Genomic DNA, 72089 nt, shown 5'->3' on the forward strand with positions numbered 1-72089 from the left:
TTTGTGTGTGTATATGCAATTTAGTTTATAAGGTACCCTGCCTTTTGCCTGACTTCTGACTAACTACCTCTCTCAAATCAATCTGTTCATGCTGTGTTCAGCTAATTGCCTTCCATAGGGTATATGTGATACATGTAGGGTGCTAGGTTTTATGTCTTCATTATGCCATGCCTCTGAAAAAGTTCATTAAAAAAAAAAGTAAATCACGATAAAAAGTAGCATGGCCCAATTATATTAAGCCAACATCATTTTGATATGTTAGAACACTATATTTAAAAAATATAATAGTAGTCATGCTACATGGAGGGTTCTTACATGTTCCTACCAGAAGACTAGTGTACCAGTCTGTTCTCTTCTAAGGACAGGAATATGATATCCCAGTTTTCCTCATGAATTTTATTATATTGTATCCATATTTGTAATAAATATAATAAATGTAGATTTATGCACATTATGTGTTCCTTATATTGCTTAAAAAGCAGACTCTGGTGTTCAAATATGGCATATTTAATATGATGCCATCCTATCTTTCCTAGTCTGTATACTTCATGAACTCTCTGCAAGATGAAGCTGTATCTCTCTTTAGCATGCTGGGGATCATATTACATAAACATTACTTGGCGGCTTTCTTCCATAGGAGCATCTGCTCAGCTGACAGTCCCCAGTGTACCAGCTTTGTTTTGTCCAAGGCACCAATCGTGAGTAATGGATCTGGCTAAGCCTGATAATGCATGATGTAATTGTCAGAGGACTTTAATTATCAGAACATTACATGTGGGATTATTTTGTAGTACAGTTTTCAGTTCACTTACAGGCAATTTTGAATTTGCATGAGCTTATGGCAAGTTGTGTCCAAGTAGCCATCGTATTAATACATATCTTCCACTGCATCTCAAAGCATGGAAAGACAGCACTGAAACAAAACTGGCAAATTCCAGAAAGAAGTGATCTATGGTGACCTAGAATATTTTCATCAAAGCACATCTGAGCATAACAAAAATCAAGAGATCCAAAAGGTTTGTTTTTTTTTTTGTAAATATTTATAATGTTTAAATCCACTAGGTATTCCATCATGAATTCCGGTAAAGGTTTTGAAGTAAGCGAAAGTGGTGATGCCTCAGCAACATCTTGATTCAGAGAAGTTTGAAAACAAACAGTATGTATTGCCTGAGAAAGGAAATCATCAATGTGGGAAAGCCACAGACTAACAAAGCTCCACCAAGTGTTCTGCCCTTGTCCCGTAACAACTACTCAGACATAAAAGGTTCTATCATATAATATCTTCACAAGCCAGAATCACAATGTGTATTGGCGGAGCAATGGCTTTTATGGGAGACAGTAGCTAAGTATTTCAACAAAAGTAAACTGGATATAAATATTGGCAACCTAAATACACCTAGGGTATTCATAGAAATCATAGAAAAATAGGGTTGGAAGGGACTGCCACACATGATCTAGTCCAACTCTGTGTCTGAGGCAGGATCATCCCTTCCAAATCACCCTGCACAAATCAATTATCTAAGCTACTATCAAATTGCCCATTAAGAATGATGGGCAGAGGCAGGCAGGATGGACCTCTGCGTGCCACCACCCTGTGCTGCTGCCCCCCAGAAGTTGGGGGGGGGGGCTTGCACGTGGATGCTACCAGCCACCGGCCCATGCTGCCACCACTCCGCATCCAGCTGCGCACCACCCGTCTCCCCAGCTCCTCATCCGGCCGCATGCCACCCCCTCCTACCCTCTGCTCTGTATCTGGGCCCATGATACATCCCCCACATCCCCTCCCTGTGTCCAACCCCATGACACCTCCCCCTCCCCCACAGACAGCCATCTATCTGTGTATCTGTCTGTGTGGAACACTCTGATTGCTTGTTTCAGTAAGCTGCTGAGACACCCAATCAGAGTACCTCAAGAGTCTTATGGACAGACACACAGACAGACAGATGGACTAAGCCCTTTATATATACAGAATTAGCAAAACTATACAGTTAACCCGGACATAACTACAAGACATAATACCCTAATCTACCATAGGTAAAGCCAACTGCCAACATTCTGCTGTTGCAAAGTTTGTTAAAATACACTTGGAAGATCTAAGGAAGAAAAACTTTTCCCCCACCATACAGAAGGAGGGAGTCCGTACCAATCTGAACATGTGTTAAAATTCCCCAATATGGTGACCCTGAGCAGAGGGCTGAGACCTTCTAGCCAGGAATCTCCCTAGGGTTAAGTAAAGAGTGTTCTGGTGGAAGAAACTGGACAGAGCTTAACACAGAATTGGGGAGGGGAATCTGCCTGCTCATCAGGGCCTTTAGACAGTACCACAGTACAAGTCATAATAGTCTATGCCTTCCCAGCCCACCACTCAGCATGGAGGAGATGAAGCACAATAGCTATTTGAAATGCTTGATTAATACTCCATTAGCTATGCTCAGGAGCACAAAGACTGAGACTGTGTTCTCTTTCTCACTTCTGTGAAGCAGCTACAAGCTAGTACCAAGTAAGCTATCTTCTTCACTTGGATAGTGAAATGACTACAAATAACAGAAGAAAGATTTTGCAAAAGGAATTACTTTTTAAGGTGTAGGAAGCAGTTTTGATGGTTCTTATGCATATTCCTTATCATAAGAGTATAAACAATTAAATAATGTGTTCACTTTCTTTGTTAGAGCAATGAACAAAACTAATTTTCTGACAGTTTTGTTGCTGTAGTCAGGGCTCCATGTTGGGCTGCATCCTTCACAGGGCAGGGCAGTGGTTCTCAACTGGGGTGTTGTAAATGTCCCCCAGAGGTGCTACAATGCAGTCACTGCTGCTGCATAGAAGCCAGATAAAACTGCCCCCCACATATTCCTGCTACATTCAGGCTGTGATTAGCCTAAAGCAGATGGAGCTAGCTTGGCTGTAGGCCTTTCCAGTCCAACCCTTTCCATACTCCTCCCAGGCCCAGAGGTGTGCAGGACAGTTCCACCAGTGTGCCTCTTTCTGGGGGGAGCGCAGGAGGGACTGGTCCAGCAAGGGCTAGAGCACAAGGTAGCTGCTACATACTCTACAATGATCACAGCCCTAATGCAAGAGGAGTGTGCACACGTACCACAGCTTTTCCCAGGCTGCCTGTGTAGCAGGTATGTACAGCAATTTTACCAAGAGGTAGCAGAACCCAATTGAGAAGCAGTGAAGTTAAGCTGAGGTAGCACGAAGAGCGGTTCTCAACTGGGGATGCCACCAAGTTCAAAAGCAGTGAAGGGGTGCCTTGGCTGTCAAAGCTTAGAACCACCTGTCTGGTAGCTGCAATACCTGATAAACCTCTGTTTTGAATGATGATGTCAATGTAGTGGTCTAGTTCATTCAGTTTGAGGTAATCGTTGTAAACTCTTGGAAGCCATTAACTGCTTGACCATTGTCCTCACAGTGCTTACACAGAATTGTGATCATAACAGTCCATGACGACATTAGTTTTCCTGCCCAATCCTTAGAAACACATAAAAATCAAAGTTGGATCTTCCAGTCTGGTCTCCTGACTCAGTTTTTTGTACTATACAGCTATGACCTAAAGCTACAGAGTGCCTATTTTAGGTGTAATTTCTCCTTTTTTTAATGTTGATAATATGATTTTCAGCTGCTTTGGTGTTTTACAGTCTAATTTAATGGTAATTGTTGCAACAGTGGTGTCATAATTGCACCTCTTGGGATTGGTGCTAACATCTTATTCTCTTCCAGCACTTCGCTACCAATATTGTTTATTAGGCCTGTGTGAAGCAGCTAGTATTTGTTTTGGATTCGGATTCAGCTGATTTGGAGGACAGTGATTTGATTTGGCTGAATCTCCAAATCAGCCAAGCCAGGCCCATCCCCCACCCCTCTCCCAGCCCAGCAATGACTGCCCTGCCCACCCCAGCTCCTGGCACTTGGGGAAAAAAAAAGGTCCGACTCAGCGGGTGCTGCCACCGGGCAGAGGGCGATCCCTGCTTCCCCCCACTGCCCCACACTGCATGGGGGCTCTGCACAAGCACCCCAATCCTGCCTCAGTCCTCCAGCCCCCCCACAGGTGCCCCACATGGGCCACTGTAAAAGGGAACCCTAGCCCTGTTACTAAAAGACAGGGTGATCCCTTTAAATCCAGAACCTTCCAGTCATGGCCAGCCGGGCAAGTAGGGGTTAAGGCTCAAGCCCTGCCAGCCAGTCAGATGACAGGAAGAGGAAAGCCAGGATCCTACAAATGGCAAGTGGAGGAGGCCAGAGGGGCAGCAGGGAGGGGAACTTCTAATGACCATGGTGCTATGGTTGCAGTCTCTGTTGGAAGACTATGCTAAAGTGAGCCATCCTCACGATCATCTAAAGTAAGCAGTCATATTGCCTCTCTTGTTTCTGTATTATCATTTTTCCATTATATGGCCTTAGAAGCCTATGTTTTGTGTTGAATGTTAAGACTGGTGGTTTGGGTGAGGCTATTTGGGGAAGGAGGAGGCCTCATTGGGGGCCTAGTGCAGTGTGGGGACCCAAGTGCCAGAGAGGGCACAGTATTTGGGGGTGAGCAGACCCCAGCACTATAGAGGGCGCAAGAGCCTGAGTGAGGTTTTTTTTTGAGAGCTAGAACCTGGGAGTCAAACCCTGATTAGTGGGTTTTTTGACTGACAGGCCTAAGTAGAGGGAGAAGGGGTAGGCCCACAGTGGCCGAGACCACAACATAAAGAAGAATTTACAAATGCTATCTGTGAGGCTTGGGCTGCAGTGTAGGAGAGGAACGGAGCTGCAGATAGTGTCCCCTGGCATCGGGGCATACAATGGGCAGCCTTCCACTTAATTAACAACAAGGTGTGGCAGGAAAGAAGGCGGGCAGTTGGCCCATAACAGGTGGGTGGGGCAACCAGTAGATGGACCCTGAGCAGGCCCCCCCTGCTACAGCCACCTCTGGCCCTTTAAGAAAAGAAAAAAAAAACCCCAGACTCACCACCCCTGCCAGTGCAGGGGGCTCTGCACAAGCCCCTCAAAGCCCTGAGGCTACTGTAGGAGCAGTGAGTCCCCGGGCTTTCTTCCATTTTTATTTTTCTTAAAGAGCTGGAGCTGGCCTGGGCAGGGCACCTGTGGGGGGGTTGGGGAGCAAGGGGGTTTGGGGGGCTCATTGAGAGCCCCCCCATGCAACATGGGGCAGTGGGAGACAGCAGGGATTGCCCCCCCCCCGCACCTGGTAGCACCCGGTGAGTACTGGGGTTTTTCTTTAAAGGACCAGGAGCTGGGGTGATGAGGGTGGGCAGCCAGCGGGGACTGGGTGGGAGTGGGGGGGCTGAGGGAGTGGGGGGATCAGGGGTTCTGGCAGGGATCCCCCCATGGTCCCCTCCCCCACCCCTGGTACTTACCAGCTCAGAGCTGGTTGCAGCTCCCTGCTGCAGCCACCAGGGACTGCCTAGATCATCAAAGCTCTCTGAATCTGTTCTTAAGTTTCAGAGAGCTTCAAATCGATTCAGACCTATAAATTGGTCCCCTGATTCAGTTCAGATTCAGAGATTTGGCCACCAAATTGGGCCAAATCTCCTCCTAATCAAATCACCACCCAAAGCTTCGTACAACCCTATTGTTTATGTCTCTTTCAGGCCTGCTGTGTCTCTGTACAAGCTTGAAATCCTGAATCTTCCAGTCAGTTTTATGTACCATTGTGTTTAGACCTATGCCCCCCAGTCCAGGGAGCACCCCCAGGGCTAACCCTTCGGGAGCAGGCTCTGGCTGCACCAGATCCCCCAGCGGGGGAGTGTAAGGGGCAGAACTGCTGGCAGGCACTTCCAGGTAGATCGGGGCGCCTGATTGGCTTTTGGGGCAGGGGTGGGAAATTCAAACTGCAGGCTTTAAAAGCCGCGAGGTGATGTAGTTCCCAGCACTCGGAAAACAGCAGCGGGAAGGAGAGGATCCAGGCACATGTGTCCCGCATGCACGTGTGCCCCCTTACTAACTTGCTGACCGGAGGCGGAGGCAGCAGCAGAGGAATCAGCAGCGGGGGCAGCAACAGCTGATCCCCTGAAGGTAAGTGGGGCGGAGGGACCCAGCACAGCTGAGCTGGATCCAGAGGGGAAGTCCCCCGGGTCCCATATAGCTGAGCCGGTAGGGAGCCGCGCTCCCGAGCCTCATAGCGCGAACAGAGCTTTGCACAGGCGTTCGCGCCGGCGGGCGGGCAGGAAGGGCCAGGAGAGAGACTCCTTTAAGGGTAGAGTGTAGACACCACACAGACATACAAACACCAGCTTATAGAATGGTGTCGATGAGGAGTGCTGCTAGGGCCTCTGCCCAGGGGGCCAAGCCTACCCGGGGCTGGTCTGAGGCCTCCACCCAGACTGAACCCATGGGGGAGCTGATGTCTCCCTACCTCCTGGCCTGCGGGGGATCCCCAGCAGGGCCGGGGGGGGGCAGAGATTGGGGGCCCCCACACCTGTCTGGCAGGAGCCCGTCTTAGGGCTCTGGAGGCGCAGGTGAGGGAGCTCCGGGAGGAGGTTAGCAGACTGAGGGGGATCAGGGAGGCGGAGGATGAAATTGACGGCTATTTCTTTTCCCTGCAGGACCAGGCACCTAAGAGAGAAGCATCCCGGGGAGTGCCCTCCACAGCAGAGTGGCAGACAGTCACATCCAGGACCGGAGCTGCTCGCAGCAAACTGGTACCAGTTCCTCCAGTCCGACTGGAGAACAGGTACGTGGCCCTGGCGACCCTGCAGGAGATGGAAGGAGAGGAGGAAACCCTTAGGCAGAAAGCAACACCACATTCTCCACACTCTGAACAGGTCAAGAGATCCATGCGGTCCCAGAGGAGGAGGCGACGAGTGCTCGTCATAGGCGACTCCATCCTGAGAGGTACGGAAGGGCCCATCTGTTGCCAGGACCCCTCAACACAAGAGGTCTACTGCCTGCCCGGAGCAAAGATTCGGGACATGAAGAAGGTAATCCAGGCCAGGATTAAGCCCACCGATTACTACCCCATGGACCTAGTCCATGTGGGTACTAATGATGCGGCCAGGAGAACCCCCGATCACCTGATGGTGGACTACAGTGCTCTGGGCGGCATGCTGAGGGAGTTCGGTGCACAGGTGGTATTCTCTTCCATCCTACCAGTGAACGGACGCAGAAGATGCATGAGAACTGCATTAGAGAGACCAACTGGTGGCTTTGGCAGTGGTGTCTCGAGGCAGGCTTCGGCTTCCTGGACAATGACCTGCACATCACGACGAGGGACATGCTCAGTTGGGATGGGCTTCACCTGTCCCCCAAAGGTAAGCGTGTGTTTTCTTCTAGGTTGGCGGATCTCCTCTGGTGGGCTTTAAACTAGGTTTGTCGGGGGGAGGGGAACATGAGGGCGGGGGAAGCTGTGGACCACCAAACTATGTGGCACCCACAAGGACAGCCCAGCCTGAAGAAGGAGAACATGGGAAACCTGCAAGCCATGGGGCGGCCAGCAGTAGAGCACAGGTAAGCAACGAGAAGGTAAGAAATAAGGGGCCCCTTGGGACTTGGAGCGGGGGGGCAGCAAAGGCACCAGTCACAGGGCTCAAGTGCCTATATACTAATGCTAGGAGCATGGGGAACAAGCAGGATGAACTAGCGCTCCTGCTTGCACAAAACACCTACGACTTAGTAGGGTTAACAGAAACCTGGCGAGATTTGTCCCATGACTGGGCGGTACATATTGAGGGTTATAGGCTGTATAGAAAGGACAGGGTGGGGAAGAAAGGGGGAGGGGTGGCGCTCTATGTCAATGAGTGATATACATCGACCCTCATCAAGATAGAATCGAAGGATGAGGAAGTAGAAGGATTGTGGGTTAGATTACATGGGGGGCAAGGAGAAAGGGATTTGGTGGTAGGGGTCTGCTACAGACCCCCACACCAAGAGGAAGAACTATATTTGGGGCTCCTGAGGCAGCTCTCGGAGACCATAAAAGCTAAGGAGGCGGTAGTCATGGGGTACCTAAACTACCCAGACATCTGCTGGGAGATGCAGACAGCAAAGTCCCACCATTCACGCAGGTTTCTAACCTGTGTACAGGACCTCCACCTGACACAGGAGGTACACAGTCCCACTAGGGGGAATGCCTTACTGGATCTGGTATTGGCAACGGGGGATGACATGGTAGGGGACCTACAGATCGGTAACCATCTGGGGGACAGTGATCACCTAATAATAGATGTTGAGTTGGTAAGGTAACTAGTAGGGTGAAAGTGCTAGACTTTAGGCAAGCTGATTTCAATGAACTCAGATGACTAGTCAAGGATGCACTGCAGAATAGGAGTTTTGAAGTGATGGGAGCCCAAGAAGGGTGGCTGTGCCTTAAGGAAATGATCCTTCGGGCACAAAAGGAGACAATCCCGATGCGTGGAAAAAGAGGGAAAGGGGCCAGTAGGCTTCCTTGGCTGACCAGAGAAATCCAGGGCAGCCTACGGGCCAAAAGGGGGGCACATAAAAAGTGGAAACAGGGAGAGATCACCAAAGAGGAGTATACCTCCTCTGCTTGTGCTTGTAGGGAGGCAGTTAGACAGGCCAAAGCTACCATGGAGCTGAGGATGGTATCCCAAGTAAAGGACAACAAGAAATTGTTTTTTAGATATATAGGGAGTAAAAGGAAGGCCCAGGGAGGAATAGGACCCCTACTAACTGGGCAGAAGCAATTGGTGACGGACAGGGGGGACAAGGCTGAACTCCTCAACGATTTCTTTGCCTCAGTGTTCCTAAGTGAGGGGCAGGACAAGGCTCTCACTGGGGTTGTAGAGAGCCAGCAGCAAGGTGCCAGACTACCATGCGTAGACCCTGAGATGGTGCAGAGTCACTTGGAAGAACTGGATGCCTTTAAGTCGGCAGGCCCGGATGAGCTCCATCCGAGGGTACTGAAGGCACTGGCCGACGTCACTGCACAGCCACTGGCGGGAATATTTGAACGCTCGTGGCGCACGGGCCAAGTCCTGGAGGACTGGAAAAGGGCCAATGTGGTCCCCATTTTCAAGAAGGGGAGGAAGGAAGACCCGGGCAACTATAGGCCAATCAGTCTCACCTCCATACTTGGCAAAGTCTTTGAAAAAATTATCAAGGCTCACATTTGCGAGAGCCCGGCAGGACAAATTATGCTGAGGGGAAACCAGCACGGGTTCATGGCAGGCAGATCATGCCTGACCAATCTAGTCTCTTTTTATGACCAGGTTACAAAACGCCTGGACACAGGAGGAGGGGTGGATGTCGTATACTTAGACTTCAGGAAGGCCTTCGATACGGTATCCCACCCCATACTGGTGAACAAGTTAAGAGGCTGTGACTTGGATGACTACACAGTCCGGTGGGTGGCGAATTGGCTGGAGAGTCGCACCCAGAGAGTCGTGGTGGATGGGTCGGTTTCGACTTGGAAGGGTATGGGCAGCACTCCCGCAGGGCTCAGTTCTTGGACCGATACTCTTTAATGTCTTCATCGGCGACTTGGACGAGGGAGTGAAGTGTGCTCTGTCCAAGTTTGCGGATGACACAAAACCGTGGGGAGAAGTGGACACGCCGGAGGGCAGGGAACAGCTGCAAGCAGACTTGGACAGGTTGGACAAGTGGGCAGAAAACAGAATGCAGTTCAACAAGGAGAAATGCAAAGTGCTGCACCTAGGGAGGAAAAATGTCCAGCACACCTACTGCCTAGGGAATGACCTGCTTGGTGGAACGGAAGCGGAAAGGGATCTTGGAGTCCTAGTGGACTCCAAGAGGAACATCAGTCGGCAGTGTGACGAAGCCATCAGAAAAGCTAACTTTATTGTGCATCAGCAGATGCATGACGAATAGATACTTCCCCTCTATCGGGCGTTGGTCAGACCGCAGTTGGAGTACTGCGTGCAATTCTGGGCACCGCACTTCAAGAGGGATGCGGATAACCTGGAGAGGGTCCAGAGAAGGGCCACTCATATGGTTAAGGGCCTGCAGACCAAGCCCTACGAGGAGAGACTAGAGAACCTGGACCTTTTCAGCCTCCACAAGAGAAGGTTGAGAGGCGACTTTGTGGCTGCCTATAAATTCATCATGGGGGCACAGAAGGGAATTGGTGAGGTTTTATTCACCAAGGCACCCCCAGAGGTTACAAGAAAAAATGGCCACAAGCTAGCAGAGAGCAGATTTAGATTGGACATTAGGAAGAACTTCTTCACAGTTGGAGTGGCCAGGGTCTGGAACGGGCTCCCAAGGGAGGTGGTGCTCTCCCCTACCCTGGGGGTCTTCAAGAGGACGTTGGATATGCATCTAGCTGGGGTCATCTAGACCCAGCACTCTTTCCTGCCCATGCAGGGGGTCGGACTCGATGATCTATTGAGGTCCCTTCCGACCCTAACATTTATGAATCTATTCCACAAGGGATATACAAGATTTATCAGATGAGATTCAAGTAAGCACTTTACATTTTAGGAAACAAAAAAATGATGAGCCTCCAACAAATATTCTCAAAAAGCAGACAGGAGAAAGAAAAGTCTTTCTTAGCACACAACCCCTCTACAACATTTTATGTTAACATTTAGGTTTTTCCAGGGTATTTAAAGAGAGCATTGGCTTATAGCTAAATATATTGAGTCAGAGTTTGTTAATACACAGCTTCTACTGAAGTAAATGGGAAGATGGGATTCTACTGAAAAACTTTCCCACATCCATCAGTACTGTTCAGTGCTGGCTGCCATCTTCATGGATGCACTAGCAGTTAAATAGTGGACCTAAAACAGTAAGGTCCAAGTGCTTGATCTTAAGTTGTGTTATCCAGTTCAGGAGTGAGAAGGGACATAGAAAAGGACATACAACAACAACAACAACCAGACCATGGGCAGGGGTGGATCCAGAGGGAATAAAGTGATTCAGTTGCATCTCTCCACACCCTTTGATTCCTGTTCCACCCAAATTTTAAAACCAACTGCTTGGAAGGGACAACAGCACTTCTATTCAAACAGTGCTGAGACAGTCAGTTGACTCCATAGCTCATTATCATCCCCCTGATTCCTGCTAATCTCTCTCTACTCCACAGGCATTAATGACATTCTATCCTTTAATGGTCCCGATGTTCCACTATGGTTTTGTTTTTTTTCCTGAAATTCTGCTGTCTGTTAGCCATTCTCGGTAATGTCTCTCTTCCCTTTCACAGCCCTGCAGATTGCTGTAGCTCAAAAACCTTATCTCAGGTACGATAATATTAACTCAGGTGTAGAAATGACTGACAGTGAAATACAATATAACTTCATATATCCGGCATGATCAGGACTGAGCAGCTGCTGGAAATTTGAAAATTCCCATGTTTTTTAAACTGGAGCAGCGACTGGTCACGGAGCGGGGGAGTAGGGAGATGGGAGTAGTGGCGGCCGGTCCTGGACCAGCAGCAACATGTGGAGCAGGGTCATGGATGGCAGTGGCAGCCACCATGTGCAAGCTTCCCCCTCCGTGTCCAGGAGGGCAAAGGAAGAAGCTTACAAAGCCCCGGATTTGAGAATTCTTGATTTTTTTTTTTGATTTGTGAGATTTATGAGGTTATACTATATTGGAATGCTGTCAAGATGCTCAAGAAGGCTAGATTTTTCTTTAATGAATTTTTAACTGGGGACAAATGTGCTATGTTATATGTGATAATGTGCACCCTCGCTTTTCAAAGCCTAGATCTGTCCATGGCCATGGTTTATATACAGTCCTGGGACAAAGGAAGCTGTTCTTAAGCATCTGAGGCCTACAGAAATTCAGACATTGATAATCATTAACTTCTGTGGAAGCCAACAAACCCAAGATCTTGAGAACTTAAACCCCAAAATTTCAACAATTTATCCTATGAAAAAGCCAAGCCTTCCAGCTGAAAGTGGCAACAGATTTACAATTTCCCTAGAATGGGCATACTGGGGGATATGTAATTCAAAATGACCTGTGTAGTTACCTTCTCTTTTCTGACAGTTCACGAATCTACCTCTTCTCTCTCTGGCATCTGCTTTTGGAGTTTTAGTCATCAGTTAAAGTACACCATGGCTAAAACTGAGCTCTTAATCTCCCTTACTTTCTCTGTTTGTACTCTTCTTTCTTTCTCAGTGGTGATAACACCACTATGCCACTGTCACTCAAGCCCATAACACAGATATACTATTTGAAAGGACCTCCTTCATGAGAGTCCAATTCCCTGCTATCTCAAACATCCCTTATAATTCTTTTCATAACCTTATTCAGCACCAACTTAAAAGTCATTAGAATTTTTACTTCACTAATCTGATTGGAACACAGTTTCAGAAGCTCCCTTCTCTAATGATTTGGAAACTTATTCTAATTTCCAGCCTACATTTATTTCTGGCTAGTTTACATACGCTTGTTCTTGTTCCAGTGTTGTCCATCAGACAAACATAGTCCCCCTCAGCTTTCATTTTAAAAGGAAAAAACAAGCCAAATACTTCAGTTTCCTCAAGCAACCTGCAACTTTCTACTTTGACCTCTCTCTTAGGTATTTCCATTCAAAATAGGTTTAAGCATTTTAGATTGTTAGTGAATAATAACTAAGACATACTTTCCAAATCATATACACAACTAAAACTTTCATGTAGGCTGTCTTCACTCGGCATCTCTACATCCATCGGGCTGGCCTCAATAAATGCAACTAACTGTGTTCTGTTTATATCCATTTAGAGTGCTGCTGCACAGATCATTTCTCTAACGCATAGCTTTACTGAGGTCTACCCTCTGTCTGCATCTCTTCACTAGTCCCCCATTCTCTATTGCACTTAGCATAAGCTCTTCATCTTCACTTTCAAGGCCTTTTACTGTCTATCCTCACTGGATCATCTCTGTTGTTGACTTCCACCCCTAGTGAGTTCAATATGCCACTCTCCATCATCCATTAGTTAAATTTTCAAACAAGCACCTTGGTGGTCTGTTCTATGCTTTTTCTTGTGCTTGGGTGGTAGCTCCCTGAAAACAGCTGTAAAGCCTCTTCTTCACATCCTTATTAGAACTGGTGCAAATGGATTCTTTGTCTACCTCTACTGTCTTCAGGTGAGCAACAAGAGAAATATTTGGCCTAAATAATTACCTGAGTTTTACTTTAAAAATTAAAAATCAGATCCATACAAGAATAACCCATATCTACCCTGATTTTACTTCTCCAAACAGTGAAAAATTCCATATGGTCTATAGTTTGGGTAAAAATAATATATTTGCTCAGTTTTGCTCTCACTTCACTCCCCATCCCAAAAACACAGATTCATAGTCTTTCCTCGCACTGTAGAGTAGGCATTGACTACCTGGAATAAGATTTGTTTAATTTTCTGGGACAATGTAACTTAATTATTTTTGTGTCATAGTTTACATCCCAATCAGAAAAACAAAAATGGGTGAAGGTGAAAACAAGAAAGTTCTGAACACAGTGAAATACTTTTCATGTTTATACAATTATGAACATTACTCTCCATGTACATAGGTGCATCTAACAGTAGAATTTGACCCTTTATCTTGTATAGTGTTGCTTAGCACTTACAGCATGTAAATGGAGATCCAGCTTCTGCATGTCATGGAGTAGTTAAAATGTTGAGTTAGTCAGTTAACCTGGCTGTGCCTCATTCTACCTATCAGTGAAATGGACATAATGATATTTAGTAGCTTACACAATCAGGAATCATACTCTTTGCATTCTCTCTTCTAAAGTGTACTGTTTAATAGATATACACGCCCTCTGTTAGTTTATTTGTTTTCTTCAGAGAAATTTTATTAGGAAATGAAATATCCCCTGAGAGTAGTCAGAAGAGAAAACACCAAGATTAGACTGATAATTTTAATCCCTTAATACTTTTCAGCAAAATCATAGCTTATCCCATCAAAGTCAGGGTTGCATTTGACTTTGCCTATGTAGACACACAGTTTGCCTACTCCACTGGTGGTAAACCATTCTAGCAGTTAAACCCCAGCCTCTCCCAAAGTGCCACTATTATCTCAGCCCCTCAGAGGCATACCTGATAGAGTTTGTGCCCTGGGACACCTGAATGGAGACAGGGACCTCAATTCTTGAGCTTCTGGCTGTGCAGAACAGAACAGGGTAGAAGAGAGGTGTTACTGCCAAAAGTTAGGCTAACCCTTCTATGGCCCTGCAACCACATTATATATGGCAAACCCTGAATTTGGTGGTGGCTGAAGGATCTGGGAAGGGTTAATCTGGCTCTTGGTGGTGACACTAGCACTTCTTGCAACAGTGTTCTACCCCTGCTACACTCCACTGCCTCCATTGCAACACCACCTTCTACTGAGCATCCAGGGCTTACATGCCACGTACAGCAGCCATGTGCCACTTGTGGCATACATGCTATGCATTGGCCACCACTGGGGAGGAAGTGCGCAGCTTGTGTGTCCCAGGAGCTGTATTCAACTTCATCTTGCAAAGCCACACAGCTCTCTTATTCATTTCAAGGGGCCCTAACACACTACCAAAGATGGATCCTCAGTTGCACAGGACTCTCCATTTAGTCCAATGGGGGATTGTAAACTCTGCTAAGATACTTCTGTTTGCTCTGAATTCTATTTCTTCACGCTTACACAAAGCACACATTTGGGTGGTACTTGTGCAGGTACACAGGCAGATATGTACATAGATAATAGCATAAAGTTCCCCTTCCTCCCTCAAATTACCTAATGGCTAAAGCACTTACTATACCACAGGCAGTGTAGGTTCTAGGCCCTCCCTGGCATCAGGGGGTTTAGCCAAAACTCCCTATATCCCAGCAGAGAATTTTAACCACCAGGCATAGCTAAAAGCATTCTCCGCTATTATTGATGTTATCCAACTGGAGCATCAAGAAAGTGACCAGAAGGAGAGCAAACAAGAGGAAGCCTATCTCTGTGTCCCAGGATAGACCCAGGGGCACAAAAGGGCCCTGCTCCTAAGGGCCCTGCTCTTGAAGCTGTTTGTTTTTTATCCAATGACTATTTAAAGCCAAATGCATCATATATCCCTGGGGAATCACACTTGATATTTCTTACCAGTTAGACATTGTGCCACTAATGACTACCTATGAGCACAATGATTCAAGTGGTTATGCACCCACATTGCAGTAGTTTTATCTAGAGTGTATTTCCTTAGTTCCTTAATGATAATATCATGGGAGGCAGAGTTGAAAGTCTTGATAAAATCTAAATGCATCACATCCACTCTTTTTCCAATCCACAAATTATATTATATCATCAACTTAATTCTGTAGGGTGGTAATGTAGCCGTGTGAAGCATTGACATTTAAGCATGGTTTAGCCAATGATTCTCAACCAGGGTGCCAGGGGAATTCTGCCTACTGTCTTTTGGTGTAGCTTTAAATGCTAACTCATGTGATTATATGCTCCATTTTGAATAGACAGATACTGTCAAACATACTTCTAAGAAGGTTGTATAATTGAGACTGTGTTGGCTGTTACTTAACATTAATTGTGTTTCTATGGCCTCTTTTTTGTATGACAATTTTTTTGTAGCCATTAGAAGCAAGGGGATTATTGAACATAAAAATATGTATATTGCATTTCTTTGCAGACCTTCTCCTGAATAAGACATGCACCTTGTGTGGGGAACTGTAACAGGAAGCCCCTGCCCCTGTTACTGGTGAAGCTTGAGAAGGCAGGCAGTTAAGGTAGTAATTTAGGTTGGACTGACCCTGAGACTAATAAAGATGGGCGATTAACGAGTGCCGGGCAGCATCTGGTCACTGGGTGCAGCAGACCTGGTCAGGTGACCAGAGAGAGGCTGAGTTAGGGGATTTAAACCCAGCCTGGGTCCATACAAGGACAGCAGAAGGGAAAGGAGCTCTGTGGAGTGTAGGTGTTGCTGGAGTTGGGCAGGCACATCAACTGCCCAGAGAACTGGGAAAGAAAAACTTCTAGATCGGGAATGCCTGCAAGCTGCATTTACTGAAGGAAATTTGATCTTTGGTGAAGTGGATGTCTTGTGTTTTTTGTTTTGATTTGGACTTGTGAATGGGAGGACTGGGTTGAGCTACAGGTGCAGAAGAGACTGAGAACAGGGGTGCTGGGGTGCACTCCCTTCTTCTTGCTATAGGGGTTAGGAGACAACCGCAAGCCGGAGGGCAGACTCTAGCACTCTGAAATGGAGCCCCAAAAGGGGGAACCTGCCATTGAAGCCAGGCCTACAGCCCTGAGGCTGAGGTTTTTTTGTTTGTTTGTTTGTTTTTTTGTTTTGTTTTTAATCACTGGATCAAGGCAGGTTCAGCCAGAGAGAGAAAAGGGTAGGCTTTGATAGCTGGAGCCTTGGCAAGTCCCTAGAAACCTGCAATGGCAACTATCTAAAAAGGGACTTCAGCATGGGTACAGGTATGCAAGAAGGACTCAAGTGGGATGAGTTCAATTACACTGGTCTCATTGAACAGGTGGACCTGCTATTGGTTCAAGGACTCCCCGACTTCCCAGCAAATGACATCGAAGTCATGGCAGGTGAGAAACGGAAGGTACTGGGAGAAGGTAGCAGGTGACTGGTGCTGACCATACCTGCATTACAGGAAGGCAGAATGAAGAAAAACATTTTTTCTTTTAAAATAAGTAATTCAATACACGTTATAAAATACATAAGACTGCTTTGTTTCACTCATGACCAGACATGTTCACCCATGATCACTGACTCAGCAAGCATGGGGTTTATAGGACAACAAGCCTGGGTATATGACTGGAAATTACAATAGGCCTACATGAAGTAAAGATGTCAGGTCACCTATCAATATGCTGAAACTTACTCTTACCCACACTGTTCAGAACTCAATTCCTTATTTAAGACAAGCACCCCAATTTTCAATCACTAGTTTTCAGGGGAAAAGTGCACATGGTATGCAAATAAATATGGTATTAGAGACATGCTGAATTTCTCGAAAGGACTGTGTCAACAAACATGAGTGTATTAGTTTCTGCTTCTGTGCACCACAAGCAGGCAGCTTGCTGTCTTCTTTGTGTCTGCCATCCAGAAATGGCTCAGATCAAATGACTCATGAAGTTATTCTAACTGGAAAAATATCACAAATCTAATGCTTAAAAAAAAGGAGTCCTCCCCACCAGATTTCATTCTGTTTTGTATAACTTCACATTCTGCCATCTGCTGATATAACATATTTTACCATGTCATAATGTGACATAATACAATCAAATATGACATTTTATTTTTTGATCAGATGCCCACTAACACCTTTGATAATAGATATCAAAACACATCGTTTGCTAGAAATGGGTTGCTATGTCTGAGCTGTCAAAACTAGATTTAGGTGGAGAACAGAAATTCCATTTTGCAAAGTTCAAGTTTTCAGAATTTGTCTTTGGTCCTACTGGGACTAAATAACAAATGTCTATGATAGCAGCAGAAGAATTAAAAAAAAAAATCAAAGTCAATCTAAATGCCTTCCTGTATTATGGTCCTATCTTAAGTAAAGATAGATACCTCAGTGAAACCCTTCTGAGGATACTCAGAAGGCCAAACTAAAGATGTGTAAGGCAGATGGAGAGCAGGAATTCCTGCCTGACTCTTGGCCTCCTTTCCCAAATAGAAAGATGCCTTGTCCGCCTCTTGGCTTCAAGAATCTCCAGAGGTTCCCACAGGCTGCTGAGTGCACAGAAAAGCTCTCATTAGCTGTGTGCTCTACCTACTTCCTTCCCTCTTGTCCCCCGCCCCCCTCCCAAACAGAACACTGACATGCCACATGACCTTTGGAGCATACAGACATTTCAGGAAACACCTGAAAAGGAATAATTTCAAAGAGGTTCATCATTTTTCAAAAATTATTTTTTAAGCACTTTGGTAATTTTCAGAGAGCTTTTTCAGATGTACATGTCTCTATACTCAGTGTTTGCAGCACTCTAAATGTGCTTGGAGTATTGCAAAATGCATGTTTGTTCAGGGTCTCAGGCATTTATCTGAACTGCTCCAGAGCAAGGATTTGAAGCACATCTACATCCCATATAAGAGCTTTGATACCAAAGCTACTGGCTGTTTTGGTATATCTTTTGCTTTCAACCCTCCTGAAATAGGATGGGAAAATCAGATATGAGCTACCTGGCTCAGGTGTCCAACTCCTACAGAAGGTTCATGGTTGAGTATCCGAAGCAGAGGGAGGTATCCCTCAGGCAAGGTACAGCAAGTTAAGTGTCCTACCATTTTCCTCTGCATTTCATCCTAACTAGTTTAACATCCCCCTCCTTATACCCCTATCTTTTCCCATACTTGGTAGAGGGAGTGCATGCTTACAACTTGGGTAAAGTGCTCAACTGTTGGGTAGTGAAATTAGAGATGGTTCTAGACACTAGGTAGACCTCCAGAAGTGAAAGTAATTGACACCACTTCCAGTTAGTCTATTTAGTAGTGTTGCAGCTGAGCTATTAGCACTGCCTTCCAACAGAGTTACTTAATAGAACTATTCTGGGCCCAGGTTGGTTAGCTTTTCTTCTCTGTGATTGCAGCTTTGTGCTAAGGGAACATTCAAGAAGATCACATGATTCAGGACCACATTTCCAAATGATACATATGTCCTATTTTAGAGATACTTGGCAGACACCAGGAGATAAGACCTGAGATTCAGGACTACCCCATAAAATTTAGCACAGTGAACTGCTTTAAACTTGAAGATAAGAATTCCATTTAGCAGAAAGGTGCCTAGGCATTAGGTATTACAATACTAACTGGAGCAGGGGTGGGCAAAATACGACCCGCAGGCCAGATGCAGGTCGCAAGGCCATTCTATCCAACCAATGGGACCCCTAAAAAATTTACAAAATTTAATATTTATCTGCCCTTGCAGTAGGACCCCGGGGAAGCCCGGCAGGCTCCCACAACAGCGGGGCCTGCTCGGCCCCACCCCTGCAGCCGGAAGCCCCAGCAGGGGCTTCTGGCCTGGGAGCACATGGCTGCCCCAGTGGCATCGGAACCTCAGGTAAGGGGGAAGGGGTGGGGGAAGGGCAGGAGAGCAACCCAGGCAGAGAAGGAGCCCAGGGAAAAGCTGAGCATGGGCGAAGGGAAAGTGGCCCCTCACCCACCCTGTGGCTGGCACCATGCGCTGCACCTGCTCACAGCCTGCATGGTGCTGCCTGTATGTGCTCTGGACAGCCCCACGTGGGCTGCAAGCAGCTGCAACAGGGAGCACTGGCCACAGGGTGGGCAAGGGGCCGCTTCCCCCCCACCCCACGCTCAGCTTTTCTCCAGGCTCCTTCCAGGTGCACAGGAAAGTGGCCCCTCCCTCACCCTGCTGCTGGTGCCCTGCACTGCAGCTGCTCGCAGCCTGTGTGGGACTGTCTGGAGTAGGCACAGGCAGCCCCACGCAGGCTGCAAGTGGCTGCAGTGCAGGGTGCTGGGCATGGGGCAGGGAGGGGCCGCTTCCCCCCCCCCCCGTGCTCAGCATCACCTTGTAACCTGATCCCACTGCCAGCCTGGGCCCTGTGCAAGCTTTGACCTCGCTCACCGGGGCTGCGCATGGTGACAGCAGCTGCATCCCCCCCGCCCCCCCCCCCCCCCCGCTTGCCACACTGGGCAGTGTTTGCCACTGTCACCTCTGGGCTGCCCAGTGCACAAGTTCTGGGCAGGCAGCAGCAGCCAACACTGACCTGTGCAGCAAGCATGGAGGCCACAGCTGCTGCTGCCAACGGGCAAGCCCAGAGCCGCCTTAGAGCCCAGGCTGGCAGCGGGGCTGGGTTACAAGCTGGTCCTGAGTGCAGGGAAAAGTGGCCCCTCGCTTGCTCCATAGCCAGCACCCCACACTGTAGCAGCTTGCAACCCATGTGGGGCTGTCTGTGCCTGCTCCAGACAGCCCCGCGTGGGCTGCAAGCTTGTGCAGCAGGGAGCGCCAGCCACAGGGTGGGCGAGGGGCCACTTTTCCCCGCACTCAGCACCAGCTTCTTACCTGCCAGTGAGCAGGGGGACAGGGCTGTGCGCTGCCCCCCACCTGTACCGTGGGGCTAGGGGCACTGAGTGTGAGTGGGCGCAGGAGCCAGCGGGAAGACGGGGCCAGCACCGGTGTCCCGGGGCCAGTGTTGGTGGGGCCTAGAACAGGGTGGCAGGAGCATGGGGTCCCAGCTGGCAGGGACTCTATGGAGCCAGGCCAACTCCCCACTCTCCCTGCTGGTGCAGCCCAGCCTGGCTCCACAGACCCCTGCCAGCCTGTGCCCTGCTTTGGGCCCCACCAGTGCTGGCCCTGGAACACTGGTCTCAAGAGGGTGACCAAGGGGCAAGGCACCTGTCAAGGAGCAGGGCTACCCACGCGGCCCTCAATAGCCTGCTAAAACTGGGTAAGCGGCCCTCCACCCGAAATAATTGCCCACCCCTGAACTAGAGCAACACTTATGAAACTCGCAGAAGCTGGGCTGTAACTGGCACATTCACTATTAAAAATAAGATTGAGTCCTAGGTCATTGTGATATTTTTGAAAAATTTTCCCCTACTTGATAAAAAAAGTTTTTATCCTATAAAATGTTGAATTCCTTCAATACTCACTGACTCACTCATGTAGTCCACTGCCTAATGTGGTCCATGCATCCTCTTCCAGGATGAGTTTACTACAACTACCAGTAAATGGTGCTATGGCTTTATTCTCAGGTGGTAGGGGTTCTGTTTCTCAGACTACTGATTTATTAAGTTCCTGATATCAAGCTTTGATGATACATTACTGGAAGATCATCTAGGATTTGACCTAAAATATGTAATGGTAATTTTGGATGGCTCTTGGAGCTCTTAGAACCTGGACTGTCTACACAGTAACACCTCCAACTAGGCTAGGTTATCTCTGATCCATGTTACCTAGCTCATGTAGCCAATCTAGGCTACACCTTAGTGTAGACACCCCACTCACCTCCCTCTCCTACTGGCCCAGATTGGGCCCAAAGAGCCCCTGGCCTCCCCAGATCCCCAATCCCGTCCCCTGCTTTCTTGTGGCTGCCTGCACTATCTGTCCCAGAAAAGCACACAGGGAATGGTTAACCTGCCTGCTGGGCCAGTTCTGCTGCTACTTCTACTCTCTGGGCTGGACTCAGCAGGAAGAAGAGCTGAAGCCTCGCAGCTGTGGCTGGGCATGAAGGTTAACCCTTCCCTGCCTGCTCTCCTGGGATAGACAGCAAGGGCAGCCACAAGCAGGAAGGAGGGGAAGAGTCCTAGGGGGAAGGAGGAAATCCTGGAATGGGAGGTGGGGAAGGTGGCGGGGAGGAGACTATTATCTTTCAGTCCTCCAGGCCCCTGCTGGCCTGAAGTTTGACTGCTCCAAACTCAAGCAAGCATTAACACCAATCAGCAGTTAGATCACTGTGGATCTTACATATTTTCCAAAAGTGGCTGGGCCACAGCAAATATTAGTTTACTATTTCTGAAAGGCATCCTTTTTGCTCATTTGGGAGATTATTTTTAGTACCAGAGGTCCAGGGTTCAGTGCAAGCAGACAATTCATGATGGCAAGTGTTTACATTAATACTCACGGCCAATGAAACCTCACTGGGGCTAAACACAGGAGTTAGCATTTCTAGCTCTTGTAAGAGTCAAAGTAACAATGAACTGTAGAAAGAACTTTTACCTTTGAAGTAAAAGAAGATCATTGAAATCAGTGAAAAGTCCACTGGGACTTTAATGGACTTTGGATGAGGCCCTAGCACAGTAATTCCCAATTTCTCTTCGGTATTCTTTGGTGTTTCAATACATGTTGTCTCATGTATCACCTCCTCTGTCATCTGCAATCCCAGCAACAACTGCAGATGTTTAAGAAAGAAGTCAAAACAAAATACCTTCTCCTTCTCTGAAGTTCTCATCTGTGTTCACATTAAATGGAGTATGAGAAAGGAAGGGAACCTCTGAAAAAGTTTCATTATGGAAGGGAATTGGCAGATGTAAAATTGTGCCTGATTTTATTAATGCTTGGTATTATTTAACAGTGTTATAAAGGTACTTATAGTGCTCTTTTATTAATTAATTATTGTAATTCAATTAACTATTGATCTTTACATTTTTATCTTGGGTAGTTTTTAAGAAGTATTTGGAACTTCAAAGAGACCAGCTGCACGTAATAAATGTAGCAAGTATACAAAAATTATAAGCCTATTTAATTGTAAGTTTCTATGTGAGAGTACTTTTTAATGGATTAAGTTTTAACCAAGCTGTCTGGGAAAACATTAAAGATTTAGCAGATTACACACTAAGGAACAATGTACTTTGAGTTTAATTTTAACACTGCAAGGGTAATAGTGCTCCTTAATGCAATATGTTGCTTCTTCTTACAATTAAACTTTTAATTTACTATGAGAACCATAGAATTTAATTAATGTAATTCTAGCAATTCTAGCTGTATGATACACCCATAACAATAAATAAAATAAATCTGAAATGACAAAATGACCTCTGAGTAAAAATAATACACCAAAAGCAAGTAAACAAATTTCCTAATGAACTATATAGCAAAACTATAATTAGGAACAAAGTATTGCCCTACAACACTAGAACAATGGTCCATCTAGTCGAATTAACCTACATCCCTTACTCAGTGTGCAACTGACCAATCATTTCAAAGAAGGTGAATAAAACATTTCCTCAATTGTGCATTATAGATTTAAAACCTTTGAAGCCAAGAGCTTACCAAGCTTCAAAATTGTGGTCAGTATTTATTCAGCTAATGAGAACACCCACCTGGAAGAACATAACTATTTTTACTATTACTACGACAACTATTTTTTATAGGAGATACATGGCTTATGTCTTTGGAATAGAAGCTAACCACTAGGCCTATATACACTGATTAAGTAATGTCAACCCTAAAGCAGTCCTCTAGCCCAGTAGTTCTCAACTTTTTTTGTACCAGAACCCATCTGTAAACATCAGTGGCCAGTCCTGACCCAGTGCCCCTTACTCCCCACCCACTGCCCCCACCCTTAGGTCCCAGTCCCACTATGTGTGGAGTGGGGAAGTAGGTGTGTAGGAATGGGCTGGTGAGAAATGGTGAGCCCCAAAAAGTCCCTTGTCAGCTGGAACTCTACCAGTCTGCAAGGGAAAAGCCACTGTTTCCTGCATTTTTCTCCTTTAAAGAAAAATCCATTTTTTAAAGCTTGTTCTCAACCCTTTCATATAGTCTTGCGACTCACTTTTAGGTCACAACCCATGGGTTGAGAAACTCTGCTCTAGCCCATGCATGCCAACCATCTCTCCCCTAACTTGAATTCTGAGCAGACATCCAGTCTGAACTTTGAGCCTCTGCTGAATTTCCAGGGATGAGGTTGACCCCTCTATGGCTTGCCTCTTTCACTTCTGCACTCTGCTTTGTGTTTGGAACTTAACCAGGCAGGCAGCTGTCTGGCACAGGAAGTCTGCCAGCAGTAATAACATGTGCCTGCATTCCAGCTCGCTGCCCTCTGCATCTAACTTATCTCTACTGCAGGTAAATAGTGACAGAGGTACACAGTTGGCTCCTTCAGCACCCTGGGGTGAGGGAATTGGGAATTTATGTCAACCCTGGAGGGTGGGGAAGTGGAGAATGGAGAAGTATAGTCTTACCTGCCATGGCCCAGGCTCCCTACACTGACTCAAAGGTGCTGAGAACGTGAGAGTCGGAGGGCCCTGACCCCCCTCAGGAAGAGGGCTGTCACCTGAAATGCACAAAACTTTCCATATGTCTGTTGTCTTAGCCCTCCCCCTCCCTGTGCCAAAAATAAAAGTCAGTGCCTATGCTCTGACAGAGGTTGCTATTGCTGTAGGAGAAGCACAGGGTCAGGCTGCTGTGGCAGGGATTGGGCTTGCTGCACATCAGCCCCTGGGGCCAACAGTCTGGCATTCCCTTTAAATCACTGTCTGGGGTAAGCGCCCCATTCACCCACCCCTAGGTACACTAATGCATTAACAAGCTCACAAAGAGAGACGTGTAGTTCACAGATTGATTACCAAAAGGACTTTACAAGGGCCAGGCTCAAAAAATATTGTGGATAAGTTTGTTGGCTGCTACAATTCATGATATAGATAGAGGAGGCTGGTTTACATGGATCCAGATGATCAAAGATAAACTCAAGGTTAACCCTAAATATCAATGTAGCATACTTAACTGGTGGGTATTAGAAAAAAAACATGTGGGTAGAAATGAGTATTCTATACTAATTATGAGAGGGTGGCATAAATATTATTATGCATACAATGTGAGCTAGCATAGCTCTCCAGATCTGAAAGGAGCATGTTAAAAGAGTCACCTGCTATATTAAATTATTTCAGATGCACTGTCTGGTATTATTCAACATCTCTGTTAATGATTTGGACATTGGGATCTAGAGCACACTTAGCAAATTTGTGGATGATAACATATTGGGTGAAATTGCCCCCACCCCTGCTCCCAGAGGGCCAGGCTAGGGTCCGGAATGAACTGGAGAGATTGGAGAAATGATCTTCAGTAAATGAGATGATATTTGACAAGGAAAAGTGTGAAGGCCTGCACTTGGGACAGGATAACACATTTACATATTCACAAATGCACAAATACAAAGAAGGACCTGGGGGTTACAGTGGACCATAAGCTAAATATCAGCCAACAATGTGCTTTTCCTGCAATAAAACACAAAACGAAACAAAACAGCAGCATCCTGGGTTGTTCACAGGACTGTCGCTTGCTAATTCCACTCTGTTCATCACCACTGAGGCCTCACTTGGAGTACTGTGTTCAGTTTTGGGCCAAACACTTCAAGAAAGATGTGGGCAGTTTGGAAACAGTCCAGGTCAGCAACAAACACGATCAGGGATCTAGACTTATAAGGAAAGTCTGAAAGAACTAGGGTTATTTAGGCTGTAGGAGACAGGACTACAAACAATGGACTCAAGCGGCAACATGGGAAATTTAGGCTGGAGATAAGTAGGAACTTTCCAGCTATGAGGGTGGTCAAGCATTGATTGGAACAGGCTACTTAGAGAAGTTGTGGAATCTCTATCCTTGGAAACTTTCACAAGCAGGTTAGACCAGGCTGGGCAAAATATAGCTGAGGGGCCTGATCTGACTCACCAGGCAACTCCATCCGGCCTGTAGGGCACCTCCATAAGCCCTGGCCCTAGACTGCCCCACTACAAGTTGTGCCTCCATTCAGGAGGTGCAGCTCTGGTTGCTAAGCAACCCTCCCCCCCACACCCCAACCCAGGAGGTACTACAGACTAGAAGTCTCTGCCTGGCAGATCTTTTGCTAGCTACCCTGAGGCTGTTTCCAGCCCCTCTGCCTGTGAGAGCAGGAATTCAGGTAAGGGCCCCACCAGGCCTAGGCCAGGGACTCCCACTGAGGAAAGGGGTGGGAGTGTGGGGAACTGTGTACTATAGGGCCAGGTGGGGCTGCCCCACATGCTGCCATCACATGCGACTGGGGACTGGGGTGGGAACCTGAGAGCTGCATGCTGTGGGGCTGGCCTGACCCTGCACCCTGCCACCATGAGCAGCTGGGGACTCGAGCAGGCACGCTACTGGGCTGGGTGGGGCTGACCCCACATGCCGGTGATGTGTAGCCAAGGACTTATGTTATGGGGCTGGGTGGGGCTGGCCCTGCATCCTGCCGCAACCTGCGGCCAGGGACTGAGGTGGAAGTGCAGGAGCTGCATGCTATAGGACCAGGCAGGGCTGGCCCTGCTTGCTGCCACCACATACAACTAGGAGGACCCACTCCCCACACCCCTACCCTCCCACACACCCCATCCCCATCATACCTGCAACACACACCCAAACCCTTCCACAGCCCCCACACATACTCCCAAGCACCCCACCCCTGCCATACCCACACACAAACCCACACCCTCCCAAATACACCCATGCCCTCCCACCACCTCCCCCACACTCCTACCCCACCACATGCAAAAACACACTCACATGCCCTCCTAAATACCTCCACCCCACCACCCTCAACACACCCACACACCCTCCTACATACCTCCACCCCAACCACTTACCCCACCCCAACACCCTCCACACCCACACCCCACCACACACAGTATACAAGAGTAAGACCATATTTTATGCTATTATGCAATCACCTCTAGATACACTGTGCAAACACACACAAATTGGGACAGAACTATTTTTAAAAATAAAATTAAAGTAATTTATACTATATGTTTCACTTTTTTAAATATAAGATTTGGGGTTTTTTTTCTGGTTTCAAGATGATAACTCTCCCCCCCCCCCCACACACACAAAAGGAGTACTTCTGGGGTAAGAGGGGGGACTTCCTGTGTCAAAGGTCAGGGGTTGGGGGGTGGGACTTCTAGTCCCAAGATGGCAGCCAGGGGGCAGGGCACCTGTGAAGGGATGGGCTACCCTTGCAGCCCTCAACTTCTCATCAAAACGTATTAAGTGGCCCTCCAGCTGAAATTGCCCACCCCTGGGTAAGACAGACACTTGATAAAGCTGTTTCATTCAGGGATGCTCCTGCCTTGAGCAGGGGACTGGACTAGATGATCTTATGAAGATACTTCTCACCCTATGATCCTGTGTATCCATTTTAATATTTCTATTTGTCAAAAATCACCAGCTGTTTCCCATGCACTTTGATAACCCCCAGAGACATAAGGGTGAAACAAGAAAAGAGCAGTTGAAAACTACACTAACATGGTAGGCTAAAGTACCCTGCCTCTTCTCTGATGTGCCTATACAGAACCAATCACAGATATAGAAAATGTAGCAATATCTGTGCTTTACATTGTGAAGAAGTTAGTTTTAGCATATGAGATATTTTGTATTTGTTTGCGAGGACACCATTGTCAATAATTAAAAATAGTCCAGGAAAAATATCTTTCCAGACTCTTGGTCCATGCTTGCAGGAAATTGCACTATTTGTTGTTTTTCTACTTGATCTTCTGGATGGATTTAATCATCAAGGCAGCAGTTATGTTGAGAGAAAAAAATAACTGGCTATGTCTGACAACTGGGCTCATCATGTGCAAATCAGGTATTCAGTATAATAGGATGCCTGTTACTTGAGGCACAGTCTACACTAAATAGAACCTAGTAAATCTATCAGATTTGGCAGGTATGCCGAACTTTAGTCCCCTTTGATTTCTGTATAGCCAGCTGTGATGCTATGTTCTTTGAACTCAAACCCCAGGATGTCCTCCCAGACATTATTCAGAATTCTTATCTTGGAGTGAGATGACTAAACAGCATTCCTGGAGTCCCACACTTGTACCAAGGGCAGCAGTTTACATAAAGGTAGTAGCTTTCAGATTAAATTGAAAACTCTAGGTACACTGTATATGCAGATACACAAACATACTTTACCACCACTAAAACGCAACCACCTAAGATGTGAATCAAGCAGCTGTTTTAACCAAAACCTGCTACCCTCAAGAAATATCAAGAAATGAATCATTCACTTGAATCTAAAGGGCAGTTTAGATAGCAAGAATGGAATTTACCTGAAATTTGTCTGGGACTTTGAGGTTAACTCTTTTGTCAAAAAAGGCTAGTGGATCATTAATGATTACAAGTGTCACTTAGTAGTCTTGTTACCATTGCTACTACCACCATAATAATGCTAAGGACCTCTTAGTCATGGACCAACCCCTCACTATGCTAAGTACAGTATAAAAATAAAAGAAATATTTTGTCCCACAGATATTATAATCAAAGTATAAAGTGAAATAATGCATGGATAAAGGCAGATGGAGCTATATAAGGTGTGTTGCTCAGTAATCACTCAGAACTGGTATCTGTGGCTTCCAGAGTGGAAGCTTTAACTGATCAATGTAATACATGTCAAACCCAACTGAGGGTGTGAACAAGCATTCACAAGATCCAGCTTAGGTTAGGCAGCTTCATTTAAGCCACCTAAACTTCATTTAGGATTGGTGCATGCAAGTGTTCACCATTTGCTGGGAGGAGGCATGGACAGCAGGAGGTAAATATGTCAGGGAGGAAAGGGCTGGCAGGTTGGGGAAGAAGAAAGAGGGGTGGTAAAGATAGCCTGGTCAGGGTCATGGCGGTGTAAAAACAGCACAGCCTCAGAGCTGTGGAGAGTGGCTGGGCTTTCCTCTCCTGAAGGCTGTGCTGTGAACATATGCATGTCTTTACTAGTCTGGGTTCACCTTTATTAAGTTAGGTTAACTTCTTGCCTATCTAAAGTTAGTTCATGTCTGATGAGAACTAACTTTAGATTAGGTATGCCATTTTTAGAGTGACCAAAACCCTGCAAATGCTTGCACACCTAGGCATTTAGATTACCCTAGACACGAAGGAAGGTAATAAAGAAGCTTTGCACTCCTGCACTATTGGGTATCATTCAGGTATCTATTGCATTATGACTTTTTTGTTAACAGAGCAAAATAATCCCATAATTTAAAATAAAGACACATTATTGGGAGTGCCCACAAAACAAGATAGGCAGCCTAAAAGAAAACATGAAGATTTTGGTTTAAAAAATTAACAGTGAAATGATTATGGCTGGCATCATGGGCCAATCAAAGGGAGAAGTAATCTGTAAATATTGAAAGGAGATAACAGCAAGGATGGAGATACACTGTTTAAGACCTTGATAGTGATGTATTTTATGCCTGATGTGACCTTGGGTTTATATCTCATCCCAAAGGATGAAGTTTATTAATCTAATCCCAAGCAAATTTCTGACTATAAATGCTTATCCAACCTCTTTTAAAAACATCCAAGGCAGGAACAACCTCAGTTTCCCTGGGAAGCTTATTCAATTGTCCGGCTTCTCTTGACAGTGAGGAAGCTTTTCCTAAGATTTAATCTAAATTGGTTTTGCTGCTATGTAAATCAATTGTTTCATTTCCTGCCTTCTGAGGCAAGGAGTTGTGGGCGGACATTCTCCCTTTTCTTTATGACAGCCTTTCATATATTTGGAAACTGCTATCATGTCCCCATACTTCACTTTTCTTCAAACTAAACATACCCAGGTTCTCTCAGCATTTCCTTGCATGGCTTGAATTGCAACCCCTTTACTGGGTTGTGTACCTAATTAGATCTCTGGAAAAATAAACCCTCACCTTAAATGTGGTATTATAATTATCAAGCTGTTACTACTAAATTTAATTAATATGGTAGATCTGGCTGACAAAATTAAGACAAAATAATTTTCTACTAGAAAATTACATGAACTAATTTTTTATATATGAAATTACACCAATTTTGACAACATTTCAGTTTGAAAGAAATTTAGAAGAGGGCAACATGATTTGTTACACATATTTGGAACAGAAAGTTGTGATTTTTCACTTGAATTTTTTTTCATTTCAAATTTATTTATTTTATATGTCTTCTCTTTAAAAAGATATAGGTTGTGGCCATGTTGGTCTAAAGGCAAAAGCAGTTAGAACTATTTTGGTAGAGGTGATATATTCTTTTAGAGCAACTGGAAAGTTGCAAAGTTTTGGTTTTTTTTTTTCATTTGCAAGCTTTCAGGCTCATATCCTTCCACGCCTGAGGAAGGGCATGTGAGCCCAAAAGCTTGCAAATAAAAAAAAAAGCAACTACCTAGTTGACCTAACAAAAAAGAGAACAGAATTCAAAAGATTTTTTTCAATTAAGCACCCTTTTTTAAAGCTATACTTTTAGCAGAAATAAAGAAATAATAAATTAAATGTTTATCCTAATTCCCTAGACACAAAATGCATTTTCCTTTAAGTTGTAGCAAGGAGTCGTGTACTCTTCACACTTAAACTTGTATTATATTTAAATACATGCAGATATATAATAGCTATTACAGAAAATTATATTAGTTCTTATTTACATTAAAGTCTCAGTGATCAGAAGCTTGACTACAGGAAAATACATTCCACATTAAGTTTATACAAATTAGCATGTTAATTTGAATACCTCTAATGCCTGTGTGTTAAAACCAGTTTAATTCAAAACAGCTAATTATCTTTCGCTAGTATATACCTTATACAACTTTTTAACATATAAAACTACACAGTTAAACATATTTATGCTCTTCCTGAAAACACTTTTGTAAAGTAAGTGCTGAGTCTTCAATAGTTATTATGACTGGAGTATCATCTATTTTTCACATGGTTTAGTTTCTTCCAAAACCTTGTCTTTTATTCTCATTTTGCAGTCTCTGCTTTTTTGATCACTACTGCATGTCTCAGTTCCTTCTCTTACGAATCTCATTTCACACGTATCAAAGATACCATGATATCAAAAAGCAATGTTTTAACTAAGTACAAGCGTGATTTTGATCTTATATCTGTATCACAGGATTATACACCTAATTCTTAGTTCATAAACATCTGTAACCAATATGGTTCCCCAAAGAGAGGTTGAAATAAAAGACATATTTTACAGATATCTCTTTCTTTAAATTTATCAGAAGTGTTAAACTCTGCGATCCAGGATTTTCATGAGATTGCTAGATGCATTGATGTTAGTAATTAAACTGTTTACAGGGACCTATCAAACACATTTCAGGTTGGAATTATAAAATGTCAATGTCACATTTTAATCCTCAATTTTTTATAACCACCAAAACCCAGCAACAATAGAATTTCCACAGTGCTGTACTGAAGAGTCTTTTTGGGGGCTTGTGTATGTGAGGAGTTAGTGTACAATAAGTGAAAGGTTGAATTCTCAGAAGGCTCATTCTCCTGCACTAATGGCTTGTGTGGACACTCTTAGCAAATACAAAGGTTTGTTTCCAGTTGCTGTTCTGGACCTGGAATCACTGCCAAGAAACATGGCCTACCCATCCTCTCCTGCTCAGTGGGTAATGGTGAGGCCATGTCACCGGTTGAAAGTTCCCCAGCATCGTGTTTATGATTTATCTAGGATATGCTTTTCAGTTCATTCTTAGGACCACTCTACGCTGTCTGCTCTTAATCATTTCCAGAATTTGATATGCACTGAAGAGAAGCAGGGGAAAGGTGTATGCTTTTGAGAGGTAGTCTCAAGTGTAAACCATACTTTACCATGCACTAGCCTCCTCATATACTCAAGCCCTCAGTGACTTTTCCAAGTTGTCTTCAATGCCCATCACTGAGAAATTAAAGACAATGATGGTCAATTAATTCACACAGCTTTCTCTTCTACAAAATCACTTAAGTATTATATTACCGTTAAATCCACTCAGATGTCCTCTCAATAATGTCATTTACAGGTTCATTGATTCCCAGGGAAATATAAACCACATAAGAAGGAAAAAAGGACAACTAAACACGGAGGTGTAACTAGTGATTTTTGTACCCTGGGCAGAGATGGGGAGTACTGTGTCAGGAGGAGGGGGGCAATGAAGGCAAGTGCTGGAAGGTCTTTCCTGACCCCACCTGCTCCTATAGCAGGGTAGCATTTTGTACGCAGTCTGGCTACTTCTATAGGGGCCAGCTCTGTGCCAGGCTGTGGCTGCCACATAGGACTGACTTCCTATAAGGAGCCATTCCTGCTCCCCATCTATACCAGTGCCTGGGGTTGGTACCCACTCCTAGTTATGCTCTTTGGCTATCCCTGATACAAGGATGATGTCTGCCTGGGGGGGAGGGAGGATTATTGGTGAGTTTTAAGATGGCTGAAGGATCCAAACTACAAGTTTGGACTGCAAGTTTTTCCATAGATATGACAAGTGGTGCCTGAGGGGCGGGAAGCACAACTGTTGTCGAGGACATTGTGTGGTTTCCTTCTTCCTCTACAGTTTCTTGGCTTCCTGAGCAAGACAGTTCTCTTCAAAGTGGACTATAGCTTTATGTATTGTGCAGTGCTGTTGAGTTCTGTTACCAGCCAGCACTTCCAAGTTTGTAAGGTCGATGCCACCCTTCCTAAAGCATGCTTTCAGGGTGTCTTTGTAGCACTTCCTCTGTCCTCCATGGGTCCTCTTACCATGACTGAGAGAAGAGGACTTGCTTCAGGAGATGAGTGTCAGCCATTTGCACAAAATGGCCAGCCCAGTGGAGTTGATGTTTCATGATCTTTGCCTTAATCCAGGTTATGTTAGCTGCAGAGAGGATGTTGGAATTGATGCAGTGGTCTTCCCATCTAATGCAAAGGATCTTCCTGAGGCAATGCTGATGGAACCATTACAAGTACTTATGATGGCTTCAATATGTCACCCATGTCTCACACCCATAGAGGACCTTTGGGATAACCACTGCATTGTAGACCAGGATCTTCGTTTTCATTTCCAGATTTCAGTCAGCAAGGACACAGTACAGCAGCTTTCTGAAGGATACACTGGCACAGTGAATCCTATGTTCAATTTTTATATCAAGACTTATTGACTGGGAGAGGTGGCTGCCAAGGTATAGGAAGAGCTCCATGTTTTCCAGGGGGATTACACAAATGGTAATTTGTGGGGGGAGCGAGGCAGTTTGTGCTGGGGCAGGCTGATGGAACACCTTGGTCTTCCCAATATTAAGGGAAAGTCCAAGGCTATGATAGACATGTGAAAAAAGGTCAAGGGTGGACTGCAAATCGGTCTCAGGGTGCATGAGGATAACACAGTTGTCAGCGTACTAAATACTGAAGGTCAGTATGCTAGTCTCAGTAACTTCTGTTTTGCTGTGAGGGCACAACAAGTTGAAAAGCTGGCTGTCCATTCAATTTTCAACCCTAAATCTAGGAGAAAGTTGGTCAAGGATGAGAAACAAAATCACAGCAAGATAAATGGAGAAAAGGGTTGGGGTAATGACACAGTACTGCTTGACATAAGTATGGCTGGTAAATGGGTCTGTCTCTAATCCATTGCAAATGACTTTGGCAGCCATCTGATCATGGAGTAGCCTGAGGACACTGATGAACTTCAGTGGACAACCAAACCTAGCCAGCACCTTCCATAAAGCTTCATGATTGATAGAGTTGAAGGCCTTGGTTAGGTCAATGAATGCCATAAACAGCTCCTGGTGTTGCTCTCTACACTTCTCCTTGATCTGTTGTGCAACAAAAATCATGTCAGTGGTACCCTGTGATGGTCTAAAGCCACACTGGGATTCTGGAAGGACATCTTCAACAAGGGGGAGGAAGTGATTCAGAAGGATGTGAGTAAGAATCTTCCCAGCTATGGAGAGGAGGGCAGTGCCTTGGTAGTTCCCACACACTGACTTGTCCCCTTTCTTGAAGATAGTCACAATGTTGGCGTCCTTTAAGTCAGGTGGACCTTCCTCATTAACCCATATTTTGGTGGGAAGTTGGTGAAGTTTCTGTGCTAGTGCTGTTCCATCACCTTTGAAGATCTCTGCAGTGATGCCATGTGGTCCTGGTGCCTTATTGTTCTTTGTCTGGGTTGTATGGGCGCAGCAGTATCACTATTGTTTTTTATTCGTATTATAATAGAACCTACCAGAACTAACTTGGATTAGTTCCTCACTGTGCTGGGCACTGAAGAAAAAGCATAGAGAGGGACAGTATGCCTTGAAGAGGTTACATAACAACTAGTCAAATGGAGGAAGGTTAAATAGAATCATAGAAAGATGACATAATTCTCATGATATAAGGGCAGAAATCGAAACAGTTTCTGAATGCCATGAGTCCCAGTTCAGAGCCCTTTTTCTGGATAGGGCTTCCCCTCTATAGCTAGGTACTATAACATAATGGACAACTAGTTTTTGCCCATCCTGAAGCCAAGTGCTCCAATGGCTTTAGAGCACCTAAACAGCTAAACAGGTATTATAGTTTAACCACTTCCCATCCTCCCCCTTGATAATTCCCTGTGTATTTAAAGCATCCCTTGCTGACTATTTCCCTTGCACTCTGCCCCTCCCCCATCTTTGAAAATCATGCTACTTGTGCTTACTAGTATCATTATACACGCTGCATGTGACAACAGAGTTAATTACTCTGAGAATTATGCCTTCAAACAATGAATAAGAAGCAGATTTACTTCTAAGAAACATGAATCCCAATTTCCTATAGGAGATAGAGCCAGTAGAAAGCAAAATTGCTTTTTAGCTTACCCCTCCCACTGAAACTGGTTAAGAACATTTAAGAGCTAGTGCATTTGGCACTCATCCTCATTATGTTATCACCTATGGGTGTTTGTGGAAAAGAGAGTTATATGCACTTGAAATATATGCTTTTTAGGAAGGAATCAATAAAAGAGAGAGAGATGTATGTTGAATGGATTGATAAGCAAAACTTGCCTGACTAGTAAGTTACCTCTGAAATATATCAACTCAAAATTCTTTCAGAGGATCATAACTCACCCACTCAGAAGCCGAGTGAATGACCCTTTCATTTTAGCAGAGGTCAGAAGCTCAACATATTATTCCCCTTGAGAAAATCCAGCTGTTCAATAGAATGGCACCATCCCCACATTCCAGGAATATATTTGACAGGACAACAGACCTATTGTTCTCACACCTGGGTAACATGTCCTTAATGCAACAGAAAACTGGCATTTTCCTGTGTCAGAGAAAGACATGTGGGTCTATACCTATCATTTTCTAACCATCTACTGACACAGAGTGTTTGAAGTAAGGTTTATCTGAAACTGTTATTTTGCCCTCCCCACATGCACAAAGGTGTTGAATCCTCCTCTGGAGGATCTCTGAGTTGGGTTTTGAAAGTGAGGAGAATGAAGAATGAGATCTACTGTTTGACTGTAAAACAGGGAGCAGGTGGACATGCTATTTCACACCAGTCATTTAAGGATACCAAATCTAGAAATGGTTCTCTCTTGCTTTTTACTATTGCCTATATAGGAGGATTAAGACATTTCTGAAGGTTTAAATATGGATGACATCCATTTCTGGGATGTTTTTTTTTTTTTGTTTTTGGGGGGGGGGTTTTGGTCATTTGAGATTATAAATACATAAAAGGTTTTTAAACAGGAATTTTAAAGAACATTTTCTTCCAATGTATTTTAATCTTTTAAAGGTTCATATTTACATTGTTAGACATTTTTGAGTTTTTCAGGCTCAAAGGATCTCCTGGGGTCACAAAACCTGCCTGCACTGCAAGGCAGTAGTGTCAAGAATGCCTGCGTGCGCAGTGTATGGCACCACAGACTGGTCTGTGGCACCACATACCATATGTCTATGCTTGTCTGGACGTAGCCCTAGAGGGCAGCTTGCCCACTGAGTTATGATACCATGTTCATGTGTCTCTTAGTCATGCTTGGCTATCTGTGGCACAAGGGGCCACTCTGACAGCCACAGGTCAGTCTTCCTCAGTTAAGAAGAACAATGTAGAATAGCTCTACTTGCAGTATGTTTTACTGTCTCATGTGGGCAATGTCCATCAGAACAGTCTCAACTTAGTGGCTGCTGTAGTTCTGTATTTTCTATTCTCTACAGTACTGTAGAGTATGGTCATGAATGTAGCAGAATACCTTATTATTCTTATAACATCAAAAGAAAGCAAGTTATGTGGTAGCCCCCCCCCCCCCCATAGTTTTAAAGCAGAATATAAGATCTCTCATGACTTCCCTGGATAATCAGGGGAGGCTAGTATCTATATGTTCTCATCAGTGATTGGGGAAAAGTCTAGTCATCAGCCTTGCCCTCCCTTTTTCATGGGGTGACATGGCTAGGAAAGCACAAATGGCACAAGGCCACAGACTACACAGAGAGTGGTTGAAACCTATTGGTACCATTCACTGCCCCTCTTTGTTCTTTATAAACAAGGTGGAGAATCTGGCCATTTTAACATGATAATCACTCAGTAGGCTTTGGGTCAGGTCTTATGATCACAGAAGTGGTTTATGAATGATTCAGCCTAAATTTAGAATACTGAGGGCACATCAACATGTGCTATTAATGCAAAGCAATAAACTCTGGAACATACTGTGCCTGAATTTATTGCTCCCAGCCGTGAGTTTACACGTGCTCAGGACTGCAGCAGATTGAGCTGGGTTGGAGCAAACCCAGCTAGCAGAGGACCCAGAGCTCATTCAACACGCTGTGGAGGGGCTGGCTGGGACATGAGGGTGCTCCAGTGCAGGGCGAGTTGGCAGGCAGCCCCTGCACTAAAGCACCCTCATGCCCCAGCCAGCTCTGGCAGCATCTATGTGTGTGTTGCTGTGAAGTAAAGTACTCCACCACAGGATAGTATTTGTAAATACAAGTACTATCTTCCAGTAGAGTAAATTAGTTTACTCCATTCTAATAGCATTGCACATGTAGACTCTGAGACTTTACTGCAGAGCTAATTAGTCAGCACTGCAGTAAACATCTTGTATAGATAAATTAGGGTTTTAAAATATATAGAATGACAGCACTTGCTATTAAATCTATTTAACAAGTACTTGACCATTGCAAATATTAAATGAGTCGAAATGTTTTGTGATGATATAAATACAGTTCCATAAAGAAGCAAACAGGAAGCAGTATATTAAGGCCACATCCTTGCCACCCAAATGTCATTTATACTCAGATAAATTTGGCTATAAATACTTACAAATAATTCATAAATAATAGGTAATGGAAGAGTTCAGAAGTAATAAATCATTGTGCCATAGTAAAACTACTGACTGGAATGAAGTTTTAGATGGAAAAATTAAGATGGACATACCATAATCTGATAGGAACGATGGATCTGGGATTAGTGTTGACAGCTTTACTGCTAATCTCTCAGGCATCAATAAAACATAAATTTTCAGAAAGTTACTAGTAAATAGTACGGGTTGACTTTACAGTTTAATATTGACTTTCCCAGAGATAGAATGACCATTTTCCAAATTTTAGTCATTTACAGCTGCCCTATAAATTGTTATAGCACTAAAAGAAAAATAGAGTTTTAAAAAGTTGACTGGATCACCTTTTATCCTGTCTATTTTAAGGGATTTATGGAAACTGCCAGTGAGAACATAGTGGTGTTTTTATCTGGGTATTTTGGTGGCTGTTTTTGGCTGTTCCCAAATTATAAGGGAAGAAAAGGAACTCTCTAGTTCCTTTCTAGCATAAGAATTGTTAAGAGATGCTCAAAGAAAAAAGAAAGGCTTTGAATAAAGCGACACATTCCTTAAAGGTAAAGGATTTGGTAGATTATGAAAGGGAAGCAAGCTCAGGCTCAAAAGGTTATTAGAAGATCTAAGAAGCCCTGCTGCCAAAATCTCTGTAGCACTATTAATAAAAATACTTCAGTGAGTAAAATATGAAATAAGCTTATACGGATCAATGTAAGAGAGCACAGATCCTTTGCAATACCTAGTTTAATTAAAAGTGGCATTACTGTTGATTCTAATATACTGAAGTTAAACATGGCGTAGTTTTCACTTAATATTATTAAAAGCATAATGATATGAAGTTGATTTTTTGTGTGTCAGGAATATTTTAAAAAGAAATGTTTCATGTTCTTCTTTCAAGCTGGAATGAAGAGGAGATATAATGTCTGTTGCCAGTGCTGAACTTAAAGAGGAGGTATTACTCGATTTTGAGATATCTTGCCTTGACTGGCTTGCTTTAGCTTACTAAGTGTTTAATCATATAAGTGACAAATGTATTTGTTAATAAATTTAATCTAATTTCCCATAAGAAACAAGTTTCAAGTTTCTCAGATTCATATGAGTTTACAGGGGCTGTGAGAAATACCCACAGTAAACTGCATACCAGACATATTTCATGTGATTCCATGTTTTGTTGTTAGCCCCAAATGCTGCCTATTTTCATGAACTTCCAAGTGAACCTGGGACAGATTTTTGGTGAACCTTTACTTCCCCAAGAGAAAAAGAAGAAAATAGTGTGATGGTTTGGCATGGTTTTGACCTAAAAATGGAGAAGTATTTAGATGAGTTTTGTGAGCCTGTTCAAAACTGAAAACTTAGTGTAAAATGAAAGGAACATAAACCTACCAGAAGGTACACCACAGAATGAAAATAAAACACAATGAGAGAGGGAGGCAGAAGAGACAAGATTTATGGGTTTTTCTGTATATTAGTTAGCCCTGGGTCCTGAGGATTTCCTAGGAAGAAAGGCTCCCATATATATAAAAACGTAAGGTGGATAGAAAACTGGCTCAAAGGGTAGTAGTCAATGGCTTGATGTCTAGTTGGCTGGCGGTATCAAGTTGAGTGCCCCAGGGGTCAGGCCTGGAGCTGTTTTTGTTTGATGTCTTCATCAGTGACCTGGAAGATGGCATAGAGTGCACCCTCAGCAAGTCTGCAGATGAGACCAAGCTGGGGGGTGTAGTAGATACATGGATGGATAGGGCTAGGATTCAGAGCTAGTGGGTGTTTCCCAATCACAGGCCCTGGTTCTCATGGGGGACTTTAATCACGCGGACATCTGCTGGGAGGGCAATACAGCAGTGCACAGGCAATCCAGGACAGAGAGTCGGGGACAACTTCCTGGTGAAAGTGCTGGAGCAGCCAACCAGGGGCCATGCTCTTCCTGACCTACTGCTCACAAACAGGGATGAATTGGTGGGGAATGTAGTAGAGGATGGGAACTTGGGCAGCAGTGACCACAAGATGATAGAGTTCAGGATCCTGAACAAAAGAAAGATGGAGAGCAGCAGAGTAAGGACACTGAACTTCAGAAAATCAGACTTAGACTCACTCAGGGAACTCATGTGAAGGATCCCCTGGGAAGCCAATCTGAGGGGGAGAGGAGTCCAAGAGACCTGGCTGTTCTTTAAAGAAGCCTTACTGCAGTACAGAAACAAACCATCCTGATGTGCAGGAAGACTAGCAAGTATGGCAGAAGAACAGCTTGGCTTAGCTTGGAACTCTTCAGGAAACTAAATCACAAAAAGGAAGCTTATAAGAAGTGAAAACTTGGACAAATAACTAGGGAAGAAAGTAGGAGCATTGCTCAGGTATGCAGGGATGAAGTTAGACAGGCTAAAGAGCAATTGGAGTTGTAGCTGACAAGGGATGTGAAGAGTAATAAGAAGGGTTTCTACCAGTGTGTCAGTAGCAAGAGGAGAATCAGGGAAAGTGTGGATCACTTCCTGAATGCAGAAGGCAACCTTGTGACAGAGGATGAGGAAAAGGCTGAGATGCTCAATACCTTGTTTCACCTCAGTGTTCACAGGCAAGGTCAGCTCACATACTACTGTACCTGGCAACACAGTTTGGGGAGGAGGTGAGCAGCTCTCAGTGGTGAAAGAACAGGTTAGGGACTATTTAGAAAAACTGGGCATGTAGTACACTATGGGGCAGAATGGGATGCACCCAAGGGTGCTGAGGGAGCTGGCTGATGTGATTGCAGAACCATCATCTTTGAAAACTCATGGAGATCAGATGATTGGAAAAGGGCAAACATGGTCCCCATATTTAAGAAAGGGAAAAAGGAGGAGCTACAAACTGCAAACCAGTCAACCTCACTTTAGTCCCTGGAAAAATCATGAAGCAGATCCTCAAGGAATCAATTTCTAAGCAGCTGGAGAAGAAAACGGTGATTAGGAACAGTCAGCATGGATTCACCAGCAGCAAGTCATGCCTGACTAAACTGATTACCTTCTATGATGAGGTGACTGGCTCTGTGGGTGTGGGGAGACAGATGGATATGGTTTACCTTAATTTTAGCAAGGCTTTTGATATGGTCTCTTACAATATTCTTGCAGACAAGCTAAGTAAGTACGGGCTGGATGAATGGACTGTAAGGTGAATAGAAAACTGGCTGGAGCATCAGGTTCAGAGAGCACTAATCAATAGTTTGACGTCTAGTTGGCAACCGCTATCAGTTGGAGTGCCCTAGGGTCTGGGTCTGGTTTTGTTCAATGTCTTCATCAACGACCTGGAAGATGACTTAGAGTGAACCCTAAGCAAATTTGCAGATGATACCAAGGTGCAGGGAGTTGCAGATATGCTGAAAGGTCAGGCTAGGATTCAGAGTCTCCTAGATAAATTGGAGAAATGTGCCAAAAGGAATATCATGAGGTCCAGCAAAGACAAGTGCTAAGTCCTGCACTTAGGAGAGAACAATCCCATGCACCAGTACAGGCTGGGGACTGACTGGCTAGGCAGCACCTCTGCAGAAAAGGACGTGTGGGTTACAGTGGACAATAAGCTGAATATGAGCCAACAGTGTGCCCTTGTTGCCAAGAAGGCTAACAGCATACTGGGCTGCATTGGTAGGAGTGTTACCAGCAGGTCAAGGGAAGTGATTATATCCCTCTATTCAGCACTGGTGAGGCCACAACTGAAGTACTGTGTCCAGTTTTGGGGCCCCCATTACAGAAAGGATGTGGACAAACTGGAGAGAGTCCAGTGAAGGCCAATGAAAATGGTTAGGGGGCTGGGGGGCATGACTTCTGAGGAGAGGCTGAGGGAACTGGGCTTATTTTGTCTGAAGAAGAGAAGAGTGAGGGGGGATTTAATAGTAGTCTTCAACTACCTGAAAGGAGGTTCCATAGAGGACAGAGCTAAACTATTTTCAGTGGTGGCAGATGACAGAACATGGAGCAATATTTTCAAATTGCAGCAAGGGAAGATTGGGTTGGATATTAGGAAAAACTTTCTCATAGGAGGGTAGTAAAATACTGGAACAGGTTACCCAGAGAGGTGGTGGAATCTCTATCCTTGGAGGTTTTTAAGAATTGGTTAGACAAAGCCCTGGCTAGGATGATCTAGATGGGAATGGTCCTGCTCTGAACAGGGGGTTGGACTAGATGACCTCCTGAAGTCCCTTCCAACCCTAATTTTCTATGATTCTATGATTCCATGAAGAGCTGATGCCAAAAATATTTTGTGTGCATGTGTGTGCATAAGAAGTAACAAGGAAGGAGAAAACAAATCTGTCATCCTCTGCCTTAAGATGACATAGGTAGGAGCAGGCACACCATCTACCTCTATTGGAAAAATGGGATGATTGAGGTTAGGTTGAGCGGAGAAGGGATGACTACTAGCCTTCCCTTCCATGAAGATAACAAACCTTAGGAACTTACTGTTAATCTTGGGTTTTTACATGAACTTACTGTTTGTATTTGTTTTGCAATATTGCATCAGTATAACAATGCTATTACATACATAATTGTTGTGCGTGTTGTGCAGTTAGGTGTTTGCAGTCCTCTGGCTGGGAGAGCTATCTTGCAGAAAGAAAGGTAATCCTGTGCTTCAGGGCATTTTGCTCATTGCCAGTTGGGGTCAAGAAGGATTTTTTTTCTTCCTCATGAATGCTACTGGCTTCAGGGGAACTTTTTTGCCCTACTCTTAAAGCAGGGGTGGGTAATTATTTCAGCTGGAGGGCTACTTAATGAGTTCTGGTAAGCTGTGGAGGGCCACACAGAAAATCATTTAGAAGATATCATTTTAACAAATTATAATTAAAAAACAAATCATATACTAAAAATCAAACATCTACTATAACATATTTTAATTTATTCCAAAAAATTATTTTTGTCCTGATTTTTTTTTTGAGTAGCATAAATAGAAGCAACTGCATAATAGCTCAAAGTAGCACCTTACTCATGTATATTTTGTGTGGATGGGGGAATCTGGGGGGGGGGGGGGCTGCCTGAGTGCTAGGCCCCAGGAGCTGGGAGTAGGGTAGATAGAGGGGGAGGGGGACAGAAGGAGTATGCAGCAGAGCTTGCCTGGGTGGTGAGGTGTGGTGCAGGTGCAGATATGGTCCACTTGCCCCACATCTGACCTGTGGATGTCTTCATGGCACTCTGCATGGAGCCAAGACCATCTCTGAACACACAGGGGCAGCCATGCTGCACTCCCACCTGCCCCAGCCCCAGCCCCGACCCCGGCCCCAACCCCAGCCTCTGGGAGCTGGGGCTGTAGCTGTGTGCACTGGGGCAGAAACTACCCGGCTGCAGCTTTCCCCCCTGCCCACAGTGTTGCAGCACGGGAAGGAGGAGGAGGAGGAGCTGCTGGAGGTGGGGGGAGCTAAGCAGCACCTTGGCAGCTGCAGCTGCACCAGGAGTATCTCCACTGGGAATCTGTGTGTACTGGATGGGCCAGGGCCATTGGCAGGCATGGGCAGGAGTGCAGAATGGGCTGCCCTGCATGGAAGCAGGTGGGGCTTGGCCCCATGCAGAATGCCTCTGGGGCAGCCATGGGCTGCATCCAACCAATTGGCAGATGTGCCCCCCCAAATGCGGGGAGGCACCAATCCATTGGTGCAGGCCATATTTTGCCTACCCTGTCTTAAAGCATTGGGAAGTTGGCCACAGCTAAGCCTAGAAGTTTTTGACTAGATGCATTAACATTCCTGCTGCTACTTATAGAAACCGAAAAGTTCCTGGATAGAGATTTTTGTTCCTCCACTCAGAATCATACTGATGGTCAAATTTGGGGTCAGAAAGGAATCTCCAAACATTCTAATATAATAAATGGCTTAGTCTGTCTGTCTGTCCACAACACTTTTGGTCAAGTGTGCATGCTTCCACGAGAGGGCCGGCAGCAATTGCCTGGGTGGGCTCAACCTCTTTAGGCAGGGAGACAGAGGTGGAGGTGGAGGGAGCCATTATAGTTTAATATTTACTTGCCCCTGGATAGCTGTCAAAGCTGACAGGAGCCAGGGGCAGTAGGACCTGCGGGGAGCCCTCAGCACGAGTGAGCAGCATAGCCCTACCCACCCGCAGCCCCCTTGCTTCTACACTACTTCACTTCTGGCTGCATCGCTGGACCAGGGAGCATAGAGCCCCACTGGTACGTGTGTGGGTGTAGGGATGGGCAGAGTGTGTGGGTGTATGTGTGCAAGAAGGGTCAGAGTGGAGGGGTGTGTTCAGGCAGGGACAGAGTGTGTTCAGCAGGCAGGGGCAGAGTGTGGGGTATGTGGGGATGTGTGTGCAGGCAGGGGCAGAGTGTGTGGGTGTGAGCAGGCAGAGGCAGAGTGTGTGGGTGTATGTGTTCATAGGATGAGTCCCACACTCACACCCCACCATGCACATGTACCCACAACTCCCTTGCACTGCCGTATACCCCCACACCCACACCACTTCACACAGCCGAACCACTCTCCCCCACACACAACCCCCACAAACCCCACACCGACCCACATCGCATATATCCACACATACACATGCTCCCTCACCCCACATACCCACACACCCACAATCCCCCACAAACCCATACCCACCCCTGAAAACATACAAGATTAAGACTTAATTTTAAACTATTGTATCATCACCCCTATGTACACTACACAAACACATGTAAATCTGGACAAAAATATTTTTGAATCAAATTAATGACTGCTGTAGATGTTCCTTTTTAGAAAATAATTTGGTATTTTTCTGGTTCCAAGAAGACAAAAAATGCAGATCGGTAGTCATTTGGGACAGATCGGTAGTCATTTGGGAGACAGTGATCACCTAATAATAGAATTCAACATAAGACGTCGAGTGGGTAAGGTAACTAGTAGGGTGAAAGTGCTAGACTTTAGGAAAGCTGATCTCAATGCACTCAGGCGATTAGTCAAGGACGCATTGCAGAGTAGGAGTTTTGAAGGGATGGGAGCCCAAGAAGGGTGGCTGTGCCTTAAGGAAACGATCCTTCGGGCACAAAGCAAAACGATCCCCGAGCAAGGCAAAAAAGGGAAAGGGGCCAGGAGGCTTCCATGGCTGACCAGAGAAATCCAGGGCAGCCTAAAGGCCAAAAGGGGAGCACATAAAAAGTGGAAACAGGGTGAGATCACTAAAGATGAATATACCTCCTCTGCTCGTGCTTGTAGGGAGGCAGTTAGGCGGGCCAAAGCTACCATGGAGCTGAGGATGGCAACCCAAGTAAAAGACAACAAGAAATTGTTTTTTAGATATATTGGGAGTAAAAGGAAGGCCCAGGGAGGAATAGGACCACTGCTAAATGGGCAGAAACAATTGGTGACAGACAGGGGGGACAAGGCTGAACTCCTCAACGAGTTCTTTGCCTCAGTGTTCCTAAGTGAGGGGCACGACAAGTCTCTCACTGGGGTTGTAGAGAGGCAGCAGCAAGGCGCCAGACTTCCATAAGTAATCCTGAGGTGGTGCAGAGTCACTTGGAAGAACTGGATGCCTTTAAGTCGGCAGGCCCGGATGAGCTCCATCCGAGGGTGCTGAAGGCACTGGCCAACATCATTACAGAGCCACTGGCAGGAATATTCGAACGCTCGTGGCGCACCGTCCAAGTCCCGGAGGACTGGAAAAGGGCTAACGTGGTCCCCATTTTCAAAAAGGGGAGGAAGGAGGGCCTGGGCAACTATAGGCCAGTCAGTCTCACCTCCATCCTTGGTAAAGTCTTTGAAAAAATTATCAAGGCTCACATTTGTGAGAGCCCGGCAGGGCAAATTATGCTGAGGGGAAACCAGCAGGGGTTTGTGGAGGGCAGATCGTGCCTGACCAATCTAGTCTCTTTCTATGACCAGGTTACGAAACGCCTGGACACAGGAGGAGGGGTGGATGTCGTATACTTAGACTTCAGGAAGGCCTTCGATATGGTATCCCACCCCATACTGGTGAACAAGTTAAGAGGCTGTGATGTGCATTACTACACATTCCGGTGGGTGGCGAATTGGCTAGAGGGTCGCACCCAGAGAGTCGTGGTGGATGGGTCGGTCTCGACCTGGAAGGGTGTGGGCACTGGGGTCCCGCAGGGCTCAGTCCTTGGACCGATACTCTTTAATGTCTTCATCAGTGACTTGGACGAGGGAGTCAAATGTACTCTGTCCAAGTTTGCAGATGACACAAAGCTATGGGGAGAAGTGGACACGCCGGAGGGCAGGGAACAGCTGCAGGCAGACCTGGATAGGTTGGACAAATGGGCAGAAAACAACAGGATGCAGTTCAACAAGGAGAAATGCAAAGTGCTGCACCTAGGGAGGAAAAATGTCCAGCACACCTACAGCCTAGGGAATGACCTGCTGGGTGGCACAGAGGTGGAAAGGGATCTTGGAGTCCTAGTGGACTCCAAGATGAACAAGAGCCAGCAGTGTGACGAAGCCATCAGAAAAGCTAATGGCACTTTATCGTGCATCAGCAGATGCATGACGACTAGGTCCAAGGAGGTGATACTTCCCCTCTATCGGGCGCTGGTCAGACCGCAGTTGGAGTACTGCGTGCAATTCTGGGCGCCACACTTCAAGAAGGATGCGGATAACCTGGAGAGGGTCCAGAGAAGGGCAACTCGTATGGTCAAGGGCCTGCAGACCAAGCCCTACGAGGAGAGACTAGAGAAACTGGACCTTTTCAGCCTCCGCAAGAGAAGGTTGAGAGGCGACTTTGTGGCTGCCTATAAGTTCATCATGGGGGCACAGAAGGGAATTGGTGAGTATTTATTCACCAAAGCGCCCCCGGGGGTTACAAGAAACAATGGCCACAAGCTAGCAGAGAGCAGATTTAGATTGGACATTAGGAAGAACTTCTTCACAGTGGCCAAGGTCTGGAACGGGCTCCCAAGGGAGGTGGTGCTCTCCCCTACCCTGGGGGTCTTCAAGAGGAGGTTAGATGAGTATCTAGCTGGGGTCATCTAGACCCAGCACTCTTTCCTGCTTATGCAGGGGGTCGGACTCGATGATCTATTGAGGTCCCTTCCGACCCTAACATCTATGAATCTATGAATCTATGAAAACCCCTTGCTGAAAGGACTACTTCCAGGAGCAAGGGGAGGGACTTCTGGTGGCAAAAGTCAGGGGTTAGAGGGTGGGACTTCTGGTCACAAAATGGCAACCAGGGGGTGGGACACCTGCCAAGGGGCATGGTTACCCATGTGGACCTCAATAGCTTGCCAAAATTCAGTAAGTGGCCCTCCGCCCAAAATAATTGCCCACACCTGGTTTACGTGGCTGGCCCTGAAGGGTGAGTGGGGTGGGGCATGTAAACACCCCCTGAAACACTCCATCATGGGTAGTTGGCTAGTAGATACAGATTAACACAAATTAGCACTGAGGGGGTCCACTTTCCTCTGTACTGTGGAACATCACCCTTTTCCTAAGATTTTTTAAGCATATTACTATTCATTTTTTCCTGCCACTGTAGTGGCAGAGCATTAGCAATACCCTTGTACCACTTCCAATAACCTTGGGTTTTAGCTATGGTATATTATAGGGTGATCCTGGATTTTTTGGTATTGTGTCTTGTCATAGTTGGTGAGGATTTTAATCACCCAGCCCCAACTCTGCAGTCATGGGGCTGGGAGATCCTTACCTCCCAGCTTGAGCTCCATAGTTGCAGGGTCCAGGCTGAGAGCTCCTTATCTCCCAGCAATAGCTCCACAGTCATGAGGCCAGTGCTGGGAAATTCTTCTCTCCCAATGCCAGCTTCATGGTCATGGGGCCGGTGCTGGGAGATTCTTATCTCCCAGTTCTGGCCTCATGAAGAATCTCCCAGTGCCAGCCCCACAACCATGAAGCTGGCACTGAGAGAAAAGGTTCTCCCAGTCCTGACCCCCTGATCATGGAGTGGGGACTGGAAGCTCCCTGCTGCTAAGGCAGGGGGACGTTGTCCCCACCTAGACTCTGGTGCAAAGGCAGCTCCCAGGGGTAGGAAGCAATGTCCCAGCCCCAGCCAGGAAACGGCTGTCTCCTGGCCCAGTACAGGGTCAGCAGGGATGGGAGCAGAATGATGCTGTGAGCAGCAAATCTGTTCTCAAGTCCCTGAATGTAATTCTAGAGTAATTTACTCTAGAATAAACTGATCTCACTTTATTTGCATGTGTACATGTGCCCAGTGCCTCCTTATCTTGAATCCAAGTTCCTAGTATTATTGCACCCCAGGTTGTTATTTACACTGCTATAAAATAAGTGTAAAAACAGATATGGTGTGTTTTTTACACACTTTACATGCTGCAATAAATTGGATCTAAATTTAAAGGAATTCCTCTCTGGCTGGCTAATTTAGCTGGTGTCTATGGATATTTCCCAAAATCTTCAACCACTAAGGCAGTTACAGTATGACAAGGTATTTGAAACATAATTTACAATATGGAAGAGATGCAGAGAAATGTGTCTAAGAGAACTGCTTTTAAAAATTTGTTTCAGATTTAAATACTAATGGCATAAATCACACAGGAACTACACAGTTGTGTTTATGCCTTTCTCCCTTCCATAACCCTCCTTGTTCAAAGGCCAAGCCTTTTACAGATTACATTAATAGTGAACTGTGTTGAGCAATAAATTATCTGAGTCACAGTAAACGTGCTTAAAAATTACCAATTTTGCCACAATGTGTTCACATTAGTAAACTCCTGCTATTTTATTTGAGAGCAAGGGAGGCAATAATGACATGCATGGGAGCTTTGATATCTACCAGCAGTTAAAATTAGGATTAAAATCCCTTGGATAGAGTGAAACTGGGAGTCTGTGCAGAATTGTCATTAGGCATGTAACATAAGCAAGAGAAACATGAATAATATCACATTTTAATTTAAACCCTGCTGTACTGAATAATGCCAGTGTTTATAATAGCTAAGGATAAGGAATATTATTTTTTACTTTTCCAACTGGGATCATGCTGTCAGTCATACTTTATTACTGATTAGTAAACAAGAGTCTGAGCTTTACTTGGTGGGCTTTGTCCATGAAAAGGTGGAATATTCCATATCCACCAAACTACATTTCTGCTTACTCCTGCCAAATAATGAAGCAAAACTTCTATTGCTTGTTCTACTGTATTCTATAGGGGCTAACTATGTATTCAAGAGGAGACATTAAATAGATACAGCAGCGTCTAAAAAGAAAGCTTTTTCTTGTGACCTCAGTCATCAGAAGAAGAAAAACACAGCTGGGAGCAGGATCACAAAGCAGACAACCAAGAGGAAGAGAGGGCTGCAAGCTGTGGCTCAGTAGGGCATGGACAGCTGCAGAAATGGAGCCGTGAAGCAGCCGGTTGGAGAAAGCCAAGCTGAGCTGCAGCATAGCAGCAAAAAAGCTGTGGGAAGCTTTTTGAAGCTCTGACACAACTCCCCAAGCAGTAGGGCCAGCTGAAAGAGAAGCACTGCTCATGTCACAGGGTCTGCTGTAACTTCTGGGCAAAGGATGCACAGGATCTTTGCTACTGAGGACAATAGGCAGCTGGAGAGCAACAGGCAAAAAGAGAAATTGCTGAATACCTGCTGACTCAAATAGAGAAAGAGCTTAACAGCAAAAGGTAAAACTGGAATTGGGGTAAATGATAGGACAAGTAGAAAAGTGAAAGTCACTTATTCAGGGCTTGACCTACCAGTTTTATGGGACAGATTAAATTTCTCCAAATTAAGTTTGAACCTTTTTTTGGTGGGGATTTTATTTCATAGGAGATCAGCAAAACAAACTGGAGTTGAGGACAGGTGCAATACTGGAAAGAAACATGTCGGGAATTAAGAGAGCACAATGTTAAAATGAAGTGCCAGCTCACCAGTATCATCATGCAATAAGGTTGAGCCCAAGACAGACAGTCATAGTTAAAATCATCCAATCACAGACCACATTGCTCCTTATAGCCTGGATAGATGATATATTCCTGAGCAAGCAGATAGGTTCTACCCACTACAAGAAACAAAAGGTTGTGCACATTAACTAGATCTACTAATTTAGGCCAAAAGAAAGAAGGAAGTTTGTGTCTGGCTTGAGGTTCTCACCACATAGACAAATACATGTAGCCAGATTGACTGAAAAGTGTCAAATTCAATTCTACTGAGATATTCATCACTTCATCATTAATCAAACAAGCAGATGCTAGTTATTCACTCTTCTAGGGTTCCATACAGTCCATCTATGTTTAAGGCAATGACAGGGTTTGGTTTGGTTTTGTTTCCTACACAATTTGAAGTCAATTGTTTGTACTAAATCAGGCCTGTCCAACTGGTAGCCCAGAGGCTGCATGTGGCCTCCAATGAATTAACGTGCGACCTCAGGGTTCCCAGTCTAGGGACCTCTTATCTCACCACACTCCTGGTGCTGTTGGTGGAGGGGTCCCGCTGCTTGCCACTTGCTGCCTGCACCTGGTGGCTGGGAAGAAAAAACTGCAGCATTTTTAAAACTGTGAGTTTCACCTCCCGGCATGCAGGTGGTGAATGGTGAGTGACAGGGCTCCTTCACCAATCAGCGGCAGGGAGCATACAAGGAAAACTCCAAGATTAAAGAAGCCACCATGCCATGCACTTCCAATACAAATTCCAAAGATCCCTACACATAAGTTAGTACTAAAAATTGCCACTGATTAGCATCCTTGGGCAGACAGAGCATACTGCCTTCTCATTCTAGTTAGCCCTGCCATGTTAACTTTGAGGCAATTTTTGGCAAGGCAGTATAAAAATAATTATGTTATAAATAAATAAATAATTTCTGCTGTCAAGTAATACACAGATACATTTCTCTAAATTCCTGAGTATGATAAAGTTTTCAAAGGGAGAAGCGGAGACTAACAAACAGGTTGCTGTCTAAAATAATGGCCCTACCATTCAGTCATACAGTGATACAAAGGTAAACTTACTGTAATATGTTGAATTTCTGTCTGTTATCAGACCTCTTGTTTACATAATTCTTGAAAGAAACAACTTTAATTCTCCTAATACTCAATTTCCACCAAACAATTTTCAAGAAAAGGCACAGATTATCCCTTACATAAGGAAGACTGTGGAGACAGTTGAAATATTTCCAGGAAAATTTTTGTCTGAGATTTTTCACTTGCTTCCATCACTCTAATTATAAGTGCCAGGCTGGGTCATACCAATGGTCCATCTAGCTCAGTATTCTGTCTCCAGCAGTGGCCGGAGTGTATGCTTTTCAAAGGAGAGCATATGGACATGATATCTCTAGAATAATCTATTCCCTGTCATACCCTCCCTGGCATCCACTGTCATTGGTTTAGAAATGCTGGAGAATACATCCTTAACTGTTCTGTTTAATAGCTATTAATGGATCTATCATGAACTGATCTAATCCCTTTTTGAACCTAGCTATGCCATTTGTCTCTATAGCTTCCTGTAGTAACAACTTCCACAAGTTAACTATGCTCTGAGTAAAAAAAATAAGCATTTTCTCTTGCTAGTTTTAAATGTGCTTCTTGCTATAATTTCTGTGGTTATCCCCACATTCTGGTATACTGGAGCTTGGTGAATAACAGTTCTAGAATAACAGCAATAGACTCATGAAGCATAATGAGCACTTTCTGCAGGTGAAAGACCTGTGAACAGCATTCTCCCAAGTTTAAGTACACCAGTGTCAGTAAAAAATCGTTAGTAAAAACAGCAAGGTACCTACTTAATACTTTAGACACTCAAGTCTGAAATAGCAGATATTCTAAACATCTGCCTGGTTGTCACTTAAGACTGAAGAAGCTCTGAAGCCTAAAGGTGCTTACCTTTTTGACATAAAAATTCCCCGGGCAGGATTAAAGGCATAACCCTATGCTTGGTGGATCCCATCAGTCAGATTACGCAGCTCCCTGCTCTACATACTGGCTATTGTGGATCCCAGTTTCAGGTGCTTAACACTCTCCAGGCATTTTACAAGGAGCCTAGGTTTTAACAGCATTGTGGTTTCCACTGTCTTTTCAAGCACTTAACATCCTTTTTTTGAAACTGCCATGGTGGGTGTGTTGCCTAGAACTTAAAAGGAACAAAAATATATTATTTTCCTCAAATTTGGACCTAAGTAGCTGGGACTTTAGTTGGAGTCTGATCTCTGATCACTTGTTTTGAAGTGCTGAAAAGAACTAGATAGCACTTTTATCCCTTTCTCTTTTGAAATTCTAAATTATTTTCATTCTTATTTCATCAGACTAATTTCATGTATTAAACATTGATTTTTATTCTTTTTTTTTTTTAATCCAATGGGTACCATGACTTCAAAATCACACCTCATATGTCAGCCTTGCTATCCAGTCAGCAATTGCATTTACTGCATGCACTGAAGAATTTTATCTTAGGAAATAAAACTCAAGCAGTCTCACCATCTTGGCTAAAGGTTCATATACCACAAAATATGAGTCATGGGTTTACTGAATGATAAAAGAGCTCTATAACATAGAAGCATAGACTCATAGGAAATTATGGTCAGAAGAGACCTCAAAATGTCATCTTGTCATCCTGCTTAAATTAGGACCATCCACAACCAGATCATTCCAGCCAGAGCTTTGTCGAGCCAGGCCTTAAAAACCTCCAAGGATGAAGATTCCACCACCTCTCTAGGTACCCCATTCTGGTGCTTCTCCACCAGTGAGAATTGTCTTCCTAATATTCAACACTGGACATTAGGAGGAACTTCTTCACAGTTCGAGTGCCCAAGGTCTGGAACAGGCTCCCAAGGGAGGTGGTGCTCTCCCCTACCCTGGGGGTCTTCAAGAGGAGGTTAGATGAGTATCTAGCTGGGGTCATCTAGACCCAGCACTCTTTCCTGCCTATGCAGGGGGTCGGACTCGATGGTCTATTGAGGTCCCTTCCGACCCTAACATCTATGAATCTATGAATTGGATATTAGAATATCCAATATCCTAATATGTTTTCCTAATATCCAACCACAGGAGAATTGTTTTCCTAATTTGCAACCTAAACTTCCCTTGCTGCAACTTGATACCATTGCTCCTTGTTCTGTCATCTGCCACCACTGAGAACAGTCTAGCTCCATTTTCTTTGGAACTGCTTTTCAGGTAGTTAAGAGCTATTATCAAAGCCCCCTCAACTACATTGTGAATGACTTAAAAGACAAAACAAGATTGTCTGTACTATTTATGTAATTTAATAATAAAAAAAAATCTCGTTAGTTCCCCTGGTGAAAAAATGGGTAAGTTGATACGCAGTGCAGGCACACACATATGTATATAATACCCTCTCTGTGTGTGTATGTGTGTGTGCATGTATGTGTGCACACATGCAGTTTCCTCATGTTTAGAAAAAAATCCATTCTGGATGATGTCATTTAGTGTTATATCTAATGAATAATGACAGGGGAAGCCATGCCAAAACTATACTGCATCAACTATACTAAGCAGCCCATATTTAACCTATCAGCCTTTATTAATGTATATCTTCCGGAAAAATATTCTGCTACCATAGACATGCAGCCAAGAAAATGCCAATTTTCTGTACATAGATTTATAGAAAACTAAGTTGTTATTTTTATAGTGTGAATTTATATCCTATATAATCAGGTTTATCAATTAATGAATTCCACAGAACACTATTTTCAAAGGAAAATATTTTAAAGAGGTGACATTGGAAGTCCAACAGTATCTCTAATAAAACTGTGACTTATGAAATCATGTGTTTATTCTCATTTGAAATGTTGAAAAGAGACTATGCCAGATGAAAAAAGGAGTTGTTTGATGAACATATTCACAAAATGTGCAGAGATAAAAAAGAGGAACTGGTTATCAGTGGAGAGACTTTCATATTTTATAAGTACATCAAATAATTAATAGATGGTTCACCACAGCAGTTGGAGAAGAGTTTGCTCAAATCTACATTCTGTTTTTAAATTATATAGACTATTCATAACTTATGTGTTGGGTTTTCTAAACCTAAGATACACCAAATTTCTGAGGAGATGTGAATATTAAGCAAGATAGTTTCACAGAATAAATTATCTGATCCTTATGCTACAAAATAAATAACTCTACTGCTTTATAGTGGTTCAGGTACCCTTACCAGGTAAATTATAATATTCTCTATATTTTAAAATATTTTGAAATTGATGGATTAACTATCTGAAGCTAAAGAGTAAAATTAAGATTTGCACTGCATATCTGTATGGGGAAGAAAACACATACACTGCCTTTTACCTTGCATGAACTAGGGAGATGATATGGGGTAGGTGCTCAAGCAGCCAGGCAGGTGGCAAGCAGCCAGTATGGCTTGATCAGCTAGGGTGTTGAGCATGAAACAATTTGTTGTGGGTACAGACCAGCAACAAAGTCTTGTTCATCTCCCTACCTACAGCAAGAATAAAATAGGGAAGAAAAAAATGTTCTAGGACATGCCAATACTGCCTTCCTCTTGATCCAGGAACAACTGCCGGAAAACACCATGGCCAACAATTGGATGAAGCACGTGGCTCAGGCACTCAAGTGCTGTACTCAGTAGGTGTGTCTACATAAGACAGTACTGTGCAGTAGAGTTGGTGGGCACTAGCTGTGATGAACCACTATTGCACAGTAGTAACGGACTACTGTCAGTAGCTTGTTGCTATTGTACAGTAGCATCTGAAAAAAAAATGTACGTGGACAGTACTGTGCAGTAACACTAGTTACTACAGTCATTCATTTAGTACTTGCTTATGTGGGGGCAGAACTGTGCAGTAACAACAACTGTGCAGTCTGCCACCCGTGTAGATGTGACCAGTCTCTCTGTCTCAGAAGCTTCCCAATGCTTATACACCATCTGTAGGTTTATGCCTAAATTCACAGTTGACAGGTACCTGAAAACAGCTACACACAGGATTCTGACATCTTTCTTCCCCATATGAAGAAGTACCTTCCTCAATGAGAAATTTTATTGTAGAAATTAATGCCCAAAACTTAATCTATATCTTGAATGGGACCAACAGAATCTGGCCCAAAGATTCAACAAGCAAAACAGGTGTGTTTTAAAACATGTTAACTCAACTGAATTAATTTGACACAATTTAAGAGGTCTGTCATGACACACTAAAACGTCAGAAGCAGTGTACTAGCCAAAGTTTACCAAAACTTGGCTAGCAACTCCAGTTTCAAACATAGCATTTTAACATAGTGACTTTGCACATATAGTAAGCTAATATAAAAAATACATCTTTCTGACCATAAAGACAGCATCTAAGGGTTTATCTTTTTATATATGGCTCATTATTAATATGTTCCACAAGAACAGGGAACCATCCATGTACTTATAATACAAGAAAGTAAGAAGTATCCTTTTTTTTTTTTAAACAAAAAAAGGCATTACCAAAATATTTAATGCATGCTCTCTTGATGATTGAGAGGATATCAATCACTAATAAGAGACTTCAATGTTTCCAAAACCAAGCATGGTTTGGGAGATGATGCCCTCACTTCCAGGCATGTTGGCCTCTGCTGGTTTTTTTTTCTTTTTTTTAATGGATGAAGTTACAAAACCAAGATTACTACAGCCCTGCATAAACCTTATGGCATCTGGTTAAGTGGTCCACAGTCTGTCATTTTTTTGACTACATCAAAGATGTGTTGAGTTTATCTTTGTGTATCTTCTGTGCAGGTGGTCACTCTTAACATTTAAAAAACATAACTGGATGCGTGCTGAATCCCACCAGGAGGAGTCCTTTCACCTCTTATTAATGTGGAGACATGTTAAACAGTCTAGGAGCTCTAGCTGGGAATCTGTCTCCCTATTTTTGAAAAGTAGCTTTTATTTCCTTGCTCAGTATTGTACTGCAGCTGTCAGATGGCCATGCATTTTAAAGTTCTGTGGTTGTCAATCATTGCTAAATAAAACAGAGTGAGCTAGAGAGATGGGGGTGGGGAGGGCGGGGGAGGGGGAAGTGGGGGAGGGAAAACACCAGGATCTCAAAGGAACAAGGATTCCTGCATTTTTCAGGAGAACTGAGCTGTCTACAGGAGAATGTTTACTATATATTATTCTTAGCTTAAACAAAAGAACCAGTGTGTTTGGCCAGAAATTACATATTTTGTAATCTATAGGTGGAAAATAATCAAGACATTCATTATAGATTTACTGGAAAAAAATCAAATGAATACAAAGCTGTATTAAGGCAGAGAGTAGATAGTAATGTGGTAGAGAAATAAGTCTAGGCTTCTTTTCATGTATGTAAAGGCCTTGCTACACCTTATACTGGAAGCTGCACAAATGTTGATTGGTGCTAGTGTTAGCTCAAGTTTGGAGCAGTCTCACTTCAGGCCACTTCAGGACCTGGAGGACTGAAAGGTAAGAATCCTGCCTCTCACTCCCATTCTGGGCTTCCCCTTTGCCCCCAGGGCTCCCTCCTGCACCTTGGGGTTCCCCACTTCCCACCAGGAGTGGGCTCTCTCCACACTCCTGTTACTTAGTTGTGACTGCCTATCCTGGGGAGCAGGCAGGGAAAGGTTAACCTGCATAACCAGCCCCTGCTGCCACTGATGCCAGGCTGTTGCTCTTGTCCTGGCTGAGCCCACCCAGAGAGCAGCAGTGGCACCAGTGGCCAGGCAGGCAGGTTAAGCCTTCCCAGCCTGCTCCCCCAGTACAGACGATGCAGGCTGCCCTAAGTAGCAAGGGACAGGGTAGCAAGGAGTGGGAATCTGGGTTGCAGAGAAAGGGGGGGAGGGGGCAAATCCAGAAACTGTGGGGGATGGGGAGGGGATGGCAGGTTACACCCCTACCTAATGAGCTGGATAACACAGATCAAAGATAATCCTGCCTTATGAGTACTTAAAATTAGTTTCAGGTGTTAATGTGTAAACAATCCAGGCAGTAAGAGCTTGAGGAGCTGCCCAAAATTACCATGTAACAAAGCCCTTCATGCTTGCGGTATGGCAACATAGTTAGGTGTCATGGTTCAGTGGCTCCCCGTGGCTCTAAGATCCAATCATTCTAATGTCTTAAAGAAAAAAAAATGCTTACATAGGGAGACAGTGCAGATAATGGCAAAGGCCTTACTAGTTTGTGTGGGACAAGGAGCACAGTGTGATTCCCATATAAATTGTCAATAAAGATGGTGTCACTCATAAAAGGAGAGAGTGCTTCTGCATCATCAGCTTTTTTATAATTAATTTAAAATGGAAGGCAAGATATAATAATAAAAAAATCAAGTAAGCACAGTCAAGTAGCAGAAATACATTTAGGATTTGGTTTTCTCCTGACCACAAAATAGGTAATGCTCTTCCATTAATGGAGTCACAAGGAACAAGTTGAAAGCTTTGCGGGCACCTTTGAACATAGAGGAATGGAAGGGCCAGATGCATTGCTGTGTTGGTTTTACTCATATCCTTATTATTATTATAGACAGGTAACTTAGTTTTTCCTTTGCCTGAAGTCATACCACCTCAGGCTCTACTCTTACCATATTCTGTATTCTAAACAGCATTGGGAGACCTCCAGGGAAAGTCTGATACTACAAGAAATATTCGCTCTTCCTGATGACCACAGATATTGTTTACATGACACATTTCTGATGGTAGTATAATTTATAATAATACCTCAACAAAGTAAACTCATAATAATTAAGAAATCAGAAGATTTAATATGCAGTGCATCAGACCACATTTCATTGTGCAATGGTAGATATCAAGAAAGTGTCTTGAAAGAAAAGTTATGTTGTTTCAACATAATGTGGAAATGGTGATGATCTGTATGTATAAGGTGACTATGTGAGAAGAAAAGAAAAGTTCTCGGGCTCATTTTGAAGCAGCGAGTGAAAACCTACTTATACACCTTCCTTCTTGGCACGGTACTTCTAACTCCTCCTCAATTCTTTTACTGTGACCCTCTTCCTCTCTCTTGCAGTTGTTCTGTTTCTCAATTTGCCACCCTTATCAGCTCAGTTTGGTAGCTTGGCCTTCACTCCACTTCATCTAGTCATGAAGGCTTTCAGGGAAAAAGCCTAATACTACCCTGAGCAGAGCAGATGGTCTTCAATAGCATACCAGTTACAAGTAATTTTCAGTTTTACAATACTAGATTAAAAATAAGAAGAAGCAGCAGCAGCAGCAAAAGGGTGATTTTTAAGGTGACTGTCATTTTAGTTCTTGTACATTCTTAAATGACTTAAGCTATTAGAATTCATTTCCTATTTCTTTCTACTGTAAAGAAAAAGTGAAGAAAGCACTAAATTGAGAAGTAGGGTTTCCAAAATAGTACAACATTTTTTTTTGGTATAAATACATGGTATAACTTAAATGACAGCCTTTTGCATTCATATACCTTTCCTACCTGTTATCTAAGGTTCATAAGTTGTGTTTCACAAATAATAACCATGGCATAAAACAGAGCTGTCCAGCTGGCAGCCTGTGAGGGGTTAAGCTGAAGCCCTGGGGCTCCTGCTTGATTGCAGCTTCTCCTATAATTTTGGATGTAGCAACAGGTGGAGTCCCTGGACCACCCCCCCCCCCCCCCCCGTGCCTGCCCCATGCAGCATAGCATGGGGTGCTGAAGGTAAGGCTGGGGCCACATGACATGCTACAGCCAGGGCCGCCCAGAAGGTTTATGGGGCCTGGGGCAGGTGTGATGTTGGGGGCCCCACCACTGCCCCATACAAGGACCCATGTGTGTGTACAAAGCTGGGGGACCACATGCGAGAATTCTTGCCCTCATGCATCAAATGTGAGAATTCTCACATGCGGCTCCTCCTCCCCTTACCCTGGGAATTGGGCAAAAGCAGACTTTCCTCTTGTATACCCTTTTCAAGAGCATTATCAGTATCTCCTTTTACACTAAGAGCATTTGCAAGATCTTTGCACTGTAAATAATGTTGAAGATGACCAGAAGTGGCCTCATGACTCTTCACTTTGTCATATGGTTTTCACCAGTTAACATTCACACCCCCATGGCAGAATCTGGAATGGTATAGGGCTTGATTTTTGTTCTGATCTCAGAAAAGACGAACAGGTCAGCTGCCTTGTGGCTCCAAATGAACCAGTCCCTTTTCACATTCTTCATTGAACAGAGTCTTGCAGAAAACAGATGTGAGGAATGACTGTTTGGAGGAATCAAGCTTGCAGGTTTGGGTGGTGGGCCTTTGGACACAATTAGATCCCTTTGCAACTTATCAAGATGTCCCCTGGTGGCTGGGTCATTAGAAAACATTTTCTGGTGAAGCTCAGGTGCAGATCTGGAAACCAGATCAACTATCTGGTGTTTCTCACTTGATGCTACGTCTCCTTCAGCTTGCATCACCAAACCTGACTCATTTTCACATTCTCCTGCTACATCACTGCTTGCTTCCTTTGTGTTGTTTTCATGATCAGAATATTCTTCATCCCCTGCAAATGATGTGCCACCTGCATCACCTATTCCACTTCCAACTTCCTTATTTCCTTTCACCACCCATCCAAACTGATCCAGTGCCTGCCTCCCCTTTTCATCCCAAGCATTTTTCTCCTTTGTCTCCTTTCTTTTTGATGCCCCAGATTGATAGGTGCACTTCATTTTTTCTCACACAGGGATAAGGGGATAGGAATCGGGTTGTACTTCTCCTGAGCAACTCCAAATTTCCAACCCCTTCTGGCAGAGCATCTCTCTCCTACCGGTTTCCTGGGGTCCAGTTCAGTCTCACAGGTCTTCTGCTTGTGGCCTGCTGGCTGGCCTCCTCTGCTACTCAGGAAGGAAGGATTTGTCCCTTAAGGCCTGGCTTCACACCATTCCTAGGCCTTTTCCTTGAGGTAACTGCCACAGAAAATTACTCTCCAGTGGGATCTGGCCTGTAAATCTTAGCTGGTGCTCATGTAACCCCCATAAACTGGGCTGTACTTGATTCAGTCTTATGGGTGTGGCAGAGGAGAAGCAGGCCCTGCCCCTGTTTAAGAAAAAAGAAAGTAACTGAGGAAGAGTAGACAGAGGAAGGAGGATTGTCTTTGTGCTGTTGCTGGAGAATAAACTTGTATATTTAGCCTTAACCCCTTGATAAAGGGCATTGTGAGACTGTTCATATTTTTATGGGCCTTAATAAGCAACTGCTGCTTTGAAAGACCAGAAGAGAGAAAGTCATCTCTGCAATACTGAAAGCAAGATTTTCAGTTTGGAACACAGGCTTCTTCAATCAAGAAGGACTTTAATATTTTTTAGAGTTATATAGACATTTTGCATTTCAGTACTTCTTGAAGTGGGGAAATATGCAAACCTGAATATGTGTTATGTCTAATGTTGCTATTTTCCTTGGCAAATATAAAGAAAACAATACATATAATTTTAATTATTATGTTCTTGCAAATGCATTTCTGACTTAGGCCCTTAAGAACCCACAGAGCTTACATTCACTCACGACTTGAACTCTTTCCCCTGGAGGTCTTCCTGTGACAACAGGCTGACTCTGCCACAGATCCCTCCTTAAAGCCTTCCCTGTTCCTTCCCTCATCACAACAGACTCTGTAACCAGGGCTACTTGGCCTAGGCCCTAGACTAGGCCAATCATAAGCCTGCCTGATCAATCTTGTCTCTATTGCTGCCCAGAGATAAAGAAAGATGTTACCTTACCCCCTTGGACATCAATGCAACAATCACTTAGGCCTCAAATGAGCATCTGTTTCACACACAACAATGTATAATATTTACTTCATGGTCAGGGATGGGTCCCATAATGTCACAATGACATATTGAGCATGATTCAGTGTCATCTAATACACCAATTTCCTCTTTTTTATGAAAAGAAAATACCAAGAATTCTGGTAAGCAATGTTACAGGGCAGGAGCGAATGGTACACACAGGAGCTGAGGCAGGGCGCCCTTGCTTTGCAGGGGTCTGGGGCAAATTGCCCCAGTTGCCCCCCCCCCCCTCGGGCAGCCCTGGCTACAGCCTTAGGGCACCCAGGTGGGCACACAGCAGTGTGGGGGAGCATCCATGCAGGGTCATTGTAGAGCTAGGAGGGTGGCACCCATGTGAGCGTGAACTACAATGAATGGGTTGTAGGCATGCAGTGCAACCAGAGGGAATGCTTATGCATCATGTGGCCCAGGGGCTCATAGCTCCCACTGGTACAGCCTGCAGGGTGTGTGGCCCCCACTAGTGCAGCCCATAGGATATGCAGCCATGGCTACTTAAAAATGGAACAGCCCTTGCATAAAACATTCTGTGACATATTTTGTACTGTAGCCATTTTCAGATGAGGCTCCTACTGAAGGTGACAAAGCAAAACTGTGATCAGAAACAAGAAAGAATTAAGAAAACCTGATTCTTACAGCTATTCGGCTAGACAGCAATGGCCCAAATTCAGTTCTGAAAGCAAGCGTATTATGACTCCAATTATTTCAAATTATTGCAATTATTTCAATTGAGCTACTCTTCAATTACACCAATATAACTGAAAAGTAAATTTGCAACCCAGTTTGGTTTGCCACTGTGTCTTGGTTCACCTCCCTGGAGCTGATGACCCTCTTATGTGGACCAAGATTAAGCTGCCAGCAAATATATCACACAAAGATTTTGCTGAGCTAGCGCAGTTTCATCTCTTTGAGACCATCACTTGACATATTTAATTTTGGTCACTTTTTCAGCAAGTTGGCCCATAAGCTAATATGAGTCAACAGTGTGCCCTTGTTGTGAAGAAGGCTAATGGCATACTGGGCTGCATTAGTAGGAGTGTTGCCGGCAGATTGAGGGAAGTGTTTCTTCCCCACTATTCAGCACTGGTGAGGCCACATCTGGAGTACAGTGCCTAGCTTTGGGGCCCCCTCTACAGAAAGGATATGGACAAATGGGAGAGAGTTCAGTGGAGGGCAGCGAAAATGGTTAGGGGGCTGGGAAACATGATGTTTGAGGAGAGGCCAAAAGAACTGGGTTTATTTAATCTGGAGAAAAGATTGAGGGGAGATTTGATAGCAGTCTTCAACTATCTGAAAGGTGGTTCCAAAGAGGATGGAGCTAGACTGTTCTCAGTAGCAGCAAGGGAAGTTTAGATTAGATATAAGGAAAAACTTTCTCACTAAGAGGTTTCTAAAGCACTGGAACAGGTTACACAGAGACGTTGTGGAATATCAATCCTTGGAGGTTTTTAAGATCTAGCAAGATAAACCTTGGCTGGGATGATATAGTTGGGGATGGTCCTGCTTTGCAGAGAGGGTTGGACTAGATGACCTCCTGAGGTCCCTTCCAACCCTACCTTTCTATGATTCAATGATCACATCTTTCTTCTTCTCAGTTCACTAGTGTCCAATTGCAAACACTATATTTACTCAAATCTAAATCAACCCTGATTTTAAGGTGACCTCCCAATAATTAGATTCTGTATATGGAAAATGTATAACTTTGTTATAATATTCCAGGTGTAGAATCTAATTATCATGGGACTGTCTTAAATTTGTCTCCATCCCACTGCTACAGCAGGGAAAGCAGTGGTGGAGGTAGGGGGGGAAGTCAGGCCCTTGCCCTCTGCCCCTCCCCCTTCTTCCCCTGAACCTTCTTGCCCCCTGCCACCAGCACTCCCCACAGCTTCCCACAGCTTCTTTCCCTCCCTTTCCACTCCCGCGAGCTCTGCCCCCTACTCCCTACAGGATGCGTCTACATGTTGCTCTACAGAGACATAGAAACATGGGATGTTGCTGTATGGCATCCTACGGCAATGTAGCGATCATATGTGTTTACACATGATTGCCAACTATATTGCCATAGTGGCGTGCTCCATTGGGAATAGTGCACCCCTACAGCAACACAGTGGTGAAATGTACCCATGTACTGCATACACAGTGCAGTAACTCCCCATACTGCACCGTGCTTTAGTACTTCTGGTGGGACTGGATGTGTTCAAATCAGGAGGTACTGATGATCTCCACTCCAGAGTGCTGAGGGAATTAGCAGAGGTCATTGAGGGACCACTGGCACAGCTTTACGAGCACTCGTGGTGCTCTGGCAAGGTGCCAGAGGACTGGAAAAGGGCCAATGTGGTCCACGTTTTCAAAAAAGGGAGGAAGGAGGACCCAGGAAATTATAGGTCTGTTAGTCTTACCTCGGTCGTGGGGAAGCTCTTTGAGAAAATTATCCAGGTGCACGTCTGTGAGGGGCCAGCAGGGGAGTGTATGCTTAGGGGCAACCAACATGGGTTCATTAGAGGCAGATCCTGTCAGACCAACCTGGTGGTCTTCTATGACCAGGTCACAAAATCCTTGGATGGAGGTGTCCCGGTGGACGTAGTCTTTCTGGACTTTAGGAAGGCCTTCGACACTGTCTCTCACCCCATTCTCATCAAGAAATTAGGTGACTGTGGTGTCGATGCCCACACAGTCAGATGGGTCGCAAATGGGCTGGAGGGCTGCACCCAGAGAGTGGTGGTGAATGGGTCATTTTTGGCATGACAAGTGCAAGGTACTGCACCTAGGGGGGAAGAACCAGCAACATACCTATGGGCTGGGGAACTCCCCTCTAGTCATCACAGAGGCAGAAAAGAATCTTGGCGTCATTATTGATTCCACGATGAACGTGGGCCGACAATGTGAGGTCATGGTCAGTAAGGCTAACTACACCTTGCCATGCATCCGCAGATGCATCATGAGCAGGTCCAGGGAAGTGACCCTCCCCCTTTATGTGACATTGGTCAGGCCACAGTTGGAGTACTGCGTCCAGTACTGGGCGTCGCACTTCAGGAGGGATGTGAACAGCATTGAGAGAGTCCAAAGGAGGGCCACTCACATGATCGGGAGCAGCAGGGCAGGCCCTACGAGGAGAGGCTAAAGGACCTGAACCTGTTCAGCCTCCACAAGAGAAGGCTGAGAGGGGATCTGGTGGCCCTCTATAAACTTACCAAGGGAGACCAGCGGGGAACGGGAGAGACCCTGTTCCCCCGAGCACTACGAGGAGTAACTAGGAATAACGGCCATAAGTTGACTGACAGTAAGTTGACCCCAGCATCCTTTCCTCCCCATGGCAGGGGGTCAGACTTGATGATCTGCTCAGGTACCTTCCGACCCTACCTACTATGAAACTATGAAACAATGAAACTATGAAGTACTAAAGCTTGATGCCATAGCAACATCACTGTATGGTGACATATAGATGAGCCCACAGTCTCTGCCTCCTCCCCCCCTGCTCCATGAAGTCTGCCTCTTATTCCCTACTCCTCACAGTCTCTGTCCCTTCTGCTCTGCTCCCCACAGTATTTGCCCCTTCCCCGCCTCCCTTGCAGTCAGATGCTGCTCGAGCTCTGTTCCTCCCTGAAGCACAGCACATGGAAGCACAGCCCCTACCAGTGTTGGCACTGCTGATTCGCCAGGCAGGGAGCAAAGCTTCCAATGTCCTCCATACCCAGGAGGGAATATAGCTTGACCTGGACCTGAGCCATGGCTCAGGCTGAATAGTAAGTAGGGGTAGGAGGCAGGGCGGGGGGTAGAAGCTGAAGGGGACAAGTGGCAGGGGAAGAGGAAGCTGCTGTAGGTCTGACTCTTGCTCCAACCCAGGCTCAGGGCCACAACAGTCACCCCCTTCCCCCCTCCCCAGCTTTGTGCATGAATCTAAGATGAGGACCTTTTCCCTCCATGCTGATTGGAGGGAAAAAAACCCTCATCTTAGATTCAAATAAATACAGTACATATCACAGCTCTTCCCAAAGAATATCAAATAACTGAGGCCTTGCATGTCAGCTTCCCAGTAATATAGAAATGGAACACACAGAGTTTGGCAATATGACAAGTATAATTTGCTTTCTTTATACCTTTATTTATAATATATACCAGTCCTTGAATGTGATAAATTGCCAACAGAATTCAAAAAATTCCCTATTCCAGAAACATCACCCTTCAGAACATTGTCTAATTTATGAAAGGCAACTCTGAAGCATGTCGCAACTCTAGCAGAAAGCACAATCCCTCTGCTGCTTGCTACAGCTTCTCTTTATACAAAAGGCTGGAAGTTGAAAAATGACACAGCATTTTTTCTAAGACTAAAGTCCTCTTCACATCCAAAGAAACATTATGTAACAGTGCCACCTGGTGACAACTGCCACAACAATAGATTTTAATTTATTTAAAAATAGAAAAAGGAACTGACAAGATGTTACATGGCATTAAGCACTTCTCATATTATTGTATTGTAACTTTTATTCTCAGTTTCATCCTACTTTCTCTTAATTCCATCTCCCCCAATCATCATCTCTTATGTTAGTTCTAATTTAAATTGCGGGCTCCTCTGAGCAGAATTCTGGATAAGACTCTTTGTAAGCTAGCAGGTCTACCAATGATGCTGTGTCAAAAATAAATGCTGCATACTGCATAATGCTTTTCCATTAAAACCTGTAGTGCCTAGTAACTGATGTAAAAATCTACATTTCTCTACAGGCTTTGACATATTATATTGTTATTGCATAGCAATAATAATGCAAAGGTCTTTGACAAGGAAAACACAATGGTAACCAAATATATCACACTGAAGTTAAATGATGTTATCAGGGTAATTATACAATGATTTATTCCAACTTTAAAAAGTCAAATGATATAACACAGAAAAAAACTGTATTTTTAATGTGGTTTTTATGTTGTAAAGACAATTTCTATCCCATCTTAGCCATCCCATCTTACCCATACAGAGTAACCATGAGCATCTCTTGGCTTGAATCCCTGCCTTCCCTTGCCTGGTAGAGTCCCCTTAACCACAGAAAGGGTTTTAAATTTTTTGTTTGTATTGTTTGGGGAAGCGGGGGAGGGGGTGGGGATTCTTGGGACTTACTGGGTTTTGTTCTGTTTTGCGGGGTTTTTTTAGCCTTTGCTACAATAAGACAAGGAACACAAACACAACTCCAGGCACCAGATGGATTGCTTAGGTTTGTTCTAGTGTCTTGCCACCATCCTGCAGACACAGCAGACTACAGAAAACTGTCACTAAATTAAAAACACTTGTTGATTTTCAAATGATTGAACCAAATCTGTCACTGCAGTATGTTCCTATTTGTTCATATACAGACTGAATCTAGACTACTTGTGCTTGAAAGAAAAACATAACGAAGTTCTTGCATGGCACAAGCTAAAACAAACAAAAGTAAGCTCTGTTTTACAGTTTGTAATTAACCCATGGAACTCATTGCTGTAAGACGTTGTGCTATTTTAACCAGGTTAACAGGGAATTGGAAGAGTTCACGCAGAATACGTCAATTATTGTATATTAAACATTACAGCTAAGGATGCAGCCTACAGGACTCTGAATCCTGAAAGATGTAAGGGAAGAGGAGCAGGGGATAGATCACATGGGACCTGTGCATATTACTCTTTTCCATTAACATCCACTCTCTGCCACTGTGAGATACAGAATACTGGAACAGATGGATCTGTTGTCTAACACACTATGGCTTTTCTCATGTTCTTACATGAAGATGGGTAGTTGGATGTATGCTGTGGGGATTAGATGGTACTGACAGAAGTGACATTTTGTCAAGCAGTCAGTCACTGGAAGTGCTCTACAGCTGTGCACTGACAGAAATGCATGGATGCAGAACGCTTTAAAACGTGAACAAACACACAACAAATGAACCTTCATTACATGAGTGTTCAGATGAAGGTGCTCCAGAGCAGAGCACCTTCATTAACACCTCTTAGTGCATACAAGAAGCAGAGCTGGGATAAAGCAGCCCATCCCCATCCCCAGTGCTGTCTTCAAGATGGGAGGGGGTGAAGGGAGGGGACGCAGTTCCATCTGGAGTTTGTCCAGCCAGCACTAGAGGGTGGGGTTGGTGGATTGAAGCCCCCCGCCCTCCCAGCACAGGCTGGGAAAGCCTAGAACAGCTCTCCCTCCCCTGAATTCTCCCCCTCCCATCCTGAGACAGCACAAGAGCCGGGATCAGGGGGATCGAGAAGGGGAGGGGGCTAGGAGAAAAGACTTCAGTGCAGACATGCAGCATCTCTCTCTCCAAAGTACAGCTCGATCCCGCAACCTCCCAATCCAACACCAAAGGTCTGTTGGGCCAGGAGGGTCAGCTTAACTCACAGTACTTTCTACAAAGTGTCATGAGTTAGACTGGGGGAGCTACACATCTGTCAGTGCCCAGATTATTAACTCTTTAACAGCTTGAAATAAATTTTAATAATGTAATATAGAGCTGCTTACCCCTGGTCTGCAATCTACATCCAGCCCATAGAGCTACCCCCCCCCAAAAAAAAATTGGCAGTGGGAGAGAAGTGGCAGTGTTAATTGCTGCTCCCCTACTGCCAAATTTCTGCACCCATGGGGAGCCCTGAGGCCTGGATAACATGGCCCTGAGTATCAGATCACACTGGTGTGTATACAGATCTGGGAGCATGTTGTTGGGCCAGCATGGGACTGGATCAGTCACAGAGTCAGGCGGCATGGAGCTAGAGCCTGGCACATAGGGTCAGACCAGCATGTGGCCCCATGTGCTGGCCCCATATGGGATCTAGCTCACAGAGAGACCCCTCACCAGTCATTTGGCCCACGGGGCTGGAAGGTTAGGCAGCATGAATGCAACATGATTTTTATCCTCAATTCTATTAACAGGGTGCACTGAGTTTCCCTTCACAACTTTTAGAAGTTATCTAACTGCTAGAGCCCCAAGACTGAAAATCCCAGTGTTGCTCCTCTGTGTTATGGCAAATGTTTTTCTCCTGCCCTCACCTCAAACTGTCAGGAAACAGACTATATTTCCAGTCAGGTTAAATTAGCATCAGTACAGCATTGCTGATTTACAACAGTTGGGAGATCTGCCTTATATATTTAAATATGTTTTTCAATTTTTAAATTTTATTCCTATTTTTCCTTTTTCTTGATCTCCAGCTCCCTATGTAAAATTATAGGTACTAATCTAATTTTTTCCTCCCTAGAGGCTTGGAAAATCGCATGTATTGGTTTAAATAGGGATATGGAAGCATACATTTTATTTAGGCCACATAATTATGTAAAGTATTAGTCCTAAAATAGAGTATTTATGGGGGAAAGATAAATAACAAAAAAATTTAACAATGGGGTTCTTCAGCCATCATGGACCTCTGAGAGCTAGAAACCAGTAGCTTTTCTCATGCAAAACAGCATATGGCATCTGGCTTTTGGAGTAAATTCTGTATAATGATCTTGCTAACCTATGCTTAGTTTCAAGTTGTTGCGGGGGGGGGGGGTGTTGTTTTTTGTTTTGTTTTGTTAATATCACATTAAACAAACTGCTGGTTCATTTTCAGTGCGAATCAGATTTTTAAAATTTTCAAATCAATTGAACATAAGCTAAGGGTATATCAGTCCAAATTTCTTGTGATTGTTTGATGGCTTTGGACTATTCATTTGCTTTTTAAAGAAAATGTTTATGTACACGAAAGGAATTAAATATGAGTTTCACTTTTGGTTCACTTTGTAATTATATAATGTGAGTTCTGCTGCTTCTGTAGTCAAAAGGATACTAGGTTTTCTTCTTCTCTATTAATAGAAGGGTTTGTTATCTTGTTTTTTAATAAAGATCTTTTTTAGGAAAGCTGTCATGGTCAAGAACTGTCCGGTCACAAGGGAACAGATGGAATGACCTTTTTTACTAATCATGTGATAAAGGAATAGCAGTGAAGTGTTTTCTTTGATATGTGTACCATATTCTAATCTTCAGACTATTATAAAAGGGAAACTATCTCTCATCTGGTCTCAGCTATGCACAGGTGAGAGCAGATGATCCCACCCTTCTTTGAGGCCTGATCTGTGGTCTAAAATGAGTTTTGCATGCTCTGGAGCCATATCCAAGATTAACCCGGGGATCAAGGTCTATTGCAGCAAGTTGGTATGCACAAGGAGGTTGCTGTCAGGCATACTCATTCTGTTAAGGAAGGCTTCTTCAGAGAAAGGAAGAAAACTCTCTGATTCCCTCGAGGAACTAGTTCCTTGTGTCTGGTGGTCTGTAGAAATATGGAGAATGATAATCTAGTGTATCCCTTGAATAAGAACATGCAAGCTGCAGACTACAGTAAAACTGAAAACCCTCTTTTGCATTTCTCTGGTCCACTATTCTTCACAATGTATTCTCATGGGAAAAATGATAAAGGACAGAAACACAGTCACTAGTGGGAGAACACTTTGTAGACTTACCACTTTATTTCTGAACACACAGTCCTTATACTGAAGGGAAATCTAACAATACCTTCAGAAAATGGACCTGGGAATAAAAAAATTATAACTTTACTGGGTATTAAAAACTATGGTCTAAACACAGATAGTGGTTTTATGGCTCATTACCACTTCCTCTATTAATCTCTCTGGATGCATCAGGTAGTAATGACCCTCTTCCCATTTGAATGGCCCTCTTCCAGTTTCGGACCTGCACTGGTCCGGACCTGCAGGGAGCGAACGAGGAAAGCCAAGGATGCGATGGAACTCAAACTAGAATACAAGTATCAAGGACAATAAAAACTCCTTTTTTAGATCTGTGGAGAGCCAGAGGAAAAGCAAGGGCAACACTGGACCCCTGCTAAACCAGATGGGACAACTAACAACTGACGCCCAGGAAAAAGCCAACTTGCTAAATGGGTACTTTGCATCGGTTTTTCACCAGTCCCATGGGATGCCCCTGCTCATGGGATGCCCCTGCTCATTACAGGACAGAGAGGCCCAGGTGAAGGAGATTTCTTGCCCTCCATCAATGCTGACCTCATGAAGGAACACCTTGAGAGGCTGGATACCTTCAAGCCAGCCGGCGTTGACAGTTTGCAGCTGAGGGTACTCAAGGAGCTGGCTAGCATCATAGCTCAGCCCCTGGCACAGATCTTTGAGAACTCCTGGCACTCTGGTGAAGTGCCCGAAGATTGGAAGAAGGCCAGTGTGGTGCCTATATTCAAAAAAAGGGAGGAAAGTGGATCTGGCAAACTACAGGCCCATCAGCCTGACCTCTATCCCAGCGAAGACCTTAGCAAAGATTATCAAAGAGGCCATTCTTAACAGACTGGCCAATGGCACCATCCTGAGGGATAGCCAGCATGGGTTTGTTGTGGGTAGGTCTTGCTTGACCAATCTTATTTCCTTTTATGACCAGGTGACCTATCACCTGGACAAGGGAGAAGAGATTGATGTCATATATCTTGTCTTCAAAAAAGCCTTCGATCTGGTATCCCATGATCACATCTTGGCAAAACTGGCTAACTGCAGCATTGGCCTCACCACGATCTGCTGGCTGGGGAATTGGCTCCGTGGTAGGACCCAGAGAGTGGTGGTTGATGAAAGTCAATTGTCATGCTGCGCTGTGACCAGTGGGGTCCCTCAAAGCTCTGTCCTTGGGCCTGTACTATTTAACATCTTCATTAATGATGTGAGCATTGGTGTCAGAAATGGACTGGCCAAGTTCGCTGACAACACCAAACTCTGGGGTAAAGTGTTCATACCTGAGCACAGGAAGGTGATCCAGGCAGACCTTGACAGGCTCAGGAAATGGGTGGATGAGAACCTGATGCTGTTTAACACCGAAAAATGAAAGGTACTCCACCTTGGGAAGAAAAACCTGCAGCATGCTTATAGGCACGGCAGTACTACACTGGCTAGCACTACAGACGAAAGGGACTTGAGGGTCATGATTTACCACAAGATAAACATGAGCCTTCAATGTGATGCTGCAGCTAATAAAGCGAGCAAAACACTGGCTTGCATTCACAGGTGCTTCTCAAGCAAATCCCAGGACATCATTCTCCCATTGTACTCGGCCTTGGTGAGGTCGCAGCTGGAGTACTGCATCCAGTTTTGGGCTCCACAATTCAAAAAGGATGTGGAGAACCTTGAGAGAGTGCAGAGGAGAGCCACGCGCATGATCAGAAGTCAGGAAAACAGATCTTACGATGAGAAGCTGAGAGCCATGGGACTCTTCAGCCTGGAAAAGCGCAAGCTCAGGGGTGATCTGGTGGCCACCTATAAGTTTATCGGGGTGCTCACCAGGATCTGGGGGAATGTCTGTTCACCAGAGCGCCTTAAGGGATAACAAGATTTAATGGTCACAAACTCCTCCATGACTGTTTCAGGCCAGACATAAGGAAGAACTTTACTGTCCCAGCCCCCAAGGTTTGGAATAGACTGCCACTGGAGGTGGTTCAAGCACCTACTTTGAACACCTTCAAGAGACATTTGGATGTTTATCTTGCTGCGATCCTATGATCTCTGCTGACTTCCTGCTCCTGGGGCATGGGACTGGACTCGATGATCTTCTGAGGTCCCTTCCAGGCCTAGTGCCTATGAGTCTATGAGTTTATCCATTTCAACTGCCTTTTACAATAAAATCCCTGTTATCTGGGATTTTACTAACCAGAATGCTCAATCAATGGGAATTTCAGTACCAAGATGCACATGCTGCTGCACCCCACCACTTTCCTGCCTGCTGCACCGCTTTCTTACCTGGCTGTGTGCCTGCCCCTCCCCCCTGCTGCAATAACCTGCAGCTGGGCTGCCTTGGCATTTGCGGGGAAAGGGGGAGTGGCGTGTGGCTGGACATGGTGGTGGGGCACGGTACCTGCACCTCCCTCCCTGCTGACTGTCAGAGCTGGGAGTCCCGTGCCCCTGGGCAGCGGCAACAGCCCCTCAGGCCTCTGCAGAGCATCTGGGTGCAGCACCTGCTGCAGGGAGTGGAGCTGGGCTCTCCTACCTGCCTCCTGGCATTGCTCAGAGGTCCCAGCACTCAGGGCAGGGCCTCAACTGGAACCACTGGGGTGCAGCTGGGACCTGCCCTCCCCTGGAGCAATTCCTGTGACCCCTCCCACCCCACCCAGGGTCAGAGCTGGGAGCTCTGTGTCCTACACAGCCACTGCCACAGTCCCCCTTCCCACCATGGTTGGCCAGAAAACTGTGCCTCAGGTAGCCAGCACTTTTAGCTTCCCAGCACCCACCCCCATTCCCGCTCATGACAGTTAACAGGTATTTTACTGTACTTGGTTTGTAGCTATTCCTGATAACTTCTCTTTGGTCTATAAATTCAGTGCCCTCTTCCATTTTCTTAAGTGACTATTTTCATTTACTTAATGCTGTTAAATCAAAATCATTGTTTTACTTGGTATTAGGCTTAGTCTGTATCTGCTTCTTCCCCAAATCTGAGAAAGGTCATTTTGTGCCATAAAGATTACCCAACATCTCTCCCAACTGTAGTTAGTTCAATAAAAGATATTACAAAGCAATTCTTGGTCCTTGCATAACCCCTAGACTCCACAGCTGCAACACCACTCTAACTTTAACCAAAAGCTGATGTCTCACCATCTTCAATCACATTCCTATTCTTTGGTCACATCTACATAAGACACTGACTGCACAGTAGCCTGAGACTACTGTGTAGTAGTATCACATGGCAGTAACTATGATGCAATGCTACTGTGCAGTAGCCTTGGGCACAGTCAGCATCATGAATAGCCATTCATCAGCAGTACTTCGCAGTAATTTGGGTTACTGCACAGTTATTTACTTGTGTAAACAAGTACTAAACAATTATTCAGTAAGGACAGCTTGTAGATGCAGCCTTTGAGAACCAACTGCCTTTTACACGTTGTAATGGAAAGTGGTTGGGAGACTACCTTATTTTAGGTTAAAACACAAATGAAAAGTTTGATCACTATTAACACTTTAGTTCCAAGTATACTCAGTAGTAAGTCTACAAAATTTGGCCCAAAGACTAATAAATCCTTTCTAAAGACACAAAACCTTTAAATCACTTTGAACTTTGTGCATAGGGTAAGCAAAAGTTTATATTTCTGTTTTATGCTCCACGCTGCCCATGCAAATAGTGTAAGATCTGGGACATACTGCATGTATCTCTGAGGATTATTCACAAAAATAAACACTGCTAATTTTTCCTAGAGGATTATATTATAATAAATTAGAAGACCGATTCTCTTACAGAGAAAAAAAATCAACACATAGTCTGAGTTAGCAGGATTCACATTTCAATTGATTCTTGCATGTTCTATTTTGTTCATGATAAAAGAGCTAGACGCTTATAGCTGAAACTGCGTCTGGTGCCATAGCCAGTTCTTTTTTAGATCAATTATTATTGGTTCAAAATTACCAAAGCACTAGCATTTTATTTATTGGCTGACAGCTATTTTATTCTTAATTAGAGTTTTTATATGATTTCAACTGTGTTTCATTTTCATACTATTTCAGAATATGGGAGACTGTTATTAATCATTTTTGTGCTTTGGGGAGACCAGGGTAAAGTTATAAACCTTTCTTTGAGATATATCACATAAGACAATTCAGTTACTGATGAGGCATGAATGCATCTAATGGCATATTCTGTAGGGTGATTTATTTTAATTGTCACACAGGGACCTGTTATTACACAGTGGTAGAATGGGTCACTGCATTAGAAAATTAAAGCTGATGCAAGGCATTCATTTTTAGCCTGTTTGTAAATTCAGGTATTTGGGATAGAGATATGCTGACTACATAGATCTTGTTCAACAACATGCTCAGCAGCAGCAAACGTCTCTTAACAATAAACAGCTGTTTAGGGTCGAATGTTAAGGAAATTTTCTGACTGGCACAACAGGCCTCTGTCACATGTACTTTATCCTAAAAACAGTTCAGGGAAGTATTGCTGGGTGGGAACTATTTCTTATAAGAAGGGTTCTTCCAAAGGGCAAGTAAAAATGCTGGAAGATATTTGGCATTTCAGGGCATTCTGTGATACAAGATGTTACCTAGAAAGGTAAAATTCAATGGAAAGGCTAGTTCATAAAAGCTAGTTCTGTATTATTCAGAACTATTAGTTAGAAATGGAACAATGACAAATTCATAGCTCTTATTTTCCTTATCTAACAATTTTGAATCTATTCTATATGTTGTGATCCTAAACATGCAGGACTTCACAGTGTTTGCCCCAAAGGTCTTCAGTAGTCCATTGCTGATTCTT

Source organism: Alligator mississippiensis, chromosome 1 (assembly GCF_030867095.1).
Source record: "Alligator mississippiensis isolate rAllMis1 chromosome 1, rAllMis1, whole genome shotgun sequence".
Taxonomy (NCBI): domain Eukaryota; kingdom Metazoa; phylum Chordata; order Crocodylia; family Alligatoridae; genus Alligator; species Alligator mississippiensis.